The 58,970-nt window shown below is 42.8% G+C and overlaps 4 protein-coding genes across 4 annotated transcripts in view; 2 read left to right on the top strand and 2 right to left on the bottom strand.

Moving 5' to 3' along the window:
* agbl4 (AGBL carboxypeptidase 4) overlaps positions 1 to 7,808 on the top strand; it is a gene marked incomplete at its 5' end in the record, with an annotated part of 446,034 nt that extends 438,226 nt beyond the window's left edge. The window contains 2 exons of the mRNA XM_080727779.1: positions 6,135 to 6,228; positions 7,566 to 7,808. Coding sequence (XP_080583905.1) covers positions 6,135 to 6,228; positions 7,566 to 7,761 — 290 coding nt within the window. The 3' untranslated portion in view covers positions 7,762 to 7,808. The remainder of the gene's footprint in view (positions 1 to 6,134; positions 6,229 to 7,565) is intronic.
* Positions 7,809 to 9,086: 1,278 nt separating this feature from the next.
* spata6 (spermatogenesis associated 6) lies at positions 9,087 to 33,225 on the top strand. Its single transcript, XM_080727769.1, has 14 exons — positions 9,087 to 9,188; positions 9,644 to 9,781; positions 11,224 to 11,272; positions 11,398 to 11,439; positions 11,545 to 11,669; positions 12,361 to 12,441; positions 21,790 to 21,983; positions 22,253 to 22,442; positions 23,911 to 24,031; positions 24,318 to 24,358; positions 25,038 to 25,201; positions 27,639 to 27,729; positions 31,942 to 32,006; positions 33,010 to 33,225. The coding sequence occupies exons 1-14, from the start codon at positions 9,108 to 9,110 to the stop codon at positions 33,164 to 33,166; spliced, it is 1,539 nt and encodes a 512-aa protein (XP_080583895.1). The 5' UTR covers positions 9,087 to 9,107; the 3' UTR covers positions 33,167 to 33,225.
* Positions 33,226 to 34,971: 1,746 nt separating this feature from the next.
* On the bottom strand, positions 34,972 to 42,989 carry dnttip2 (deoxynucleotidyltransferase, terminal, interacting protein 2). Its single transcript, XM_080736473.1, has 7 exons — positions 42,912 to 42,989; positions 39,056 to 41,592; positions 38,472 to 38,610; positions 38,140 to 38,235; positions 37,323 to 37,487; positions 36,544 to 36,653; positions 34,972 to 35,452 (listed from the first exon to the last, which is right to left on the bottom strand). The coding sequence occupies exons 1-7, from the start codon at positions 42,975 to 42,977 to the stop codon at positions 35,356 to 35,358; spliced, it is 3,210 nt and encodes a 1,069-aa protein (XP_080592599.1). The 5' UTR covers positions 42,978 to 42,989; the 3' UTR covers positions 34,972 to 35,355.
* Positions 42,990 to 44,096: 1,107 nt separating this feature from the next.
* On the bottom strand, positions 44,097 to 51,439 carry gclm (glutamate-cysteine ligase, modifier subunit). The gene is made up of 7 exons (XM_080725450.1): positions 51,127 to 51,439; positions 50,142 to 50,204; positions 48,830 to 48,914; positions 48,351 to 48,407; positions 47,830 to 48,032; positions 46,776 to 46,890; positions 44,097 to 45,289 (listed from the first exon to the last, which is right to left on the bottom strand). The coding sequence occupies exons 1-7, from the start codon at positions 51,262 to 51,264 to the stop codon at positions 45,120 to 45,122; spliced, it is 831 nt and encodes a 276-aa protein (XP_080581576.1). The 5' UTR covers positions 51,265 to 51,439; the 3' UTR covers positions 44,097 to 45,119.
* Between the last annotated feature and the right edge of the window lie 7,531 nt (positions 51,440 to 58,970).

Here is a 58,970-nt window from a genome sequence, read left to right as displayed (position 1 = left end):
GCCTCTATAGTCTATACACTTCCGTTTACTGTTGAGAGAGAAAACAATGTTGTGCATTAAGTTTATCATCTGGGGACCTCCCAAAATAATTTGGGGATCCCCCTGGGGGTCCCAACCCACATGTTGAGAACCACTGCTATGATGCATATAAAACTGTCTTATTCAAAACGTTGAGCATCACTGGTGTAAGCCAAGACACGTCTGTCTGGTGGTCTGCTTGTCAAGTGGTGCATCCGTGTAGCATGAACATGAGCGTTTCATGTTACCGTATGTATGCGCGATACACGCGCCACGTGCGCGCACACACACACACACACACACACACACACACACACACACACACACACACACACACACACACACACACACACACACACACACACACACACACACACACACACACACACATATCCGACGCTCCTCATCTGTGGTGAGAAGCGTCTGACAAGGCACTGACACCCAGCCACACGCCACGCCGCTCCGTGACAGCGGGACTCCGTCAGGGACGTGCGTGAATACCACAGCTGCCAATGGATGGAGCATCACACGCATCAGTGGTGCGTGTGATATGCTCCGATGGACGGCATGTGACAAGAATGCAAATCACTTATAGCCCGGAGGTAAATATGCTCCGTTACCACCGGCATCGCACGTCACACATGTACTGTAACACACGGGTTCCCCGAACACTGGGTCGGGACCCGTTTTTGGGTCGCGGACACATTTCTATGGTCTACATTTTGTTTTTAATTATTGTTATTTCTAAACACTTTAAAAAAAATCACAAATACAAATAAAATGCAATGAAAATTCCCAAAATGATAAAACAAGTAGTGAAAATAGCTGATATACAAGCTCACAATGCGGCACGAAGCGATGCGCGCGTGTGTGTGTGTTCATGTTTTGGGCCTGACGAAGACCTACTAAGGTCGAAACGTTGCTCCATTAAATTGCCTGGGAGCTTTAAACCGCTGTGTGGATGTTTTAGCCATTTTTTGGTGTATTGTATAGACGTCAGTAAGTTTTCATTATCGGAGTACTTAGTGTGGATGATGGCACCAACTTGGAGAGGTCATTTTTACCGCTGAACTAAGAGAGCCTGATGCCTGCTTGCTTGTTTCGGAGGAGAATTTGAATTTTGACCTTCAGATCAAACTTTGTGTCAAACCAGGAACAGGAAGGTTGTAGACACAGGATCTATATGTCTCAGTAGAAGAGCTTTGAGTTTGAGTTTGTATTAACACACTCTGTCATACAGATAAAATACATTTGTATTCACACATTTTTACCCAATAGAGCTTGAGAGAGGGCGAGATCATTTAGCGACCTACAACGCTGGTTGCTGAAAACTACCGACCACGTTGCGACCCGGTTGTGGTCCCTAAATGATCTCGCTCCTACTGTAGAGCTTTAAGCAGAATTTACATAATGTAAAAGAAGACAAAATGCTCCACCCACTGGACTTCATATTATTAACAATAGGATTTATTACAAACTTCTAAAACTTTGCTAATTCTCCATCTCGTCAATTTGAATGGGGCCTTGGTCTGCTTAGGGAGGAAGGATGTGGTTTTCTTTTGGGGCTAATGCATGTCCCTCTCTGTATTGCTGTTGTTGACCAGTCACTTAATTAGCATTGCTAATTAGTTCTCCACATGTCCCCTTGGTGACAGGTCCTGTCAGTGCGCTGTATTGATGAATCCAGTGTCCCCTCGTTTGTCTCCTCGTTAACTCCTGTCTGATCTGGACAAGATTCCACCGTCGCCTTGTCCTCTTTGTCATTGTCTTGTTGTCTGTCTGTCCGTCTGCCTCGTCTCTCAGGGCCACGGCACCAGGGAGCATGATGCCGAGAGCCGCTAAATGCCGCCATCGACGGTAAACAGCTGTGGTAAACAAATCATGATGTCCATTTCTCTGTTGTCTCGTTTGTCCCTTCCCTCATCAGCACCTAGGGTGTCGTGCCCTTGAGCTGTGACAAAGGCCCGCTATCGATTGGACACGAGCCGACTGTGTACTGAGATATTAAAGAGTCTTACACACCTCAGTGACTGGCAGACAGGGCGCTGACGGGATGCAGTTCCCTCATCTCACATAAACAACTCCTGTGACCTCTCTAGATCAGATTATGATCAGTGATTGTTATGCTGCTTTGACATTATGTAAGGGCAGAGGTTCAGCATAACACCTGTAAGGTCTTACACTCAGTGGTGGAAAACAACGTGAGCACATTACAAGTCCTGTACTTAAGTACAATTTTAAATTGAACATTTTCAGTCCTATATTAAAATTGGCTTAAAGGGATAGTTTTGACTTTTTTTTTATATCGATTACTCACCCCATGGAGACTTTAATGGATATCTTTTAGTTTTTGTCTCATTCCTAAACCAATAATTTGAGGAGACACGTCTCCATAGGGAACAAAGGAGGCTCTTTGTGTCTCCAATAGGGAACCACTTCTGTTCAGCAAATTATTGGCTTAGGAATAGCCAATAATCAATAGAAAAAATATATTTTTGGGATGAACTATCCCTTTAAGGGAGGACCACCATTCCATTATGAGACACCTCAGTTGTGTGGAGCAGAAACTTGGCCTCTCAACAAATACCCCACGTGACAAAGTTGAAAGTTTTGACACCAGAGCGCTAAAGGGGATAAGATGGCAAGATCGAGTCTCCAACATCACGCTCCGGGAACACACCCAACAGCCCCCCGTGTCCAGTCTGGCAGCACAGCCATGTCAAAAGACTCTCCCCTGAACACCTTACACACGCTACCCTCCACTTCCATCCAAAAGCTGGAAACACCCCCGTGGTGGTGCCCCTGCCAGAGCTATAATTTCTGAAAGAAATAGGGGGAGGCCAAAAAAATAATTACATTTAGTCAAATAACGAAAATAGTTGAGTACAAATGTTGGGAGCGACACATTGAGGGCTTGTAGATCAACTATTTTCACTATTTGTTTGGGGGCGAAAAGAGAAAATGTTTGAAAATGTTTGCCTACATGACATTCCCAAAATAGGGATGAAAGTGTTTAATAAATGAATGGTTGCAAATGCTTATCTAAATTATAACACATGTCACATGTAGCAGGCATCGATGTTGATGAAATCAGATGAGTTGGGGGACAATATGCATAAAATAACTGAATTGAAGGTTAAATGTGAACACGGTGTGGCGATTGCCATCCCCTGATGCCCCAGATGACGCCCCAGACCCCCACACTCGTTGGTCTGATGCCATCACCAGGGAATTACACCAAAAGGGCTTGTCGCTGACTGAAGCAGAGCCCCTAACTAGCACTGGACCGACCCAAATGGAGAAGACTGGTGAAGCCGATTGGCGCTATACGCGAGCAAGAGACCAGATGAAGATGAGGACTGGCCGTCAGGCCAGTCATCTACAAGTCACAACGTGTTTGTAGATCTGCTTTGACATTTTTTTTAAACTAATGACCACTTTTACTTTTGATGCCATTACTTTTGTGCTTTCACTCATATAACATGTGACCACTGTGGAAAATGACCGAACGGAGGTCAAGCTTAGGTTGTTTTATTACTGAGAAATGAATGCAGAGGCAGATTCTGTTTACCTGGATGTCTCCACCTCCTTCCCACTATACTGTCCACCAAGCCACAGCCCTCTGGCTGTTACCTGGCTCGCCTGCACCTCACTTCCTGCTGCAGTGGCAGCAGAGCCACGTTCCAGCCCCACTTATTGCCCCTGGAAGTGGGCCAGAACCAGCCGAACAGGGCATCCTCTGTTTCCCCCACTGTTCGTCCCACTGATGAAGTTCTCCTTCAGAAGCTGCCCGTCTATCATGAAACTCCTGTAATAGACACTGAGTCGTGACAAGCCAAGCTGAGAGGCCATCTGCGCGCGCTGGGTTCCGGGAGCTATTTCTGTCGCTGAGCGCGGCTGGTCAGAGAGATCAGGGCTGGCACCAGCCTCTGTTGATCACACAGAAGGGAGGGAAACACAGAAAACTTTCTGGAGGTCACAGTGAAGATGTCAAGGGTACACGCGAAAGGGAGTTTGTGTGTGTGTGTGTGTGTGTAAAAGTCATTTTTCAAAGCAGATTATTACCAGTTGCAGTATGCTCGAGTTCACGTCAAAGTACTGTACAGAAAATAAAGCTAACATACAGAACCATTTGACTTGCAAAGGAAAGCGCCAGATTGTGAGGTTCATACACAAATAAATGCATGTGAACGCAATATGTATCCATGCTCCCTTTCTCTCTCTCTCTCTCTCTCTCTCTCTCTCTCTCTCTCAGACAGACAGACAGGCAGATAGACAGACAGGCATCGATAGATTGACAAACACACAGACAGCACACACACACACGCGTGCACACGCACGCACGCACGCACGCACGCACACACACACACACACACACACACGCACGGCTGCTCCGGTCTGATCCAGGAGTTGCAGACAGACAGCCAGATGGGGTGTAAACACAGATTCTGGAGTCACGCAGAGAGAGTTGCCATCAGCCTGCTGAGTGAAGAATGAAGACCCACAGAGACACTCTCTCCCAGGCCAAGGTGACAGACTGGCCACGGTGAGGCTCACTCACAGGACTGACTTTTACAGGCAACACCCATGTGCATGCGTGCTAGGGTTCATCAGTGCATTTGTGTGTTTTGCGCAAGCCATAATAAGAAAACAGAGGGCAGGTCGACACCCAGACAGCCCATTCAGGCCAAGGATGGATGGTGTATAAGTTAACAGCTTCGGACAATAGCTTTTTCACCTGTACAGCAACCAAGATATATGTGGCACCGGTCAATTTCTTTGACCATCAGAACAAATTGGAAAAATAAAAATAAAAACCTGACTGAATCACTGCCTCATTTTTCCCCTCCCGTTTCTCTGTAGGCCAGTTGTTTCAATCACAGGGGTCTGACAGACAGACAGACAGGCCGGCAGGGCTACAGGCTATATCTGAGCATCAACAAGGTAATGACAGGGAGAGGTGACAGATTATGTCTCTGTGTTGTTCCATCATTGGATACAGCCTAGTGAAGAATGGAGGAAGCTGTTCTGAACATCAATGCACAGTGACAGGAAAATGGCTATGTCTTTTAATGATTGAATACAGATGGATGGATGGATGGATGAATGGATGGGTGGCTTGACAGATGGACAGGTGGATGGGGGTAATACGGATGGATGGAAGCATGAATAGGTGAGTGGATGGATAGATACGAGATGATTGAATTCATAGATAGATGTATCATGAATACAATAAGGGTTTTCTGGTTGGATGGATAGGCGGGTGGATGAATAATGTGCAAATGGAGGAAACGATGGATTGGAGATGGATAGGTGTTTTGTCACTTGGCTTGAGTAAAAATGAATTCCGGTACTACCCAGTTACATAGTCCGTCTGCACTTGTATTTGTTAAATCCTGGATAGTGATGGGAGACATTGTTGGTATTCCGCAGCTCTCCCTTTCATTATAACCTGAACCAGATTGTCATCATTACTTGCCCCGGTGGCCTAATGATCACAAGCATAGCAACAGCACTCGCGGAGGCCCAACTGTTTTATACAAGTGAAGTTATTGATATTGTCTCTAATGTGGTGAGTGGGGATTGGGAGGGTGATGTGTGCGACCATGCATTCACCTGTGAATTTTAATAAGGTCTCAGCAGTAAGTAATTGCTACTGTGTGATTCATGCCAGCTTCATGCATTTGGCTGACTGGACTGAAATGCAGTTGATTTAGCTTCACTTAGTGCACAACACAGAGTGTTGTCCCCCCAGGATTTACACTGCACATTTCTCCACCCGCTACTACACCATGCTTATTTACTGCAACCGACTAGGTGTGCTGGAAAGATACTATGTGGTCGTGTTGAATCATGTTGATTCATACTTGTCCAGCGTCAAAGATTTAGTGTTGTGAACAAATTCATCATGCAAATCTAAATCCCACAAATTCTAGATATTTTTTATCTTCTATGTAGCACTCCTTCTACTACAGTATAGCTTCAGACTTTAATTTCTTTCTTTTTTCTTGTCATGTTTTTAATTTTTTTTATTACGGTCACAAGTCACGACAGGAGACATTGTTGTGTGTAGGTAAGCAAACTTAACGATCAGCCTTAACTCCCTGCCCTCTCAGACATGAAACTGGGCAGGAATGTGGCCAGAACCTTCCTAGATTACTACAAACTCAACAACCTCATCAAGGACAACAGACCAGTTCATATTCAAAGGTAATAATCAACAAAAAGAAATATCCACATAACGTGGAATCCACTTAAACACATAATATACAGTAGACAGATATAGATAATATACAGTACGGGTATTTTCTGTAATGGACTCTACAGTATATCGTCGTTGTCGGGTGGAAACCTTGTATGTCCAAGACCGTTCGTTTTGTATTTATCATTTTAAAAATGAACTAAACTAGTGAAAACAGCAGATCTACAAGCACACATGTCTGCTTGCAGATCGGCTGTTTTCACTACTTTTGTGCGACAGCCTTGTATGATGAAGCAGGGCTTGATGAAGCAGGGCTTTACTTGGTGAAAAAATGTACAAATGTGAAACTTGGAGATACGAGGTTTCTGCCCGACAGTGACGATATGTGACTGTATAAGGGGGTCCATGGTAATTGACATACACGATTCAATTTGTATGCAATGTCTTGTTTTGCTATTTGCTGAATGACACTCTACGGAAGCGTATTGTGCCATGATGATGTCAGGAAAGAAAATCTGTTTTAACGTTATAACAATGATATGGTATCACGTACGTATCTTGTTTGTTTTTTTAAAAGTCCATAATGCTCAATGAACAATCATTTTGTGTGTGTGTGTGTCAATGAACAATCATTGTGTGTGTGTGTGTGTGTGTGTGTGTGTGTGTGTGTGTGTGTGTGTGTGTGTGTGTGTGTGTGTGTGTGTGTGTGTGTGTGTGTGTGTGTGTGTGCGTGCGTGCGTGCCTGCTTGCCTGTCACCAGTCCTGAAGTGTTCTCCCATGCAGGTAGTGGTAACGGGAAGGGCAACAGGGGTGACAGAGAGAAAGCCAACACTGAGAAGGAGAGGAAGAGTGCAGGTGTCAGACAGTAGACGCCAACAAACAGACAAAGCCTGGACATTTATTAAATGCAGAGCACCAGAACGGACGCATCCTTCACAAGTCATCACCTTCAGAAGCAAGCGCTACCACTTCTTGGCTATAAAGACAGTTTTCACACATTTCTTCCATTTCGAATGAGGAATGTGTTGTACGGCTCAAAGCGCTCTGTCACAAGAGCAAGTTGGTCCAGTGTTATGTGTATATTGTGGTTATACAATTGTACAAAGTGGAACATTACGGGCAAGCTCAAAATGTGGCAGAGGATAAATGAGCCTCTCTTGATCCCCAAATCATCTGAGCTTAAGAGGCCATAGATAGATAGATAGATAGATAGATAGATAGATCTGGCGCTAGAGGCAACATAGCAGTTTAAGTTAGGTATACTGGACATTAGAATTACTTTAAGTCATTTATAGAAAGAGTAACATCTTCAATATACTGTAGACAGCATCAATTATTAATAAAGAGTATACAGTACAATCGGAGTGGCTGGATCCGGTGCTGGAATTGGAACAGTGTTCGGCAGCCTTATCATTGGCTATGCTAGGAACCCATCTCTGAAGCAGCAGCTTTTCTCTTATGCCATCCTGGGATTCGCCCTGTCTGAAGCTATGGGTCTATTCTGTTTGATGGTGGCTTTCCTTATCCTGTTCGCTAAGTAAAGCTCTCATCATAATAGAACACTTTAATTACAGATGTGACTACATATTTTATTTTACAAACGCACACCCCCGATATAATCTTCCTGCCTGATGCAGATCCAGAAAGGACTGTTCCAGTGTTAAAGGCCTTCATTCTGCAGCTCCTCTTGCTTTCACTAAAAAGTGCTTTTACATTAGGCCACAGCCTTCTATTCTATTACTATAGCTATTTAGCCTTTATCATAAATGAGGATGCAGTTGTTTTTCTGTATGCATGAGTATCTATTTCTGACTGGTTTTATGGTTCTTTTACATGTTGTTACTCTGACGTTGAACATTGAAATGTTGTGGCCTGTAGGACCCACCTCGCCCTCTCTTAAAGCAATACAGAATCTAATGTATGCCAGTGGTTCTCAAAGTGGGGTCCGGGGACCCGCAGGGGTCCTTGAGGCGGTTCCGAAGGGTTGATAGTGAGGAACCAAATGGACCTGTACGGGTCTGTACAGTAATTCTGAGAGTGTTAGAATAAACTCCGATTTAGGGGGTCCATGGCCTAATGGATTAAAACATTTGAGAGCCACTGATGTAAACTATAGCACATTCACTTGTGTCAATAAGTTTACATGGCAAGGCCTTTTATTTATTCAAAATAATGTGGCGGAGTGAATGTGTGAATGCTGTGATTAAGAATGGTTCTGTGGATTTCCCACAACACTTTTGTATTATCTGGAATGAAATAAACAGATGAATGTGAAAGCTTATTTGTGGAAGCTGTGAAAGCTTATTTGAATTTTCAGTGCTCATATTATGTGTGCAAGAAAAGGGTGATTTAAAAAAAAAACAGATGTGTGCATGCAGCAGTGTAAAGTAACTCAATACTTTTATTCAACTATACTGTAGCCTACTCCGTTATATTTCAGAGGCATGATTTGACAGCTTTAGGCCTAGGCCTACAAGTTACTTAGATTATCATTTCAAAATATACATTAATCAATAAAGCCCTATTTCATACTTTGTGCATTTGGTACTTTAAATTAATATTGATGCCAATACTTTTTTACTTTTTACGTAGGCCTAGGTAACATTTGAATACAAGACTATTTAGTACAGACTAGTATTTACTAGTAAAACATGTGATGTGATCATGTGAGTAGGCTACTTATTCGAGTCAATCACTGGTCGTGCGCTGGTGTCGCGCACGCATTCAGCATCCGATCCGAGTGCGCGCTCATGAGCGTACTCAGCGTAGCGTCAGTGCGACAAGAAGACATTTGATTGGTTAGTTCAGATGTCACATGTCACAACATCCTCTCTCTGGGACTTCCTGTGTTTGGCAGCCATGACAACGAGCCAAGTTTAGACCAGACATGGGAGGAACGACTCCTTTACAGGAGTCCAAATCACCACAGAAATGTCTGAAATGTACAGTGTACTTGGATATACAGGCTGTAAGTACATGATACTTGTGCTTCGTTTTGTTTTGATTGTTGATAAATGATCCCGTGATCCTGTAGTGTGCTGTAAATATTGCAACCAAACTACCTTCCTACTTCTCCCAAACCTTATGTTGTTATCATCCGTCATCCTTTTATAATCCCAATCTGTTATCGAGCAGATAATAAGACCCCATTGAGCAAGATAATGCAGTTATCTTGGCTGAAGTTTTGTTGTTTAGATGTGTTTAAACGTCTGTGTATGTATTTGGCAAACCTGTATTAAACGTAGCATAGTTAGCTGCTGCATTGTGTGCTCTTTCTTCCCTATAGTAAAGAAACTAAAATATAATAATAATAGATAATTGTCTTAGTGCGATACAAATGCAATTCCAAGGAGCATAATCACAATCAATAAACATGAAAGACACACAGAATGAGCACCTACTGTATATGGTCACTGTTTGTAGATCACCTGCCCAGGAGTTGTGCTGCATGAGCAGGAAGACATCTACATCAGTGTGTGCATCATGGGCCAGTACAGAAAGACTGCGTGTGTGCCTCCAGTATTCCCTCTGCGCTTTCATCACAAAATGGTCTTCATCAAGGTGAGGAAGACTGTCATTATGATATCTGTCTGTGCACTGCAGCCTCTTGGGTTGACTTCGTTATATAACACTGCTGTCAGGCAGAAACCTCTCCATCTCCATGTTTTAGCTTTTTGTGTTTTTTTTTTTTAATAAACGCCCTACTTGATCATACTACTGCGTCACACAAAAGCATCAAAAGTAGCAGATCCACAAGCTTGAAATGTGGCGGATAGGATAAATGAGCCTTTCTTGATCCCCAACGGGGGAATTCAGGTGTCATAGCAGCAACAGCAGTAAGAGTGCAACACAGGAGATACTGAGTAAGATTCACGAATAAACGATGGCTAAGAATAGATAACATAAAACAGATTCATAAAACAGACAGTGCAGACAGTCAACAGTGAATACGAGAATGAAAGGACGTACCTGTGTCAACTGGCCTTCAACAGTATGTGAATTTATGAACATAAATGTATGTACATAATAATTTCTCACATTGCAATACCTACCATTTACCATGTGTCCTTTAGGGAAATAGTGCTTCACGTTTTCTTTTTCTTTTTCGTTCACTGAACGGCTTCATCCAAGGACACTTTAACCATTAAGACCAGAGGCTGATTCTACAAATGCCTTCTAAATCAGTAGTTCTCACACTTTGAAGATTTTTCCAAAAATGTTCAAAAATAGCAGATGCACAAGCTTGAGCTATTTTTGAATAGTCTACACTAAAATCTAAAATGACGCATGCTTTCCCAGTTTTAACTGCACTTTTAAACAGTTTTTAAAATTGTTCCCCTTTATTTAACCAGGTGAATCCCATTGAGATGGTTATCTCTTTTACAAGGGAGGCCTGGCCAAGAAAGTGAACATGCACCTATTACAACATAATAAAATACAATAAGATGCACAGCAAAAAACATATGTTATACATTGATACATACTGAAGCAAAATGGCTGCAGGCATCAGTTTTTTACTTCTGAAGTAAACTTTTAATATCAATCAAAGGGATTAAGTGCTCCAGTTTAATGTCTTTCTGGAGCTGATTCCAGGACGATGCAGCATAGAAACTGTCTGAAAGCATAAGAACTGTGGACAGACAGGGGATGGTGAAAAGTGACAGATTTCTGGGAGTGGAAAAGTAGCAGGCGTCCCTGTTCCACTGCCCCCGTCCCCATACAGTTTCCAGCAATACAGTGATTCTCAAACATCAGTCAAGGACCCCCAAATTAATATGTATTTGGCCACGGACCCCCATCTGAAAACATTTTGTGCCAGGGACCTTAATACAAGGTTTGTACAGTTAAACCGTTTTCAAAAGAAGATTTTCAGGAAGATTTTTGGAAAATAGAAGATCTACAAGCTTGTAGAAGTAATACTGTACACAAAAGGAAAGGAAATCGCTGACAAAAGACACCAGGAGTGCTCTGTGATGTTCTGCTTTTCTGTTATTCTTCACCAGACCTTTCCAGGCGTAGTTGACCCCGGTGATGTGGCTGAACTCCTGGAAGGTAAGCGGTCTCCTGAGGTTTGATTCCTCATCGCTCATTCCTGAATCATTGTGCTGTTTTAGACTTATAGGCTATTAGTTGTGATACTGATCATTAGCTTACAGGGTGTTTGTGCTTTCTTTTAGCTGACACCACATCTTTTGAGCTGATTCAGCTGGTACCTCCAGGTATGCTTTCGGATGATGCCATATGGGCATGTTCTGTTCTGAGTTTGTCAAAACAGTGCAAAAATAGGATGTCAACTTTATTTGCATGCGTGCTTGCGGTTTCAGTGGGCGAGATCCTGGCCACAGTGGAGGAGTGCACTAGAGACTTCCTGTACCCTGGACCCAGGCTCAACGCCAAAGATGGGGCTCCAGAGAGAGAAATGCTGATGAAGGGGTCGGCTTCCTTCCCTGTAGGTTTCCAATGTTCCCTTCGTTTCCTCCAGTCTTTTCTGTCCATATTATTTGTCCTCCACCCCCCCTCCCCCCATTCCCGGCCTGGTGTTGAAGATGTCACTCATCCTCGCAATGAGAGTCTTGTCTCGAGCCCACCAGACCCTGCGTCATGACAGATTACTGTGATTGAGCCAATGTAAAGGCACACTCGTCACTTAGATAAAGACTAGTATTTCTATCAGAGGAGTGAATTCCACTGACTCCTTCAGTCTTCCTCTCCCCCTCTCGCCGTCATTCACCTCTCTCTATATCTCCTGCCCCTGCCTCCATTTCTCTCTCTCTTTCCCTCCTTCCTGCCTCATCTGTCCATCTGTCCCTGCAGATTTCTTTTCCATCTCATTCTTGTTTTCTGAAGCCGCAACAATAATCTGGTTTAGACATCTATGAACACTTGCTGCGTTTTCCTTTTTACGTGTGGTGTTTGTGTTCAAGGCATGCTTAGCAATTTAGATGCCTCTATTCACACTGGCATATCATTTAAACATCACTCAAGCCTTTCTTGTTTGTGCCAATTTGTTTTTCTTGCGCTGACGTAGATTGCCGATTTACGGTTGTAAAATCTCATCTCCCTGGCCACGTTGTTTATGGATGCTTTGGTCTCCATCCTTGTGTAAATGCGTGTTTGTTCCTAATTCTGTCTTCCACCAGGGAATCTCCCCCAAAGTGGACTTTTTTACCTCTTCTGTCATTGAAGAGAGTGGCGGAAAGGACAGCGGGGCCGTCTCACCTGTAAGTGTGTCTCATGTCACAAACACACACACACACACACACCCACTCACACATAAACACACTCATGTCAAGCATATAACCAAACGCAGGCACTCGCGTTAAACATACAGTACGTTAATTCACTTAATTTTTTAGACATTTTTGCAGTTGTTTTTTATCAATATTAGATATTAGAGATAATATTAGAGATAAGCGACCGTCAGGTCGCATACACAAACTTTAGAAGGCAATCGTAGCCAATCAGGAGGGAATATGGGAAATGGGACAGATCCATGTTGATGACATGACTTTAGAGATACTGTGTAGCGCTTTGTGTGATTTTAGGGCAAAATCTGTAGGAGCAGTGTCCAAAAATGTGTTTTGCGAAAATCGGCCTCATGGTGGCGCTAGAAGAGGGCCATGTGAGAAATCAGGGCTGGAGGGCAGGCACTCGCGTTAAACATACAGTACGTTAATTCACTTAATTATTTTGTCATTTTTGCAGTTGTTTTTTATCCATATTATGAACTGGAGCTAGAGTAGTGGCCTTTAGTGCCAAGTTATAAAATACAGGTTGTTGAGAGTGCCCATCCCTACAACAGCAAGATTAGTTACTAGATCAGCAGTTCTCAAAGTGGGGCCGGGGATCCCCAGGGGTCCCTGAGGATCCCCAGGGGTCCCTGGGGGGGTTCTAGGGTGTCCCCAGCGAAGTTATTGATTTGGGACCAAATGGACCCTTAAAGTTCTATAACACAATTAGTGTACGAACCAGGGAACCAAATGGACCCTTAGAGATCTGTAAACCAGAGAGTGTGCAAATGGAACCAAATGGACATTTGGTTCCATTTGCACACTCTCTTAGTCATTGTGTGTGGGGGTCCTTGAAATAAAAAAGTTTGAGAACCACACAGTTCTAGATCATTCTGATGAGCAGCATCACTCTCAATCATTTGAGTCTGTTTCCACCATATAGACCTACCTTCTATTGTTGCCATGGCTACTGCCATCTATCTATCCCTGTAGTGTTTCAAGGGTATCTCTTCTCTCCTTGTGAATGTAATTACAGAGAGACAGATCTGTGGTTCCGATAGCAGGGCCCTTGCACTGCTCCTGCTACCACACAGCATAAAACCTCTGAGTGTTCCTTCGTTCACCTCTGAGACTGTACTCTCCGAGTTAAAAGCAAGTAGGGCTGCAACTACCAGTTATTTTCTTAGCGATTATTCTATCGATTACTGTTTCGATTAATTGGATAATCGAGAAGCGCTTATTTACTAATGCTTGTAATTCGTTTTATATTATCAACAAATCGATTAACCACTCTAGTGTTATTTTATACTTGTCGCACAACAGTGTCATGCAGGAGGCTAATAGTGAAAATAGCAGATCTGTAAGTAATGCTTAGCAATGCAGCTATTTAAAACGTTTAAAAAATAATCTGATGACGCGCCCCAAAATTGGGATCGATCATTAACACTTTGTCAGCCGTATGGAGATCCATCCATCCATCCATCAATCTTCAACCGCTTATCCGGAATCGGGTCGCGGGGGTAACAGTTCCAACTGAGACCTCCAGATTTCCTTATCCTGAGCAACTTCCTCCACTCCCTCAGGGAGTATACCGAGGCGTTCCCAAGCCAGTTTGGAGATATAATCCCTCCATCTGGTCTTTGGTCTGCCACGGGGTCTCCTCCCAGTGGGACGTGCATCGAGGACCTTCCTAGGAAGGAGCTCGAGGGGCATCCGTACTAGGTGCCCGAACCACCTAAGCTGACTCCTTTCTCTCTGCAAAACCGCTCCTGCTGCTCCGATTCTCTGGCTGATCTCCTTCTCCGTCTTCCCCTTTCTCTCATTCGTGAACAAGACCCCGAGATACTTAAACTCCTTCACCTGGAGTAAAGCCTCATTCCCTACTTGGACTGCACGGAGATGCCCATATTAAAACCGTTTTATACCGGACAGGCATTGACACTAAGGCTTGCCCACCTGCCCCCGGCAGGTAAATAAAACATCAGGGCAGGTGAAGTTGGCTTTCAGGTTGCCCAACAGGGCAAGTGCTCATTTGAGAGGGGACACAAATGTCTATAAACTATCTATCTATCTATCTAGGTCGTCCTCAGACGAGCCCTCCATCGTTGTTTCCAGTCATCTCGGTTCTCCATACATCTGGCCAGCTCATTGGTGTTCTGTGTCCCTACGTCTTCCTTGAGTATGTCCACGTATGTTTTTGTGGGACGTCCTCGCGGCCGGTGCCCGTGTGTTGGCTCCCACAGTACCAATTTGCTGGCTGGAAGCTCCTGGTGTCTTTGGCAGTGTCCTGCTAGTCTCATTCTTCTGGTGGCAATTTTCTCGCTTACCTTTGGTATTCCCTCATACAGGCTCTCGTTTGTAACATGTGCACTCCTGTTGATGTTGAGTACTGCACGCAACATTCTAGTGTAGCACCCGTCTAGAGACTTCTGCAGGGTTGGCTTCAGGGTCCAGCATTCACTGCCATAGAGGAGAACAGACTCCACCGTTGCAAAGAAGAAGCTAAGTTTGATTTGGCGGGGGAGGTTAGAGTTCCATACACTGTTCATGCCGTTCAGGGCCCTCCAAGCGAGTGCCTTCCTTACTTTAAGGTCTTTCTCAGTTGAGTCGACCCATGCGCCCAGGTACTTGAAGTCCTTGACTTCCTTCAACACAGCTCCTTCTGTTGTTGTCAGAGGTGAGTGATCAGGTAGGTTATAGGTGATAACCTCAGTTTTCTTAGCGTTTAGCCTGAGACCAACTTTGGCACACTCTATCTCCACCCTGTTCAGGAGTTCTTGTGCTTGTTCCATGCTGTCGGAGAGCAGGCTGATGTCGTCCGCATAGTCCAGGTCTGTCAGAACTACTGCGGGATGCCGTCTTGACCTCCTTGGTGTTAGCGTGAAGCCAAGCTCTTGTTCCCGTCCCCCTATGGCTTTCCTGAGCGCATAATCTAGAACTATGATGAAGAGGTAGGGGGCTAGGGTGTCTCCTTGCATTACCCCAGCTCGGATGTCAAACACCTCACTGCTGCCATCTGGGGTCACCACTTTGGCCCTTGTTTTTGCGTACATGGTCTCGATAGCCCGGAGAATGTTGGGAGGGACATTGTAGGCCTCAAGGATCTTCACCATCTTGCTTCTGTGGATAGAATCAAAAGCCTTTTTGAAGTCAATGAAGCACAGTACAGCTGCTAGGTTGTTCTTTTTCACCTCCTCTATTAATCTCCTTAATGCCAGGATCTGTGCTACGGTTGTTCTCTCCTCTCGAAAACCATTTTGGTTCTCTCTCAGGTGAGGGTCGATGGCATGCCGTATCCTGTTCAGTATCATTCGGTTGAAGACCTTAGCAGTGATACATGTCAGGCTGATGCCTCTGTAGTTGTCTGGCTTTGAGAGGTCTCCAGCTTTAGGCACCGGGATGATATTAGACAGAGACCATATTTCAGGTTGCTTGTTGTGCTGTAGAGCATTGTTGCAAAAGTCTAGGATGAGGTTGTCTAGGTCGCAGTTCTTCAAGACCTCTGGGGGTATGCCATCCGGCCCAGCACTCTTTCCCTCTCTTAGGGTGGATTTTGCCCTGGCGAGCTCGCTGATTGTGAAGGGTCCATCGTCGATGTTCAGGCCCTGGAGGACTGTCGGTATATTTTCCTCCTCTCCCTCTTCCACTGATGTTCCCAGGAGCCTCTGGAAGTGGTCGAACCATGTTGCCACCCTCTCCTCTGGACTGTGTCCCTCCACCTGGCCCTCCTTGGCCCTCTTCCGCCCTGTCATCTCATTTATTACCTTCCAGGCCTCCCCGTATTGCCTTTCACCTTGCGCTGCCTGCACTCTTCGCACACTTTCCATCACTTCTTCCCCTTTGATGGCGTCGTAGGTGCTGAAGAGAGACTGTTTGGCCTCGTTCAGTGTCTCGCGACCCTCCTCTGTTGGTTCACGCTCTATAAACACAACACAAGATATCTGTCTAAACACTGAACGTGGCCAGTGTGCTGAGTCTTCTGGTCTGTGGAATGTAAAATAAGAGCTCTATTTACCTATAATGTGCTGTTTTTACTGTTGCTACATTTAAAAATAACAAGTGTGAAACCATAGACATATTCAATCATAGCTAAAGTATTTGGTATTTGGATTTGGAGGTATTGAGGTATGACATTTTATCGCACAGCCCCAGAAAGTAAAGAAATAGACCTAAGTGTCAAATTGAGCGGTAATTAAAATCGTACCTATCATTTTATAATGGACGATTTACTTTTCGGGCAAGTGGGCATTACCTTCGGGCAAGTAGAACATGACCTGTACTTGCCCGATGGGCAAGTGCCTCTGAGACCTTAGTGTCAACCCCTGCCGGACATCTGAGCAAGGAGTCTCAGCCAGGCCGTAATTTACCGTACTGGGTCATTAAAAACGAAATAAATGTTTTTTATCCGAAAATCGTCGATCGTCTAACCTTCCCTAGTCACCGCTCGTCCATCGATAGCGCATGGCTCCTCTGACATGAAGCGGAAGTGACGTCAGGTCCTTTCCCTGCTAGAGCTTCCCAGCTCCCATTCATTTATGGTTTAGACGTTAGCGTTAGCATAGCTGGAGTGCTAGGGGCTAAGCTAGCGAAAATGTTCACATTGACTGTAGAGTCATACTTGGATTATTTGCGCCCACATTTACGTGAACGGATCGCGCACGCGAAACGCACGGGGAGAAGATGCCTCGGCCAAAACCTCCACTCTATGCCAATGCAGATTGAGGAATTTCACTGCTGATCGTGGTGAGATTTCAACGGGGAATCGTGAAGGGGGTGGGGGGATGGAGAATACATGATATTGCGCTGATGGATCTTGTAAAATGAATGCTGTTCAGATCATATTATAATAATAGAAATTTCACGGCTAATCTACCAACAAGCCATTCTATTTCGGCTGGCGAAGTGTTAACTCATTGAGTGCCAATCCCGAACTAGTTCGGCTTTATTAGCGTATCGCAGAGTGCCGATCCCGAACTAGTTCGGCTTTAAAAAAAAAAAAAAAGATTTTTTTTTTTTTTTTTTTGAAAAATTTTTTTTTGATTTTTTTTTTTTTTTTTTTTTGGACCCCATCAAATCTAGTGAACATGATTTCAATCGCGATTTTGCATGTTCCACCCCCATACAACCCCATCTAACATACAGGGCAGCCATGTTTGTTTACATAACATGTAAAACATAATGGCGATTATCTCAAGAATGCCTGAACGGATTTCCAATCGGATTTTTTTGTTTGAAAGCTGTGAACAAACTGCACAAATCCACTCCAATGCAATCCAGGATTGCATTGGATTTTTTAGAGCTCATTCTTCTCTGTTTTTTTTCCCATGCATGAGGTGTGCAAGGTTTAATCATGGCTAAGTTGACGAAAATAAGGCTTCTAAAATGCTTGGTAGCCAATAGCTAACTTCAAGCTAACTTCATCCTCTTCCTGTACATGCACAAAGGAAAGTGTTCAGGCAAGTCATGGCTGCAGGGCTTCTGCATATACCAGCATATCTCTATGGGATTTTCTATGGCCACTGGGCGCCCTCTAGTGGTGACTAGGGTGGCACTAAATGAGTTAATAGATTATTTTATGAAATGATCAATTTTTATGTTTTATTTGCACTCATAGTAGCAAAGACTTCATATAGTCAAGGAGAACCAGCCAGACACTTGGTTAGTGAAATTCACATCCTCCTCTCACCTGCATCTCCTCTTGTGTCCTTTTTGTATTGAAAGGGCAACCTGTGCTCAGCTGCATAAAATCACCATTTTACCTTGCAGAGGGGGTGGATTCATTCTCTCTCTTTTTTCCCCCTCTCTCTCTCTCTATCTGGCCCTCTGTCTTTATTTCTCTCCCCCAGTCTCTCCAGAATGTATGGCACTTCCATCTATTCTCTTCAATTCTTCAATATAATCTTCTCAGTGATGCCCTCTGTGTGTGTGTGTGTGTGTGTGTGTGTGTGTGTGTGTGTGTGTGTGTGTGTGTGTGTGTGTGTGTGTGTGTGTGTGTGTGTGTGTGTGTGTGTGTGTGTGTGTGTGTGGGGGGGGGGGGTCAGTAAGAGTACCGGTATACTTGGCAGAGAGTATACCGGTACCGATTGTCTCTGAGAGAATGTAAGGCACCTTCGCTGCAGCCCACCGATTGTTTTTTTTTTTTTTTTTTTGTAGGGTGGGGGCTATTGATAAAAGGAAAGACAATCCTTGTAGCTGCTTGGCAGTCCTGTTAGTAGCTTATGATCTATTGCATATGGGTTGGTGTGTTGTGCCAAAACGCAGAGCCATATATTTTCCAGGTGCACTAACATAAGCAGAGGCTGTTTGGTTAAATGGGATGTCGTCAAAGCAAGGCAAATTGTCAATGTGTTCTGCTGGCCCCTTAGGGAGACATGAGGACCAGGGCCCAGCCATGGCTGCCTGTCACACTGTAGGATTTCTCCATTGTCACGGACCTAATGGCTCTTCAACATGGGCGTGCCAATTCCTCCCAAGTGTCCTGTTTTATTATGGATTACAGAATGAAAGCACCTGCTTACAGAAATCTCTATATCTGTAATGGTGGCTGGGAAATATACATTCAATCTCTCACAAAGTGTCTCTCCTTTCCTTGCACACATGTTCTTACTCTCCCTCCCTATACCGCTTTTCTCTCACTTAAAACTCTAAACTGTCTTTCTGTATCTTACTCTTATCTGTATCCTGTTCTGTAGACACCTGTCGGTTATGCTTTCGCTCATGTCAATCTTGCTGTTTTTCTCCGTACATGTGCCTTTTTTAAAGAACACCCGTTACTGTTGACTCAACATGGTTCTCTCTCTTATATGGTGTTTCTTTACTCCTATCAACATCATTTGCGTGATATCTAAGATGAGACATTTTTATAAGATAATATAAAATTGTATTGATCCTGGAGCTTCATACTGTAGCAGCAACAGCAGTGACAATGAAACACAGGAGAGCTACAGGTAAGAGAGTCAAGAACCAAACCAAGATAAATAAGAATTAAATGATAAAATGACAAAGTAAACTACTGAGCTGCAGGCCCAAGATATCGGCACTGGATCGCTGAATGATGGAACATAATGTACATCTATCAATAAATATAAATGTACTGTGAATATATGAATGAATATAAATTGCTATACATCTATCAACAGTGAATATATGAATGAGTACAGTCTCTCAAAGGTTATTCTTAACAGGCATCTTTCAAAGTTTGGCAATGTACATCCTAGTATGTGGAAGTGTGCCAGAGTCCATGCAGGAGTCAGTAATTCAAAAGAACAGACCGTGTCAGAGTCAAAGCAAGAGTCAGTAATGCCAAAGAACAGAACACACAGTGCAAGCTGGGTAGCCTGATGCCTACTGGCACAAAGGACTGGCCAAGGCACTTTGTGGTGTGCTGAGGAGGGATGAGGCTGTAGCTGAACGTGCTCCTGGTCCTTGCCAGCTCATCATAGAGGGGATGAGAGGGGTTCTCCAGGATAGCGTCCAGATTCTTTCTCATCCTCCTCTCCGCCAGGAAGACTAGTTGTGCTTCGGGGCACAGCTAATGGGGATCCTAAAAAATAAACATTCTCCTCTCCACCACCACCATCATAATTGTCCAGTTCCAACTCAAACTACAGAGCTAGCCTTTACTCTCAAAGTTTAGTTTGTTGGCATCCATTATGCTGATATCACCCCCCCCCCCCCCCCCCATACACACACACACACACACACACACACACACACACACACACACACACACACACACACACACACACACACACACACACACACACACACACCCACCAACATACCATAGCAAAGAAGAAGATGCTGGCTACTGCAATCTGGTAGAACATCTGCAACAGCCTGTTGCACATATTGAAGAAACCCAAGCCTCCTCCGGAAAAACGGCTTGCTCAGTCCCTTCCTGTAGAGGGCCTCAGTCCAGCACAGTTTATTGTTCATATGTACTGCCAGGACCTTAATGGTGTCTGTCCACCATCTCCACATCCTCCCCTTGGATTGTGATAAGAGTTGGGAGCCTCATCCCTCTTCTTGCTCCGCCCTTAGACCACCACCCGCTCCTTGGTCTGCCCAGCCTCTACAGGTGTATGTAATGTATGCTAGGTTTGTCTCGGATTTTGGACATTCTACCATCGTTCAAATCAGTACTGACCATAACGATTGCGCTGGCATACTTTGTCTGTAACAGAGAATTCTCATGGTATTGTATGGTCTCTGAGGCTAGCTTGGTTTTCTTGTTTGATAAGCAACTTGTAGCTCACACTTTATTGTCTCAAGGACAGACCCTCATATTTCACAACACCATCAGCCTAGCATAGCAACTAATCACTCAGCTTTGGACAGGAAAGAGGGACAGACCTTCTCTGGCTCTCCACCAGCAAACGAACAGCAGATAGATACTGTAACAGAGCGGGCAGAGAAGCCTAATCTATGCTTTGTCGTTAGCTTGTAAATCTGTTATTTTCAGTGAGCAGCACCATCATGCAATGAAGCATAAATTAGGCTTGAGGCTGGTCGAGTGTGAGCAGAGAAGAAGGGAGGAGGAAAAAAGGGGGGGAAACCTGACTTTGTTTAATTCCATTAAATCAATACACTCTGAAATGGCAACCTCAATCAGGATTTATTTATCATTCCCTTCCTTTTAAAAAATGAGTTTTAATGTTCCATGATGTCCCTGATTAGCATTTAGATAATCTTTGTTTTACAGCCCAGGTAATGCCTCTTATCTCATTAGACTGGTGGAGATGGCCATCAAACACAATTAACATTTTTTCTTAACTTATTTATCGTGGCCCAGCACCGCCCGGAGGAAGCGGGATATTGCATCCGACAATGATGTTAGTGGCCATTAGAGTTATTGAAGTTATTCTGCAGAGGTGGTCTTATCCATTCCGTGTGGACCCAGAGAGACCTATTGTTGTTGTTAACACTTATGCTGCATGAATTAGCTAATGGTTTAATGGTGTCGTCGAAAGAAAACAAGTCTGTTGCAGAGGCTGAGAGCAATAATTAGCTTAATGGCTAAGATGGCTGACACATCTGCAGTCTACAGGAGACTGTAGAAGACATTGTTGAGACTGAAAGCTGCACATTGTTAGCCTGGAAACCAGATGAATCTGCCAGCTCAAATTGTATTTACTCACATTTGCGTATTGGTCTGGCAATGCCAGACCAGGTTAGTATAATTGTCTCTGTGTAAGCCTCCAAATAACATGAATCAAAGCATCTGTTGTCAGATCATGCTGACAAACTGGAAGAAAAGAAAATGACATTATTTTGTTGTCTCGTGCCAGCATGGTTGACTCTCTCTTTTCCATTTGTTCTTTTTACTTTTCTCTTCAGCCTGAGCGTCTCTCTCCAGTGAGGACATCTCCATCCCTGCCCAGGCGGAGCTCAGAAGAATGTCTGCCATCACCCAATCTACCCTATCCACCTCCATTCAGCCAACAGTGTGGCAGAGAGCATGATGGGAACTGTAGTCCCCAGGAAAGCAGGAAAGAAACTCATAATACGGAGGCTAAAAAGACGTGGTCGGGGTAGGGCTGGGCACTTTATCAATAGTATATAGATATTGTGATACGAGACGAGATATCGTCTGGGATTTTGTATATCATAATATTGTGATATGTGATATTACAGTTGTATATTATGCTTATATTATAAATCATAAAAAAAAGCTAAAGTAGCCAACCTACAAGCTACACAAACCCTAGCCGATCTACAAGCTTGTATGTATGTATTATTGTCACAGTATCGCTAACAAGGTATTTGGTTGTGCTATTTGATTTGTTTCCATATTGGCCAGCCCTAGGTCGGGGTCTTCAACGGACTCTGGCTACCAGCAGCCAACAGTAGCCTCCAGGACACGAGCCCTGTCACCCTACACCCACCGCAGAATGTGTGAACTGTCAGAAGATGCCAGGCAGAGACTCAGACACCTCCAGCTGGGGCCTCATCGCTTCAAGAAGGAGACGGAGAGCCAGACACCATTCCTGGTTGGTAAACATTTAGCTCTGATGAAAGATTTTCCGAGCTGTGCAGTGATAACACTCTAAAACCCATGAGTTCTTTAAATTCCAAAGAGAGCCTCTATATGCCAAAGGGTTTGTCAATGGAAAATAACCTGAGGGCATTCCCCTGTATTTTCAAATGGTATAGTCTGTAGCCTCCAGGTTCTTCGAAGCTGTTGCACTTCTGGGAATGATAGAGAATTTAAAATGTTGATCTTTTTACCAATGTACACACACACACACACACACACACACACACACACACACACACACACACACACACACACACACACACACACACACATTAGAACTTTGTCTTGGCCCTGTTCTTGGGCAAACTCAACATATAGATTGTTGCAGATGATATTTAGTGTAGATGAAAAAAGAGGGGGCCTATTATAGAACCCTGGGGGTCTTCTGTCAACTATAGGGTTTAGTGCATGTTATCTGTGACTGCACAGATGAAATAGGGAATAGGTGTTCTTGTTTTGTTTGTGGCAAGCAGAAAATGTGTTGCATTTGAATGTGAATCCAACAGCAGGAGGAGCAGAGAAATTGTACTGTCTCTGGGTTACAGACCTGTGAGGGTCCAATTGAAACACCCCCAAGGGAACCCTCAGGGTCCCTGGACCCCACTTTGAGAACCACTGATCTATAGTATGACTATGTCATAGCCATGACATAATTGCTCCATTGCTATATTTTATCTTCTAATTAATTATTCATAAAAATCTAGGCTAATCAAATCTGGAAGTATGACTATCAAGTAAATTCACCATGATGCTATTATTAAATTAATGGTTTGAGTAATGTTGTGAGTAGTTTGCTTTGTGATATACATGAATTCTACTTTCTAGAATACAGCTGATGCTTTGCTAAAGCATCTCTCTCTCTCTCTCTCTCTCTCTCTCTCTCTCTCTCTCTCTCTCTCTCTCTCTGGTTGTCCTCAGGGGATCCCCCCCTAGCCACAATTAACCTTGGTAATTAAGAGTCAAGCTTCAATTAACAAATAGTTACTTAATGGAGTAATTAAGTTTCTTGGCCCGGCGTTGAATGCATTATCAAGGTGTGTTCAAGAGCCCTGCCCCTTGTTTTTGTGTGCCCACGGGGGAGGCAATGGTACATTGACTACATTTGGAACCCAGTCTCAACATAATATTGGAAGAGTAGTTACCTTTTTTGTAAACATTGTTTTTCTTTTTATCGTTGCGCTCAGCTGTTTGAACTTGTGAGATGTGTCTTTGATTGATTCCCAAAAACGAATAAATATTTCCAGGGACGGTTGGCTACCGCACCACGAATCCTGGGACTGTCCAACTACTTCTGTCAAGGGACTGTATGAGCTAAATAAGCGAAATAAGATGAATCTCTTGTATTAATATTTTTGATTACTCAAATTATTGGGTGTTTTGGTGGTGACTTTGAGTGATTGATTGATTACCTGCCTCGCCAGGTCTCTCTTTGCAGCAGTGTCTCTGTGACAGGGACTCCTTCCTCACAGCGTCTATCCACTCCTCCTAAAACCAGTAGCCTGCGTCACAGTCATTCCACTGGCTTCACAGCTGAATGCACAGGTAAGGCTTATCTGACACACACTGCACGCACGCACGCACGCACGCACGCACGCACGCACGCACACACACACACACACACACACACACACACACACACACACACACACACACACACACACAGCTCTCACAAGCATACACACACGGTCAGCCCATACACACTCTAACAAAATGCAGTTTCTTCCACAGCCCAGTTTGTACAAGAAAATGAATATTTTATAAGCAAAAAGAATTTCGCAGTTCTCCAGCGCCTCTATCTCTCTCTTGTTTGTCCTCTTGTCTCCCGCAGATCCCTCTCTCCTGGGGACTTACAGACCAAGAAGAGCCAAAGTGAGTTACAGTATATCAAGAGCAATTCTTGTCATTTTGTTGTCTAAAAAAATTATTCAAACACTGTCTATAGCCTACTGTACATTTCATGTACGTTTACAACTAGTCTTTATGTTTTAATGCATGGTGTTTACACACAATATTGTCAAGGAGAAAAGGGTCACATGATGCTAAAAATAACTCTTAAATGTTTGTTTTCAATATAGGTGGACAGGCTGTTGCTAGATAGTTATTTGCAGGAACATCGGCTAATTATTGGAAAGACAGTTTATTATACTATTGTTAAAGACAAACTACCTGACACTGTGTAATGTGTATTGATACTTGAAAACAACCATCTGGTACTATGTGGTAAAAAGAAGGGGACAAAAAGGAAAAAGATAATGGTTCCCCAGTTAAATGACTGATATTTAGGAATCAAATGGACCCTTGCGGATCTGTAACTCTGAATGTGTGTAAATGGACCCTCTGAGACCCCTCTCAGACACCTCTGAGAGTACAAATGGATCAAATGCACCTGTAAGTTTCTATTTGTACACTCTCAGAATTATGGAGGTCTGTGGCCAAATGCATACAAAACGGGGGGTCCTTGAAAAAAAGAAAAAAAAAACATTTAAGAACCACTGTATTATATAGTACAGCTTTCACTTCTAATTGTTGTTTAAACCTGTTTTCCCAGTCAGAGCGAGGCTCCACGAGGACCCAGTCGTCTCTGGGGATGTCGTCCAAGCACAAAGCTCTTGTTAGAACCCCAGTGAGAGACACTCCTTTGGCCCGGTCCACGCCTGGGACGTGCAGCTCCAGAGGCCCTCTGGTCCTCAGCAGCCCCTCTCTAAGGGAACGGTAAGGATCCAGGGATGCTGTCCGAGGGTCCAGAACAGCGGTTCCCATTCCCAACATTTACTTGATCAGGGCCTGCTTTAAAACCTGGAAAGGGTTTGCGGGCCACCCAGCTGACCATTTAACACAGCTGCCATTGCATTTTCAGAGCCTGTTTATTTTTAATGTTATTTTACCAGTAAGACTCCCTAAATCGGGAGATAATCGACCACCAGGTCGCATACACAAACTTTAGAAGGCAATAGTAGCCAATCAGGAGGGAATATGGGAAACTGGGACAGATCCATGTTGATGACATGACTTTAGAGAAACTGTGTACCGCTTTGCGTGATTTTAGGGCAAAATCTGTAGGAGCAGTGTCCAAAAATGTCTTTTGCAAGAATCGGCCTGATGGTGGCGCTAGGAGAGAGGGCCATGAGAAATGAGGGGTTGTGGTTTGGCAGCCAAGGAGTGTGTGTGCAAAGTTTGGCATAGATAGAGGCAACAGTGGCGGAGATATGAGTAGGGCAAATCTATTTTGTTCAAATCTATTATTTTTATAATCGATTAGTTTAACTGTTGCACCCCATCTTGAGGACATAGAAAGGTGTATACTTTAAGTAGTGTAAAGTTGGACTACTTCTTGTTTTCTCTTTAGATTATTTATTTATTTTTCTTACCAGGAACAAAAGTTCCTGTCTTTTCTGATATGTGCTAGGTCTTCACTCCATGCAGGTTAGATAAAAGGGAGCAACAGTAATGGCAATGCCTGTCAATGAATGTGTTTAATCTCCCTGTGATCTCCTGAAAGCATCAATGGATGTGAAGATCTGAAGAAGAGCATCACAGTTTGTTCTAGCTGTGAAATCCTCAGGTTTCATCTAAACTCAGGCCTAAGCCAAAAAACAAACCTTTTTTTCGTCTTCTTCGTGGAATTCACCTGGAATATGTCCTCATCTGCCTGGGTAAACCGTTTGTTTGCTCAAAAGATCTCCAAAGGATTGGTGTGGTTGAAAAAACATTGCCTCCCAATGATTTTCCAATTATATATTGACAAATATGGCCCTGGCATCATGAGGTGCTAGCCATGGACTGTCGAGTGAGCGAGTGGGTGTGCATGTGCGTACACATACGCATACGGCATACGCCTCTAATCTTTAATGTTGATCACACTCGACAGGCAGGATGAATTCCCAGCCACCTCTCAAATTATGGGAGCTGATGTCTTGTCATGTTTGTTCATTACTTAGAAAGGAGGGAAAGAGAAGGGAAAACAAAGAGGAAAATGGTATTGATTTGTGCTGCAGTCTGAGCCCTGATGCATTTGACCCGACGCACGCTTTAATACATTCTGAGAGACCTTGTCATCGATCGCGGCAGCTGCAAGTTGAACACACCGATGGGACCGATGTTCTGTTTTGTTTGTTTGTTTGCTCTACCCAGCCTCCGCCGTTCCCCCTTTTCTCAGTCCATAAGTAAACATTAAAATCAATAGACAATTTTAAAGTGGAAAGTAAATTGTAGGAAATTAATGATACTTCTTTCTCAATTGGAAACGCGACAGGAGTTGCGAGGTGGGAGATTAAAGCGACCCTCGTAGATTCCCTCAGACAGGGAGAGGGACACGTCTCACCGTGACTCTAGGATAGAAAAAGAAAATGACAGCTGCCAACCGCAACTTTTGCCCCATATGCCCCGGAAGTCTCAGTCTATTCATGTAGCCAGATGATTTGTCTTTGATGACTATGTGAATTTATCTGATTATGGATGAAAAGCTTCCCTATCCCCAGACTGCATCCAAGCTGTCGCATCAGTCAATCAGTCAGCATCCATCCACTCTGCTCAAAATGGACGTGGACGAGAGGCAATACCGGAATTTATTACTGTTTACTTCTGTCTGTCTTTCATTGCCATCTTATATTTCACGAGTGGCCGAGGTCATCTTGCGGACAGAATACATTTATATTGTGCTGATGAAGGACATTTCTGCCTCTAGTTCAAACACACTGTGGGTTTTATCAATTGTGAAATAATGCTTTTGTTTCCACAATCCATTTCGCATACAAGAAGGGCAAAATTTAAAACAAGTTTTAGTTGAAGTAAGCGTTTGTTTCCAAACTGCCTTCCTGTTTTGTTTGGGTTTTTTAATGCAGTGCATAGAAATGTGTCAAGTTGTACTTTAAGTTTGGTCATGGCACTCCCAGCTTCCCTTAGGTCACAGCACAGACTAGTGGACATGCTGTGTAAATAAAAGCTCTTACATCTTCACCATGGGAAGGATATCAATGCATGAGTAGTTGCAAACGGGAGAATTCATGTAAGATTGTTCACTGGTAATTACTTTCTCCACCTTATCTTAAGCCTGCATCATTTAAGTGGCTTATAAAACAGGAGCATAGAATGGGTCATTTGAGTTTCTTACAAGTTTTATAATGTGTTCTCTCTGTTGTGTTGCCCTCAGGTTCCAGACCAGTCGGTCCAGTCCCTCCCAACAGATCCACAGCCGGGTCCAGAGGATCCTGCAAACCCACAGATCACCCCACAAACACCAAGTAAGAAACACCTGTCCTACATATTAGGGATGGAGCTTGTTAATCTTTATTGATAATGAGCACCTTATCGATCCAGCTTATTGAGCCAGGCTTTTATCGAGCCCACTATTGAGCGTTTTCTATTTTGTGGAAAGATTTCTTTTTAACAGAACTGGTATCTTTTTTTATTGGCAAGTTGTTGTGACTGTGAGTTTGTGGCTGACCACCATCTAGGAAGATGACAATTGACAAAAGTAAAAAATATTATCATTAAATATCATTAAAACAACCTTTCATTAATGTGCAATATGTGTTAAATGGCTTTATATTATGAATAGTACTGTAATACTTTCTTGATCACCTCTTGTCTTGATCGTTTAAACATGACTTCATGGGCCGCTATGCTCAATAACAGGCTCGATAAGCCCAATGGATACCAGGTACTCAATACATTTGTTGTCGAGTTTGTCACAGCCTCGGGTTTAGATCCCTAGTCCTACAGTTCCACACAGATACTGACCAATGACATGCGCATCACAAAGGCATTTTGCAGCCAAAACCAGTCACAGTGCTACTTAATGTGCATAGTTCATTTTATAGGGATGGACAGGAACAGATTAAACACTTAAGTGGCATGTTCTGCATTGCAAATCTTAGTACGAATGAGACGCACGCACGCACGCACGCACACACACACACACACACACACACCATCTTAACCTCAAGGTTTTCTCATTCAGTGACTCAAACCATCTCTTCACCATGTTTATTCCTGTCATGCACTTTACATTCAAAACCTTCCTAAGTACCTGCTGGGACTCTGTTTGTCTTCAGTACAGGGAATTGGCAGAGGTTTGTGTTCAAAAGCACAGTAGCGCCAAACCACCACCCACCCGTCGGCCAGGCCACTTGAAACATCCTGAATGGCGAAACGTTGTCCAATTACTCTAAAGCTGTGTGAAATCGGCTGTGGAATAAAGAGGCAGTATAGAGTGTGTGTGTGTTGTGTGTGTGTGTGTGTGTGCGCGTGTGCGTGCGCGTGCGCGCGTGTATGCAAACGCATGCATGCGTGTGGGAAGGAGATGTAAGCTGCAGCTGTCGAGGACTCATCTCTCCAACACAAAGACAGACAACAAGGTAGCCAAGTGCCACCGTTGGGAGCCACCGGCTACAAGAGGCTGAGGCAAAGATTCAAGAGAAAGAAAGAGAGATTAAGAAAATCTTTAATCCTGAATGAAAGAGCAGGAGAGACTGAGGGGAGTTAAGTCTGAAAGGAAATTAAGTCAATTATTGACTCCCATAGGGTTGGACTGAAATAGCTTTAATACAGACAATCCAAACTATTTTGTGTGTATGTGTCAGTGCACATGAAGGACAAACGTCTTTAGGACAGAAGTGATTTATTTCATTCTACTGCAGAGCATGCACTCTGCAATAGAATGAAAACAGCTCGTGGCCAGCAAGTTAAATGTGTTAAGTCTTTTTTATTATGGCTTCTTTGTACAGACAATGATGCGTAGACAGCTCAAGGTTGAGCTGTCTTAGCATCACAGAAAATATAATAGTATGAGTCTCGGTGTGAATCTTTCCATATGGGGAGAAAAATGATCTGAAAAGCTCTGGATTACCTTCAACCACTTAAACTCCATTATACTTAATTGGCCAGGGTCTGTACTTGGCCTTTTCCCCCCAAGTAACTTTCCAAAACTTCATAGCTGATTTACAAGCTCACAACGGGTTGCAACACGACATGTTGTGAGCTTGTAGATCTGCTAGTTGAATGTTCACCTATTAAGACATGTCCAGGATAGGATTTAAGTGGTTAACTTGAATCCTCAAATTGATACTGGTTTATAAGCAAATGTACTATCAAATGATAATGTTATTATCTTCTGTGTGGCTCCGCATATGAGTCGTGAGACTGCTTGCTGTGGTCATTGTATCATAGTCTGAGCAAGAGGCTGTCTCACATCTTCCAAGAGGGAAGACAACAGGTCAGCATGTCACATGAATGTCCAACATACTGTAGTGTGCTAAATAAATGGTTAAACAGACCAACACTGCCATCTGGAGTGAACTTTTGTCATGGAATGTTGATAAACAAATGCTATGTTGTTACAGGGTGAATCTGGAACAGTGACATTATGATATCCAATGAGGCGCTGTACAGACATTTGCGTGAAACATCTTCTCCGTATCGTCTGAGAATGGCCACTGGGGGCGCCGTACTAATGCATTGTCAATGGAAGGTTGTTTGGTGTTTTGTCGTTGCCAAAAGACAGGCTGCGGTTGAGCTTGAGACACGGCAACGACAAAAAACCAAACAACCTTCCATTGACAATGCATTAGTACGGCGCCCCCAGTGGCCATTCTCAGACGATACGGAGAAGATGTTTCACGCATATGTGTGAGTCCAGCCTGATACTCCTGGCATGCAGTGTTCAATCATTCAGGTCCAACAACATTCTCCTCCTCCAGTCTTCCTCTCTCATAGAACAGAATGACGTGTTCCTCATCATTGTTTGGAACACCTCCTTTCCTTTGCAGTGCTGAAACATTTTCCATGGGTTGCTTCTCTCTCCCACTGTGAGGAAGCATCGATCTCTTATTGTTATTATTCTCCCATTATCTTCTATAATAATAGCATGACAATAAGCTAGAGTAAATTCAATCTTGTTTCAATTATAAGCTTAACTATTATATTTGATGCAACTTCTAAGTTTTGGTTTTGCTTTCAACAAATTCTCAGAGTACAGATATTTCAGAATGTGGTTTGGATAAGGACTTTTAAAATATATTCTTTCTCAACATTTATTTTTTAACATGAGCAAAACTTTTACAGTTTTATTTAACACCAGTTAACTGATTTCTGAATGCTATGTGTGAACCAAGCATGGAAGTACATGCTTGGTTGGCGACTTGGAAGCAACTTGTACTTATTCCAAGGATGACGTAGAAGAAATGCCCTCACCTTGAAGGAGAGACTCCATTATTTCTTCTCTCCTCGCTTCCACTTGATCAACCTTGATAAGTTATCTCTATCATCTCTGTAATGGTAGTTGTTTGTGGACGACATCTCTTTTATCTTGAGGAGTAACGTGATGACTTGCCCCTCTGTCTGTGTGATAGTGATCGCTATGGTTGGGGGTTGGGGGGGGGGGGACACCATTGCCTGTACTGTCTGCGGTAACCAGTCACGTCGCCAAAAATCCAACTCGCCAAATTGTCCAGGCTCATTGGGCAGGCTTGTCAATGCTCCTGGATTTGCCAGGATGATTGGCAATTACATCTACTATGTTAAATATTTTATGGGGGAGGACCCCCAGATGATAACTCATTATTAAGGATGTCTCACTTTGCTTCAGTCTTCAATTTTGTACACCTACATTTGGCATTTTAAGGCTGAAATTGTACCCATGCTAGTAAAGCAAGCCTGATAAAAGTATCAAACATGCACAAAATTCAACAGAACACAGGGAAATATATATCTGTTAAGAAGTTTTTTTGGGCGGGCCACCAGACCCCTGTTGGGGAGTTCCACGCACCCCCTAAAAATAAATCTCCTGGATTCTCCTGGACTGACAATCCAATGTTGACAGGCCTGCTCATTGGCGAGGTGTCCTAGCAAGTTGATTTGGCGAGTTGGATTTTTGGCGAAGTGACCTGTATTCCTGTCTGCAGCGGCTGTCTGACCCGAGCACCTTCTCTTTATGTCCAGCACAGTAAAGCCACCTTCACATTTCTACAGAAACCTTTGTTTTCTCCAGTTTTGGAAAGAATAAAGTGTCATGTCCCAACAGCAGCAGCATGGTGTCTGTGTAATCCAGCCAAAGAAAATCTTGTGACTCATACTCCTCAATATCGTCCAGACAATATGTCTGGATCACTAGCAAAAATGTCTGAGGCCCTGCGGGCACACATTTTTTAAGATATTTCTTGTGCTTTTCTACCTTTATTTATAGTGGAAAGTAGAGATGACAGGAAACAGGTGCCCGGACCACTATGCCACGATCCATGTCCATTCTTGGGTATTGTCTCCACAACTTCAGTATTTAGTCAAAATCATCAACCACACCAGACACCAGGTCAAATTCTTGAAGAATTCTTGAAGAATAACGTGTTGCAGTGTACCTATCGGTGGTCTGTCATTTGTTGCCTGTGATTCTCTGACTGCTATGTTAATATCTGTTAGTACTCTGACTGTATGATGTGTTTGTGTGTTTTTCACATAAGGGTCAGGAGAAAAGTACAGCGGATCGCTGTGACATATCTAGTGACAGCCTGGAGCTCTGCACCAGGTAAAATACTGTCCTATTCAACATATTGACCACCCGTAGAGGATTTCTCTACTGACTTCTCAATTATTACCTTTCATTTCTCCTCACATTCAATCGTGTCTGCACTAATATACAGTATTCAGGATGGTTAGGCCTGAAAGTGAAACGTTCCGCAGCCGGTGTGTGTTCCCCATTACCTACGTAACATACAAAAATTTAATTAATTTAATTCTGGAGTAAGACATATTTTCATTCTAGATGGTAGCATTAGTAGTAGGCTATTGTCAGTATCAGCCAGAGCGTGGGAGTCTATCCCTGTTTCGCAATGCACTAGACTAGACCTCTAGGAGATGGAATGCTGAGGTTGAGCACAATACCTAACATCAGTTCCCAGTTCTTACCGCATAACTTGCCACACCCAAGCTGTGAGCCAGGATCGAACCCATGACATTGTGGTCCAAAGGCTCTACCGACTGAGCTACCCGGACACTACCATCTTGACAAGATGGTAGAAATTTCCAATAGTTCTTGATATTTCTTTCCCACACTGATGTTACTATGTTTTATAATTAAAAAGAAGCACATGTGTGTTGTCCAAAACCAGGCAGGAATAATTGAAAATAAACAAAGAATATCTGCATACTGCAGCTGACATTTATTTTGGCATCCACCAAAGGAGTGACATTTCAAGAAAACTCTGGCTCGAAATCAATGTTTCGGTGGATGCTGAAATAGAAATCGCTTGAGGGAGCAGACCTGTTTGCTCTTTGATCTTTCTTTGTGTTTGGTTCAGCATCTATCTTCCAAAGGTTTGTGGATGTGCGTAACTGTTAAATATATATGAAAATAAGCAAGCCTTGACATTGACTGTGGTATACTATGTTGTCTGTTTAACCACACGAACTCTACTTTCCCTATTCTGGTCTGGGCATGTTTTAATTCTATAGGCTAGCACCTGACCTAACCCTCAAACATTCTTCACCATTATGGTTAAAGTTTTGTTTTGTTTTTGTCTTGGCACTAGAGGTGGTGTGAGGGAGACATCTCTCCAAGTGGACAACGGGTCCTACTGGAGCACCCGGGCATCCCATCACAGTGGCAAGCCCCATAGAGCGGTGTTTGAGGACAGTCTGGGAGAAATCTACAAGGACATGTACAGGAAGGCCTCTAGCTCCAACTAAAATCTATTACAAAGGGTCAAAGACAGTAGTCAAATAACAATTGTTCAGGCATTGTTTCACGTGGCTGTTCACTTTGCAGAAGGAAACTGGGTGGACCAGTGACTGTTCATTATCTATTGTAGCTTTGTAAAGCATATATGTAGGTGTATATTGCGCCATTTAACAGCCCTGTCAGCAGATATGATTCATGCCTGGTTGTGCCACCATGTAAAAATAACATTATTTTTATTAGCATTCCGTCCAGTTAAATATTTTAACATATCGTCTCGGTCGGGCAGAAACCTTGTACACTAACAGTATATACAAAACTGTTACCTGTGTTCCAATGGATGCAATGAATTTAGTCACAATCTCTTGTTAATACTTTTAATGGTGCCATCTGGTGAATGTTAACCTTGTAAAAATACTATGCCTAAATCTAACCTCAGTAAAACTATGCCTAAACCTAACCCAACCTCAGTAAAACTATGCCCAAATCTAACCCTAAAACCTAACCCCAACCAAAGTAGGACTAATGAGATGTAGGACTTATGGGCAGTCCCCCTTTTTTCAATTGGTTAAGTATTTATAAAACAGACAAACTTTGTGTCCCAATTTTGGGCATGACATTGTAGTTGCAAGAATAGTTGATCATATTGCACATCACATTTTGCGTTGTGAAGTTGTAGATCGGCTTTTGCTTGACACTGTCAAATATGGACATGGGTTTCTTTCCGACAGCTACGTGTCTATTTGCCAATTAACAGCCCTTGGGGCAGGTTTGATGAATGTCATGCATCTACATATAAAAAGAAATGTATTCTTATTAGCATTCCGTCCAGTTAAATATTCATATATTATATAAATATATATTAAATGTGCACTAAATATTTTACTATAGTTGTTACAGATGTGTTATTTTGTATTAACGTAATGACTGTTCTGAATAGTAATTTATAAACTAATGGAACAAACAGTCCAGTTTATCAGTGCATGTAATGACTTGATTTACTGACTACACAGACAGGACAAATATTTGCTCTTTGCAGAATGAGAGCCATGATCCTACATGTACTGAATGGCTTTACCTGCATCATAACCCGTTTGTGTACTGATAACAATGCAGAAGTTACTGTATGTACGACAACATTTTTCCTTTTTTTTTGTTTCCCCCCCAAAATATATAATAAATGATTAAAGTAATTGAAAAAAACATTGCCCATCAGGACAATATCACCATAACCCAAGGACGGGATCTATCATTTAAAAAATGTTCACACCTTCATTCTATTCAAATCAACTACGATCCTCAACTCTCTCCCCCACACTGTGCTTAATCAATACCATTAACACAGAACACCGCAACAAACTTCGTATGGACTTTTGCTCTAACATACTACTACCCTTTACTAGGCATTTTGGAGATGAGCAGTCCTGAAAATGTATTACGTTTTGTCCCACATGAAGTCAACAGATCATGGTTAAAGAGAGAGAGAACGTCCAGTTTTGTTCTCTTGTATTTTCACTTCCTTGTCTGTGATAAATAGATCCGTTTTGTTTTTGTACTTTTTTCCAGTTCTTTTTATCTGCAAAAAGGTATTGTTAACTGATATATCTGCCTCTGGTGGTACTTTGGGGAAGGCCAGTGGTGTCATTCACCCTAAATCCTTTGCAGCAAAATGGGATTTAGCTGAAATTTTGAGGCAAAAGAATTGAATATCACTTTTTTTTTTTTTATAATTTTCTGGGGAAACAAATGACCACTTAGTGACTTTAACAGTGATGCATTATAACAGTAATACGGTATTACAACTATGAGACTTAACAGGATGCATAGGAAGTGTTATCAATGATTTCAAAATGATTTGTGCTGCAAAATCGTTTTATTAAATCAACAGTTTGTACAAAATAATGAATGATATATTTAATATATTTAACTAAAATGTTTTATGCTCATGTGATCCATTTTATTGTCACGTAATCCACTTGTGACAATGTACTAGTTCTTTGTCTCACAATAAACGTCCGGAAAATGAAGGATTTCAGCAGAACTGTTTTATATTATTATTGCACAGCCAATATACTTTGGATGGATGTCAATTATGATTGATGACTGTACTGTCAAGTCAACCGGATGTACAATACCTAAGTTTCTGTCCAAAGACTATCCAACCCTGTGTTCACAGAGTTGGAACAAACGACTCCACAGATCACTTCTTCTGGAATTTACTCTTTTTCTTCTTCCTCTGGCCGGCTGATAGCGCCGCTTTTTCTGCTATGACCTGCTGGTACCTTTTCTTGTTGGCTCTGGAAAGAGTGAAAGAAAACATCAGTAAGTGTGTGGTTATGAAATAAAATGTACAATTGATCTGTAGCTTCCATTTCTGTGAAAAGTTCTTAGATCTTGGCGGAGTCTGACCAGCCTCATTGTTCCCTTTCTTGCAGGTAATACTTTTGTCATCTGTATTTTTACTTTGTATGTTGCCCTGTGATGTTTGTTTGTAACCAACTCGAGAATAGGGATGGGACGATACGCAATATTATCATTTATCGTGATAAACACTCACGATAATCGTATCGTGGAGATTTAATTTATCGTGATATCGTCCTCCGTCATGCGCTGGGATCAATTCACCTTTTATTTGCCGAGCTGCATATCTCGTACCACTTAACTAATTTCTAGCCGATCCCGAGTATACTCGTGAAAAATACTCAAGTATTTAGAGTGCCGATCCCGAGTATACTCGCGAAAAGTACTGTATATGGAGTAACTCCGGTTCTCCTACCCTGTAGCCGGGCGGAAGGTCCTGGCACGATCGGCCTCGCCGATTCATCATCATCACGGATCCACGTGCACAAAATAGTAATCCCATAACATTGAGGCCGACGGGGAATCGCATCTTTAATGTCCATTATCTCCAAACAACACTTTTAAAGCCAAGGATGGCATTAGATTCTCGCTAATAAAACACATGTTGAAAAGCAGCGATCCACCATTACACAACCGCATGTTGATGACGATCGCTTCCGGTGAATGACGTCAAACCGGAAGTGTTTACGCAATGGACTTCTGGCCTTCAAAATAAGACAATGGAAGCGTATGGGAGCCTGCGGGCGGCACGCTGAACATTTAACCCGTTCATGTCTGGAGCACTAAATGGGTTAAACCTTCTATAATTGGTAAAAGGTACTTAATATACGTACTTGATAGTCTTTTTTTTTCACTCTAAAATGTCTTCGACAAAAAATTGCCGATCTACAAGCTCACAGCGTGTCGCGACACGTTATGAGCTTGTAGATCTTATTGCGATAATATCGTAAATCCCGATTTCTTTTCACAATAATCGCGAATTTTTCTTATCGTCCCATCCCTACTGGAGAACAGGCTGAACACGTACTGTCTGAACTCTGCATCCGCCAGCAGCTCCTCCACCATGGTCCTTTTCCTCTCCTTCTTGGGAACACGGGAATGATAGAAGTCCACTGGGCTGTCCACCACGGTCGCCATCTACACCCAACACAGAGTACATGACAAGGCATACAGGTATATGGTGAGTGACCACAGTCAGCTTGGTGGATTGACGGTTCACCCAGCAGCTACTTTCCCCTTGCATGAAGGAAGAGCTAAATGGCAGCCAAGTGACAATGGTAAATTAGGAGTGATCAATCCTCACATAGTCACTGATAGTCACAGTTAATGAACCTAATCGCAACTTTCTCTTTCTTTTTTTAAGCGCTTTTAATAAAGTAATTGATTTTAGACCAAAGGTCACAAATAATACATCGTAGATCGGCCATTTCTACACGTCACATCATGTATGTATTTAATCAGACTAGTCGATTACTATTAAAAAAAATAAAACCAAGTTTGAAGTGAGCGGTGGTGCGTGTGTAGCAGTTCATTTCAGGGTTGTGTGTGTGACGCAACAGCACCACTTAGTCACCAGCGGTATTGCAGCTCATGCTCAGGCTACATACTGTACATGCACACATAGATAGTAACGTACACACGCTCACGCTAAGGAGACGGTGTACCACCGCTCAAAAATAAAATAATTCTATAATTCAAAAAAGTGTGTGTGAAAGTGAAAGTAAAATATTCACCAAGAAGATAAGAAAAGTAAAAGTAAAATGTTTGCCAAGAAGATGATCGATAGTTACAGCGCAAGTCACTGACCTGGAAGTACTTGGGGAAGCCATCTCTGTCATTCTTCTTGTAGAACCTCTTGGGGTCCATGGTGCCTCTCATCTTCAAGACGTTGAGGTCTCCTTTCAGTTCTTGAGTCAGCTCAGGGGCCTTCATGTTGAACCAACCATCCCCTGTGGTTTTCTCCTTCTCAGCCTAGGGAAGACAAAGGGACATTGAAATCGTTTTTTTCTTTTCTTTTGCATTGTACCGTAAAGCCAGCTTTTGCCAAACATAACCCGTCCAAAGTGATGTGATAAAAACCATCAACATGACTTCCCAGTCTGGTTTGTGTCAAGATTTGATCCTTTCCTCACATTTCTCATTTTCTGATATATAATTACAAATGTTAAAGGTAAGCGACTTTCTTTTGTTAAATTTATATTCGGACAGTAATCATTGCTATAGGGTGTTTGTTCTGTAACAGGGGTCTCCCGGGCCCTGCAGCTCTTTAGTAAACAGAAAATCTATTTTTAGGTCAGTATACCTGGTTTATCCAATCAGGAGAGAGAACTCATACATGATAAAGAGTACGCCATTTAAATTAGAAATTTACTGTGTGTCATCATAGGACTTTCACATAACGAATAACTGAGTAAGCATGTTTGGGCTCTTACAGCATATCTCCATATACATTTACATGGATCTCCATATATGGGTAACTTGTCCGATATACATCACTGGCCAGATGGCAAGAATTGGCGCGACCTAGGTCGCATGTCGCCCTGAGGTGTCTTATTAGTTATTATTATTATTTTTTTCCAAAAGATTTTCAAAACATTCCCCAAAAATTCAGTTTACAACTTACTCTGCGTTTCAATTTTGAGGCCAGTTTGGATTCACTGTATGGAGGCACTGAATCCTTCTTTTCGAATTCTGGACCAATCACACTCTTCTTCATCACCTGCGGATAGGAAGAGAGGCGGCATCACAAGACTGCAGGGTTAAGACTGAAGCATTGCAGCACACCAACTCACACATACTGAACCAAAGTCAAAAAGGATTGGAAGCAAACTGCATGGAAAAACACCATCTCGGGGGGTTATTGAATTTACCCAACCTTGCATAACTATAAAATTCATTACTCATTCTGCACCATAGATCACCTTCAAAAGGGGAAAATCAATAAAAGTTATTTACCTCGTCTTGGATCTTCTGTTCCTTCAGTTTTTTCAGCGAGCTGGAGACAGGTTTTGATTTGCTGCCATCAAAATTGATGTATAATCCCCCAAGCTCCTTCACTCTGATGCCCGGGTCAATACGGCTGGACAACTCTTTCCTGAAACAAATTGGCACACAGAGAGAGAAAGAATACCTCAGGAGATGTAGTCATGTCTCATTTCTCACACATGCATTATAGATACTAAATATAATATAAATGAAGATGTGTATGAAGATTCAGGGTATATTATCTCAATGTGCCTGATGATACCAGTCTAAATAAAGACTGAATATCAATCTAATAAAGATTCATAACACTGAAAGGGAAAAAGGGGGATTTACATTCCTCTGAATTAGGGTTACTGACACAATGGGAGCTTGCAGAGAAAATGTGTCCTGCTTTCAGAGACATCTTCACTGAAGGAATTTATACAAAGATCTGAGCCATAGTATTGCATGTGTTCCAGGCCTAGTGGAACTGATTATGTGTGCCATATTTGAAATGTGTAGGAGTGCATGTTATCAAGTGTGTGAACTGAAGCATGCACCCAATGCATACTTACACCCGAGCATTTCTATGGAAGAAGAGGGCTTTTGAATCTTCATCGTCGTCATCATCATCTCCCTCTTCATCCACAAACTCTTCATCAATGTTCTCCTCCTTTTCAGCCCCCTTGCCCTCATCTTTGTAGTACTGTTCATCGACCTCTTGGCCAGGCCTTGTGTCAATCATAAACAATCCATCAACTGCCTCCGAAACACCCCCAGCCTTCTTGGATGGTCCTGCTCGCTCTTCACCCTCCTCGTCCTCATCTCCAGGACATACAGCATCGTCCTCTTCCTCCGCTCCGGAGCCTTTCCTCTCTTCTAAATAATCGTCATCTTCCTCATCCTCGCTACTCTCCAGCAGGCTTATTGTTCCTTTCTTCTGTACAACTACTAAGGGTGTGGGTCCCTGTTCAGAGGCTGGCTCCACTGTTACACTCTCCACTTGACTAGAGGTCACCTGAATGGACTCAGTGGACTCAATTAATGCCTGATTGGGCTCTGAGGGGAGATGCGCTTCACTTAGGTTAACAGCCTGTTGAGTTGTTGAACTATTCTCCACATTCTCCTTATCAGACAGTTTGTCCCCAACCATATCCACATTTGAAGGCTCATCTTCCAGGCTCTCTGGCTGTGTTGGCTGGGCGCTCACTTCATCCACTTCCATGGCTTCGTCATTCTCTTTAGCCTCTTCAGAAGTATCAGCCATTTCACATGTTACAGTATATGATTGGGAAGAGGGGAAATCCAATGCTTTTGTTGATGGCACCATTTCCTGCATCTCTGCCATCTCAGAGTTGTCTCCATCCTTATTCTCAGCAGACAGCTCCATCTGCTGTTCCCTGACAGACACTGCAAGCTCAGTGGCCACTGGCACTTCTTCAGTGTGAGCATCTGGCACTGTTAATGAACCGACAGCAACTTCAGAATCTGCTGGGGTACTCGTCTTCTCATCTTCCACAGGCATAATAGAAACTCCCTTTTCAGCCTCTGCTGTGTCTGTATATTCTTCTGGAAGAACAGCAGAGGGCAACTCACTATGAGATTCACTCAATTCCACATCCGCAGTCAGGGTCACACTCCCAGGATGTCCAACCTCAATCACCTCTGGTGCAACATCATTGCACGTGGGGTCAGAACTAGTCACCTCTTCAGTTTTCTCCTCCGGAGATTCTTCTAGGATCGTGGTGTTGTCTTCCACCACTGTGCAATCTGGGTCATCAATGACTGTATTTTCTAACTTGGACTCATTCAATGCACTCTCCTCCTCTTCAGCAGGATTGGTCGCAGTAACCTCACCAGCCGGGGAGCCGAGATCCAGGGGGGTCATTGTCTCTGGCTTCTCCTCTTGTTCAGATAGTTTTTCTTCTTGTAATCCAGCTCTTTTAAGAACCACACTGAGAGATTTGGCTGATAGCCTAGTGCTGTTTCCAGAACTTGTCCGGCTACTGGAGGGTGTCTCTTTGCCTTGTGAAGAGCAGGGGCTGGCTAGCTGCAGGTCAGTGAGGTCTGAGTCTGACTCCACAGCTGTGGGACCGGAGGCTTTGGCTCTGACTTTGCGCTGGCTGCGAGTTCTTTTCTGAGGTGTCATACTGGGGCCAGACTCGAACCCTTCAGAATCACAGGACTGAGCCTCAGTAACACGTGTCATACTGGGTCCAGACTCGAACCCGTCAGAATCACAGGACTGAGCCTCGTTAACAACAACAGAAGCCGCCGTCTCCCCTTTTACAGCTCTGGTTCTTCTTCTCTGAGGTGTCACACTGGGTCCAGATTCTATCCCTTCAGAATCACAGGACTGAGCATCAGTAACGACAACAGAAGTTGCCGTCTTCCCTCTTACAGCTCTGGTCCTTTGGCTACTTCGCCCAGGGGGCAGAGAACCCTCGGATACATCATCCAGGTGCATTGGAATGGGCGTGGCGGCCACACGCTGTCTAGATCTAGTAGCTCTGCCTGTGGTGGAAGTAGAACCTTCAGCTCCCAAGAGACTACAGCTGTCAGCATCTGACAGTTCTGAATCTGTCCGCTGTATAGCTGATGACCTGGTGCGAGTATTCTTCCTCTGGCTTCTAAGGACGCTCTGAGATGCTGCTTCCAACTCAATGCTAACTTCATCTTCAATATGTTCCGGAATGTTCTTCTTTCTTGTGCTCCTACGGGCGCTCACATGGCCTTTCGATCCGGACACTGCTGAGGTATGCGATTCTGCCTCAGATACCCCATCCTCTTCCTGACGTACTGAGCGGGTCTGTCTCTTCTTCCGCTGTGTGCGTGTGATTGGCAGCTCCATGTCAGACACAGCTGAGCAGCAGGACTCTAGATCAGACACATCTGCCTCATCATGGCCCATAGCGGACTGTGGGGTGGATGGCTGCTCTGGACTGTGGAGTCTGGCCTTACTGCATCTCTTTACCACAGAGCAGCTTGGGGTCTTGGGGGATACTGGGCCTTCTTCATCACCCTTAGGGATTATATCTTCTTGGACTGCCTGGGCAGAAGGCTCCTCTTTTTTTGTAGTCCCCCTGGTTCTTCGACCAGTAGATGGAGTTGCCTGGGTGATAGATTAAGCAAAGTAAATAATTATAATAATACAAGTTAATTCATATAGCACTACTTTAAAACAGAGTTACAATTATTCACACAGCATCAAAGACAAAAACAAAGGAAAATGTGTGTGAGATACTAAAGCATAAAAGGATATAAAGTGTGTGAGAAAAAAAACTAGACCAGGTCAACCTGGTTGTGCCAGACCCTGTCTGTCATCATCATTTATGACATCATACCTTTTGTAGGCATGTCATCATCATGTCATCATCATATATACCCTTTATATAGAAAACCCGGACCGACAGACATTTGCTTATGTAGGCCTACCCATTTCATGGGTCTGGCAATAAGACCACGAAAAGACTAATCGGATAGGAAAAGTCTATAAAAATGTGTTTTAAGACACAATTTAAAAACGGAAAACTTCCCATCCTGATATCTTCAAACAGGAATGCTTTCAGTGTGATACACACACTTTCAGGTTCTGGAATAAGGTTATGTATGGAGTAGTCTAGTCTAGTTTTACAGAGGTTTTGTATTAGGAAAACCTGGTGGAGTGGAGACCGACCGGATTTGACCTGGGGCGAGTCAAGTGTTCTTGTATTGGAAAATGATATTGGCATTGGTTTTGCATGGCCCAGTGAAACCATACAAAATGAAACTGCTCTCTGATAAACAATGCTACCTGCTCTTTCTTAAAACAAATAAGGTTCGGATAGGCATTCTGGTGTTTTCCCCTATGTATAATTATTAGAACTGTGAGAGTGACAGTCAGTACGTGACATGACACAGAGTAGTCATTGGTAATGTTAATAAATAAGTGAATACAAAGAGGCGTTCGTGGACTCCCAGGGGTCCTTGAGGGGGTTCCAGGGGGTCCCCTAAATGAGGAACAGTTTAACTATAATAATTAATAAGCTATTTTATACTTGATAAAATAGCAGATCTACAAGCTCAGTAGCTCACAAACGGTTCCATAGTCTAAGTAACAGTATCGATGTGGGGGTCCAAGGACCCCTTATTTATGTTGTGAGGAAGTTGGCATGCCTGCAAATAGCAGCTATCTATAAACGTGTGATATATTGCAGCACGTACGTTTACATTTTGAGACTGGGCGTTTATTTTAAAATACACCATCCACTATGTTTATAAACTATTGGGATAGGTTATTAGCCATGAGCACTAGCAGCACTCTGGATAGCCACGTGAGTAGATTAGATATAGATTAACAGTCCGAAAACGTACACGAACTATTGTAGCATTAACTTGCCTTAGATTAACGGATTAACTTTGAAGCTTGTAAACATTTTACTTCATACTCACAGGGGGTTCATCTGAGGGTGTTTTAGTGTCTGTACACACGCGGGTTCCTCTCCTGGTGGCTACCATCTTGCTACAGTAACAGCGGCCGCATCACTAGTCTCTTCCGGGAAACGCAAACGCTTGCAAGCCAAGCCTCCGTTAGACAGTGTTGCCAGATTTTGTGATTTTGTGAGAGAAACAAGCAGGAAAACGAAAACAAGTCTAAAAAAATAAGCGATTGGAGATTTGGAAAATATTATTAAAAACTGGAAAAAAAGGGAAATGTTTTGAATGCTTGAAACTTTAATGGGAGGTCCGATGGCAAATAAATGAAATAGAAAAAAGTTGGTTAGGAAATGGAAAATGTTATTGTCGGCTTGAGGCGGACTTGGCAACACTGCCGCTAGACTCAATCAAGCGATCCAAGGGCAATGGATAGAAGCCTAAATTCTTCGTCGTACGACTGTGTCGCACGACACCACCGCGAGCCCTGTCTCCTCTTCAGGGAATATTAATAAAAACCTGGGAATAAATTCCTTACCAAACTTTCTTCACCAATGTGTTCGTAAAGGTGTCTAGTAACATATCTAACAAAGATTGAAATTCAACATCCCTGGGAAAATCTCATTCACTTAATATACACTGACTGTACTATAAGGGAAAGAATTAGTCCCAAAGAATATGCTCCAAGTGGAATGTGAGGCGTCTAACTAGGTGTTTTTAATTATTCTGAACCCATAGGCATTTGTTTTGCACGAAAAACATGCATTGGGCTAAAAACAGCCCATAAAAATGATGGATTAGTGATCACTTTTCACAGTGGTATATGGGGATCCTTTTTTAGCCCAAGGAATGTTTTTCGTGCAAAACAAATGCTTGCAATGGATTCAGAATAATTAAAAACATGGGTTTTTGAGTAACTATTGACATTACTTTTATGTCAGTCTTACTTGTGAGTGACAGTCTCAACTCAACAATTATTGGCCTACAGCTTGCTTGCCATTTGCATCGCTTCCTAGTACAGCTGCCAACTGTGCCAAGTGTAGTGTACAATGTTTTAAAAATAATAATAGGCTAATAAATAAATAGTATCCCACACACAGTTTAAAGCCGTTGTAGTGTACACACAGGACAATAACAGCCGAACAGCAGCATTCATTTAATTTAAATAAAGCCAATTCATTATATACAGATGTCAATGTAGGCCTACACACACAACACACGTATACTTTATGTATAAGAAGAGAGAAGTTATCTTCAATATATTTATTGGACCCTGTCTGGAAATATAGGCATGACATAAAAAAAAACATATTCAAGCACCTCCTAAAAGTATAGTTTTCCAGTGCCATCACATGCAATTCAAGGACTTGCTGTGCATCCATAATGGGCAGTCAGGGAAGCTTTGGGCAACAGGCTTTGGACCGTATTTCAGTGAGAACAATTAAAGAATGACATAATATCACATACACTTAATTTTTTTTTTTTTTACTCTGTAACCAATTTAAAGTGTTTATACAGGGATCATAAAATATAAATATCTTGTCTGTACATTGATTTAAATCATGCCATTTCTTTCTCCAATAAGGAATGCAAATGGTATCGATAAAAGTCACACAAACCACTCAAATGTTTCAAACCAACAAAATAAAAACATTACAACCAAATCGTAACATTAAATATTGCTAGGTCTAATTATTAGGTTGACATTTTTGTCTGGCCTTATTTCAGAAAATATAAAATGAAAAATCTAGATCAGGATTTCCTTGTGTGGTTCCAATTTATACAAACTTCCCAATCATATCCCCAGATGTAAACCTTGATGCACACGGATACAGCAGAAACAAAGCAGATATGAAGGGAGGAGCAGCAGAGAAAAGAGGCACTTAACTTCACATAAAAGTCTAGCTACCGAGATCTCTGTCATTAAAACAACCACGAACTGTGGTGGTGAGTGGTCAGACTGTGATAGCACTGGTCATGAGAGCTGCATCGGAGAAATTCAGTACATAAGGTGACATATCTTCCCTTGAACACACACACACACACAATTCAATTTACTTGAAAAACTGCCACTGAGGTGAATCAAGTTTAAATGTCTACTTGAGAATGGTAATAGCTTCCTACAACAGGAAAAATCATAGTTGGTCAAGATTGGAAAAGTGGCATTATTACTTTGCATGTCATTGCTGTGTGATCAAAAACAGAAGTCTTCTTCATAAGGCTTTGCTAGGGTCTGTCTTTCCTTGCATGGACGAGGTAGCCCTTGGCCTTGATGATGCCCCTGCTCTTGACTATGATGGAGTAGCGAAGGACCCATTCCAGCCTCCAGTTAGCCACATTCAGGTCCTGGGTGCTCTCCTGCAAAGCCTCCTGGAATGTGGCTGCAGACATTAGCTCTGAGAGCAGAAAATATGAGAGGTCAAGGATGTTGGGTTTACAGCTCACAAGAAGCATTCCACACAACTGAACAGGTATGCAAACATACAGTTGGCATTGCACACAACTCTTACAGGTATTGTAGTCACATTAACATAGTAATGTGTGTGCAATCTCCCTACCTCACAATAGGCAAGTCCAGTGGTGTAAAGTTACTAAGTACATTTACTTAAGTAGTACAGTACTTAAGTACAATTTTGAGATACTTTTACTTTACTGGAGTATTTCCAATTTTCTGTACTTTTACTTCTACTCAACTACATCTAAGAGGCAAATATTGTAATTGTACTCCTAGTTACTTTGCAGATATAAATGATTATGAAACATACATTAATCCACTTTTATTTAGCCCTATTTTATACCTAGGCTATTTGAAAATAGCCGATCTACAAGCTCACAACACGTTGCAATGCTTGTAGATTGGCTATTTTCAAACATTCTGTACTTTTACTTTTGGTACTTTAACTATATTTTGATACCAATACTTTCGTACTTTTACTCAAGTACATTTTGTATTTCGGACTTTTACTTGTAACAGTATTTCTATATTGCAGTATTGATACTTTTACTTAAGTAAAACATTTGAGTACTTTTTCCACCAGTGGGCATGTCAGTGTTAGAATTTCACCACCATTAAATTAATGCACCTTTTAATAACCATTTAACTCAGTTTTGGTCTCATTTGGTTTCTGTGTTTTATATCTGTAATATATCTGTATGTCTTAATTGTTGATGTTTGTGTGTGTAATCCCGAGTCGACAGCATGCTCTTTTTGGAGATTAAATAAGCGTATCAATTTGCCTCATAATCATGTTTTATTATGAGCATTTTGTCTTGCTTAAGGTGAACCTGAGTTCTTTCAGTGAAACTCCTTGGAACATAAGACTGAAGCACTACATGTCTGGTCTTGTAAAACAGCTCAGGCAAACTGTTTTCTTTTTAGTGGTACTAACTGCTCCGGCTTTGTGTGTCCCTTGCAGTACCAACGCTACTGTCCCTATGTATGCAGTACCAACGCTACTGTCCCTATGCATGCAGTACCAACGCTACTGTCCCTATGCATGCAGTACCAACGCTACTGTCCCTATGCATGCAGTACCAACGCTACTGTCCCTATGCATGCAGTACCAACGCTACTGTCCCCATGCATGCAGTACCAACGCTACTGTCCCCATGCATGCAGTACCAACGCTACTGTCCCCATGCATGCAGTACCAACGCTACTGTCCCCATGCATGCAGTACCAACGCTACTGTCCCTATGCATGCAGTACCAACGCTACTGTCCCTATGCATGCAGTACCAACACACAAGACAAAGTCATAGAAAGTACGCAGAGACCGACATCACCACAGCTGATGTCACAGACAGAATGCCCCATACAAGGAGATATGCACGTGTGTCGCGTTTGATATCATGGTCCTGAATAGAACATTTTAGTTTTTACCTTTTGGGTCATTGTGTGTCAGTAACTGGATGTCAAACTCCTTTGCAAACGCAGTGAGGTCAGGAGGCATCACACAGCATGATGCAAGGTTCACCTGGTTACTGCTGGGTTTCACCTGGACCACAGAGAAAACAGCTCAATACAGGACAACAAATTCAGACTGTGGTATAAAGTTGACCAATGTTGAACATACTCTGATCTTCCTATCAGCAGCTTGTGAATTTGCAGATGCCGACGCCATTATGTGTGTGTGTGTGTGTGTGTGTGTGTGTGTGTGTGTGTGTGTGTGTGTGTGTGTGTGTATGTGTGTGTGTGTGTGAATGAATGAATAATTAAATATTTATTTACGTGTCATACTGTACATTACATGCAATCAATTTGGCCCATCCCATATGGGATTATATCAACAATCCCTCCCGTTCATATCACATCTTATAACATATTCAATAACTAAATGTGCAGACAGTATACACATGAACAAAATACAAACAAACAAGACAATACTATTTTACATGTAAATGGCCCTCCTTCTCTTTGACCAAGCCTTGTCAAGAAATTAAGCAAAATAATAAATATCATGTTCAAAGAGTCGTTTTAGCTTCTCTGAGTCATCCAACCACACAATTTGCGTGTGTTGGGGGGGTCACCAGCATAGTATAAATTAGGCTTTAGCAGTAATGTTGAGAACACTGCAGTGCATTGTGTGTACAGTTTAGATTATTTGTCACAAAATAATGCTCCCATGTTAGATATTTGCTGTATTTGTTTTGGGTTGGCACTTCTGGCATGGAGATCTGTCCACTACAATGGACAGATCAGCAAGACAGATCTACATGTTCACAACGTTTTTGCAATGCGACACACTAGGAGGATGTAGATCTGTTAGATGCAAGATGATGCACACTGAGCTGCCAAGTGACCTTTCATCCCCCAGCAGTAACACCTAAGTATGCACTCTGGGAGTCAAACATTCAATACACCTGACCTAATTTGGTCCGCAGAAGTACACATGGTCAAACATGCAGTTCCCTCATCCACCACCACACACACTCACTTCAGCCCAATTGTAGAGCTGTTCCAGCAATTCTTTGTCCAGGTCTGAGGTGCCAATGGCAGCAATTTTCTGGCACCTGACCAGAGCCTCCAGCTTCTCCCAGGCTGGCTGCAGGTGTGCCAAGGTTTGGCTGTCTCCCTCCGGGAGCCCAGGCGGTGCTATGATCACAGAATCCAGCTGAGACACCGCCAAAGTTTGGCAGGCTGACAAAGAGAGAAACAGAGGATGAAGCGCTGAAGTTCATTTTCTTAGGGTCAGATAGAAAGGTTTCACTGTGCATGGGGGTGCCTGGTGGCACATGGCCCGGGTAAAGCATAAAATCTAAAAATCTAAAAAAGGTTTCTCTGTGCATAGCACACCAGACAGCAAATGTGTCACTGCCAAAGCTGTGCCCCTTCCCAGGGGCATGCTGTCCATTGTAACCCTAATGGCATACGGTTATAATGGAGAGCATGCCCCCAAGAAGGGGTGCAGCCATTGAAATACCATTTATTTAAGCAGCTGTGATTACAGACACTTACCCATCTCCACTGCATCTCTGATAGAAGATTGATCAGCTTCGCACAGGAACAGCTTCACTGCAAAACAACAATAGCAAGTATTATTTTCTGCTGAATGTCCTCTTGGCATTTTCCTTGAGCAGCTGATCACATATGCATATGCACACATTCAATATTTGGCTTGCAGATGTAGCAGATGACTGTAGTCTGATGACTTAGAAAGTCTAATATCTCATCCAGTCCATAGGGATATTGCTTTGGTCTAGTGGTTATTGGCTTTCCGCACGGGAGACCGAGTACGAATCACGGGCGTTACAATGGTGCAGTGAGCCGAATTGGGTTTCCCTGTGAGAGAAGATCAAAAGGGGGGCAAGTGTAGCAGATTGACTCACTGCCTGATGACTTAAAATGTCTAATATCTCCCCCCAGCCATAGGGATTTGGCCTAGTGGTTAAGGTATTGGCTTTGTCAATCCACAGAACAAGAATATCAACACTAACCAGAAACCTTTAGCTCCTCCCTCTCCTCAGGAGTGATGGCATCTGTTGCCTGAGGGATGGAGCAGTCCAGGGTATCTGGGAGCTCCTACATGACAAAACAAAGCACACTATTCAAAGATGAGTATTACAACAGAACAGAACATCACTGCATTATGACAAGATGATCACAGGTGTAAAAACAAAGGAAAAAAAGGAAGGTAACATTTTTATCCTACAAGCAGCTAGCTACATCATTGTAGTTTCAAGAAAGCTGGAAAGAGAGAGAGAGAGAGAAAGAAACTGATCAGTTAACAAACGATGGGAGCTTATACAGTCTATTTTTTCCCAATCACATTTTTTACTACACTGTATATATGAGTTTTATTATGAATGTTTGACTGAACTAGATGTTCTTTCTTAACCTTGCCATGATTACAGCAACCCTAAGGAGGAGAATCATCTCCATCTTGATCTAATTCGACTGAATGTAATACTCTGCTGTGTGATGAAGCTAAAACACATTAGATCCGATGACACTAGCAGAACAGCCACAACCAGCGTAAAGTAGGGGTGTGCTTAGTTGGTTCTGTCTGGCCATAAAATGCAGACGCCACTGAATCTGATTTCTGATAGTTTTAAGCAATTCTCAAGGGGTGCTGCTGACTTTAACAACACAAAACAGCTGACTACAGCAAACTACTGATCTACAACCTCACGAGTCGTGATGCAATGCGCTGTGAGCTTGTACATCTGCATCTTTTCACAGTGTTTGATATTTATTTTTCACACAAGATGACAAAGACATGCTTGAAATGGGGATGCCAGGTTGAAAGTGGTTACGTGCCTACTGAATGAACAACAAAACCCAGACCAAAGTTTCTGTCCCCCCGCCCTCCCTGCCGGCAGATACACATTTGGAATGGCGCTTTTGGCAGCCAACTCTGCATGAACATTCGCCATGACAGCTCCCTTTCAGCAGATCTAGGGCCACCCTTTGATGTCAACCAACAGAGAGTTATTTTGTTTTCCCAGGCCCTGGAGTCCTGTTGTCTGCTGACGTAGTATTGAGTCTCATTGTATAGCTCATTCGCATACTACTATACTGGCTTTCAACCTAGTGTCCTTATTTGTGTTATTATACTGTAGGTAACATTTTTTTTCATCTCTTTTAAATAAAGACTGCATAAGTAGTTGATCTACAAGCTCTCAACGCATCTTATATCGTCTATTTTCACTGTAGGGTAGGTAAGCTTCTTTGGAAAAAGACAGGGCTATGTTTACTCCAGAGCGCAAAATGAAAATCGAAATCAAATTTTTTTTTACGTCCCCTCACCTCTACAGGTAGTTGTGTTGTGGAAGACCATTCACTCAGTGTGGCCCGAATGCAGTCCTGAAGCTGAAAAGTTAATAAATATGAGACATGAATGGTAAATCAACATCTCAGGACCTTTGTAATAAATCAAACAGATATCTACTGGGCTCATAAAGCCAGGCATATTATATTTCTTATCATTACTAGTCGGTTAAGGTACCACCAAGTGAAGATACTGTTGCGATAAACAAGTGACCAACAACTCATGCCAAACCAGAGTTTGTGTACCAAGAGACTCAAGAGCTTTGAGAATGGAGAATAATGTTATTGCCAGACTCTAGTTATGACTGGCATTAGAGACGTCAGCTAATCCACTCTGAATGTTTTTGTTGTTGTTGTTCTTTATTTACACAGGAAGGTAGCTGAGCACACGTGCTCATTTACAACAACGCCCTGCACATGCATGACACACACACACACACACACACACACACACACACACACACACACACACACACACACACACACACACACACACACACACCTGGGTGCTGACCAGTGCACAGTCTTATACTAATTTATACTAACTTTATACTTATTTAGATGGCCACTGAACAGCTCCACTGGAGCAGTTGGGGGTTCAGTGCCTTGCTCCAGGGCACTTCAGCACCTGTCAAAGCATAATATGGTACTATATGGTAGACTGTAAGCCATACTTGGCAATGAAGTAATTTAAGTGTCTGTAAACCATTCAGTAATCTGAGAACTAATAGCCTACTATTTCAAATTACTCACTCGGATCTGATCTTCTCACGGCCCTGGCCTGTCGTATAACGACGTTATTACTTATGTAAGAGTAACGTAACGTTCAGTAGTTAGAAACGTTGAGCTCGCCAAGCAAATGAGTATGGGGAAGCTAGCGCAACCTGCTAACATCACGCTATGCTAGTAATGCCCACAGCAATGCATTTCATAATGTTGGCAGTTGTCATTGACCATACCTTACCTCTTCACTTGGCGAAGAAGGGCATTTCTTTTTTAGGCGACTTCTATTGACCAGGTTCCCCGTGTGGAGCCTCAGGGTCTTGGCGTGGTTCAGCAGCGTCTTTGCGTTCACATTCACGGCAGTGTTTTGAGACTCCATGTGGGTTTTGGTAGGACTCACTCAACTCGCTGACTGGTTCTTCGATCAATGTCACGAGACGAGACGCCACTCCGTTATCCGCTTCCCTGGCTCAAGTCGTCGTAAACTGGAGCCCCGAGTCACACACACACTACACACCTGCAGAAAACCAAGTAGTCACGATGACTTGCATTCAATGTTTGTATTCAGCAGCGAAGTGTGATGTCACTTCCGTGAAATGGCGTGAAATGTCGCCCTCTACGGGGTTCATGCTGGTATTGTTTTGTATTCAAATCGCCATTGAGGAATTTGCGATCACCGCATATAAGAACTGTGTTAAAAATATAAACACACCATGTGCGCGGACATGCTCTCAGCGACAGTCTGTCCCAGACACGAGTGTCTCTCTGTAGTTTCCAACATTTAGGACAGCGTTGATTACATTTTCTCTGACAACAGGCTATATCAGATATGAATGAATATCATAAACTATGCAGAACCCCCCCGCTGACAGAAACGCGCACATGGTGTGTTTATTTTTTTAACACAGTCCTTATATGCGGCAATCGCAAATTTCCCAATGGCGATTTGAATACAAAACAATACCAGCATGAACCCCCTAGAGGGCGTCATTACGCACAAATGACGACATGGCTTCGTTTCTCTATTGACTTCACTTGTAGGACCGGGTTTCCCTGGAGCGTTATTATTATGGAAGCCGCTCAACTACGCCCACATGGACGTTGGAATGAGTGAGTCATGGCCAAAACCTGCGCTGGAGTTGTGAGTGAGTGGCTTTGGCTGGAAGGGCTTTGGGCAGGAGTGGAGTGGATCATGGAATGGATTCAAATTATTTATGGGAAATTCCTGATTTCCACCACTAGATGGGAGTGTAGGATATTACTTTTTTTTAAGGAATGGAGAGAGACCCTTTTCTCCAGCAGTCAGCAGCACCCCTAAAACAATTACTGAAAACATATCATCATCATCATCATTTAATTAAATAATAATAATAAATAAATAATTAAGACCCTAATAGAGGTATAATATAAGGGGTTTAGACAGGCTTAATATCATTCATGACGCCATAGCAAGGGCTTGGAGCGCAAAGGGCATAGTGACATATTCAGACTTTTACAGGAGAGTATTTAATTGATTGTAAACAATCAATGAAATACAAATATATCTAATACATTCCTAAAATATTATCTAAAAACATATCATCATCATCATCATCATCATCATCATCAACATTTTCTGAAATAATTTAGACCATAATAGAGGTATAATATAAGCAGGGTTGTCAACATTGGACTGTCAGAATCCAGGAGATTAATTTTTTTGGGGGTGCGCGGAACTCCCCAACCAGGGTCTGGGGGGTGCTCTCCCCAAAATGTATTAATAGATATATTTTCCTGTGTTCTGTTGAATTTTGTGCATGTTTGATACATTTATCAGGATTACTTTACTAGCATGTGTACAATTTCAGCCTAAAATGCCAAATGTAGGTGTACAGATTTGATGACTGCAGCAAAGTAAGACATCTTTAATAATGATGTCTCATCTGTAAGTCATTACTTAAGTGAATATCTGTATGATCTTGCATGCATTGCCCCCACCCCTAAAGCGGGGGGTCTGGGGGTCCTCCCCCCGAAATTTTTTAACATAGTAGATTTAATCTCCTGTGTTGTGGTGAATTTTGTGCATGTTTGATACTTTTATCAGGCTTGCTTTACTAGCATGGGTACAATTTCAGCCTAAAATGCCAAATGTAGGTGTACAGATTTGATGACTGAAGCAAAGGACATCTTTAATAATGACTTCTCATCTTTAAGTCATTACTTAAGTGAATATCTGTATGATCTTTCTTGCATGCATTGCCCCCACCCCTAAATCGGGGGGTCTGGGGGTCCTCCCCCAGAAAAAAATAACATAGTAGATGTAATTTCCTGTGTTCTGGTGAATTTTGGGAGTTTGATACAAAATCCAGGAGAAATCCAGGAGATTTGCCAATCCAGGAGCATGCCAGGAGATGGGGTCAAAATCCAGGAGACTCCTGGGAGATCCAGGAGAGTTGACAAGCCTGAATATAAGGGGTTTAGACAGGCTTAATATCATTCATGACGGCATTGCAATACAAGGGCTTGGAGCGAAAAGGGCATGCATTTTCAGACTTTTACAGGAGAGCATTTCATTGATTGTAAACAATTGCGTAATCTTTATAAAAGTAAAGTATAGATTGCTTAAAGGAGTAGTTCGCCCCCAATGAGCTTTTTTCTATTGATTACTCAAGCCATGGAGACTTGAGTTCAATAATATTTATTTTGTTTTTTGTCGCATTCCTAAGACAATAATTTCTTTTTTTTAAAGTACCCTGACGGTTTCCCCATCCACTGCTATTCATGTGGGTCCCCAACCACTGCCATGCATCCGGGTCCCCATCCGGAATCAATGGGGGTACATTTATTTGTAATCAAATTATTGTCTTAGGAATGCGACAAATACAAAAAATATTATTGAACTCAAGTCTCTATGGCATGAGTAATCAATAGCAAAAAAAAGTCATTTTGGGGGTGAACTAGGCCACTCCTTTAAATATGTTGTTTCTAATTAAATAATTATAATCAATTAAAAGCTCTCCTGTAAATTCTGAACATATCACTCAGCCATGCATGGTTAAATGTTGATATGGCATCTTATCTTAAAGTTAACTTAAGGGAAGACTATCTGGCACATAGTCATGTTATGGGGGGGGGGGCCTAAAAAAATGTCGGCCTAAAAAAATGTCGACCCGGGGCCCTCGCGGGGATTAATCCGTCCCTGGGTTTTATATAACGTTTTTAACTGATTAGGTGCTTGGTCTCATAGACACTCCATAAAGAAACACAGATGGCGCTGGATAGGCCACACGTTGCGCAAGCCCCAAGTACCATCATAGGCAAGCCCTAACATGGAACCCGCAGGGAAAGCGGAAAAGGGGTCACCCAAGAAACACCTGCGCAGAGACCTGGAGGCAGTCACCAAGACCATGAAGATGACCTGGAACCAACTGGAGAGAACAGCTCAAGACAGAGATGCATGGAGATCGCTTGTTGACGGCCTATGCCCCAGAAGGGGTAGTAGGCGTAAGACGGATAGGTACAATGGGTACTGGCCGGCCGACACTATGGCCTGATTAAGGCCATTTACACTGCCATTGAAATCTAGCCTGAATCAGATCTGAGTCACATCAAAAGTGTTTTTTTTTTAAATAGTCTAAATCCAGACAGGTCACATGCAGGTCACATGAAATTCGGATCTGAGGACATCTGTCTCAGTCTGAAAGCATTAACCACATCCACCCCATTGAGTTATACGCAAGTCACATGCAAGTCACATCAAACTGTCCAAACGTCACTTGCTGCACGACCCGAGCGCGGCTGTAATGACGTCATTACAGAGCGCAAGTATTTACTATTTGATTACAAATACAATATTTTAACGCGTGTTTGTTTTTGTTGTTGTCCTGAATGTAATCAACTAGCGCCAACGTTGAGACGTAACGTCATGACACTTACGTCGTTACCACGGTAACCAAAGCAGATATGTCGCTGCAGGGCAGCTTTGGGCTGACACTGTTAAAATCAGTCTGAACACACTGATCAGATCTGTGTCACTTGCAAATGCAGTGTGAAAAGTCGGGCCAAAACATCATATTTGGGCTGGATTTGACTGCAGTCTAAATCCGGCCTACACTGCAGCCAAATCCAGCCTGAATCAGATCTGTGTCACTTACGGATTGGAATCTGAATGGTTTCATATGACCATGTGACCATTTAAACCAATCAGATTCCAATCTGGATGTGACACAGATCAGATTAAGCTGGATTTTGTAAATCAGGCCTATGACTCAGACATAGGCCTATTGGTCGAATCGGGGGTGGGATGTAAAGTGATGCATAGTGGCATGAACAAGTAAACAAGCACGCACATCCACTCTATAAAGAGCAGGGCAGAAGTCAAAATCTAACTGATAGATCAAAAGCTACGTTGATACATTAGCTAATAAAATGTGTGAAATAAAATACTCCAATGCAAAACAAAATAAGGTGAGTGACATGCTGCTTAGTGTGCAGTGCACACATGCACAAGTAAGTGCCTAAAAGAAAAATTAAACAGCTACCACATGGTTGTAAATCAGGAGGTCTACAATCACATTCCCCCCTGGATTCCTGGATCATGACACAACTCCACATATGTAGGCCACACTCTTTTCTGTCTGCCAAGACTTTCCAGCATTTTGTTCTTTGTTCTCTCGATTCATGTGATTATATCAGTCAGATTTGTCATAATGCATTCCTTTTGGCTACGATAGGCTTTCAAAGTTTGTGAGAGAGGCCTGTTTTGTATATCACGCACAAACCATGAAAGCTATGCCCAATCTGATCACGTACTTTCAGAGCCAAAAGCAATAAGTAGAAATGTGACTACCCACCAAATTATGAAGAAAATGGTCTCCTGCGTCATGTGACGCAGTTTGTGGGCAGGGCATATTTCTAACAAACAACATCATATGTCATCATGACTTATCAACACAACATCTTATCCCCAAATTGGAATCACATGTTGACAGGCCTCTACACGGAACACCTCCAAAATGACTTTAACCTCTGCCCATATGGGGCACCACAACCACACACAGTTGCACCATCAGTCACAAAAACGAAATCTCCCACGCAACAACTGACTTAGCCCTGGTCTGGTGGAGGTACACTTTGAGAAGCGCACCTTTCTAGTTCATAATTCAGTCCCTATTCTACACACAATTGTTTGCTGTCTCCAGAATTATATTTAGATACATTTGATTAAAGTGATCAGAAATGCACTTTGTGTCAAGCAGTAGCAACGTCAGGATTGTCATTTTGGCTGAGGACGTAAATGTGGGCGAACATCGCTTCCAGGTTATAAAGCTCTGTATACACTTTTAGCACCACAAGGCAAGAACAACAGCATCAGCAAGTTCCATTCTAAGGATTGTACTACGTCCTGACATGAGGCTGATGAACTGCAGCGAGCATCCCTCTCTGCACTGATCCCCCTCTGTCCCCCATACCACATACAAAACTAGAAGCAGTGCTCTTGCAAGCACAGGTCTCCGCCAGGTCAGGTAGGTTATTGCCCTCTTGGCGGCGCTATAAGAGGCTAAAGTGAAGGGCTAGTCCCGCTTGGCCGGTGTAGCGATAGGGCGGTCCTTTCCAACAGACTGTAAAGCAAGCGATCCTCATCCCATTCATGCGTTTATCGTGCGCTTGCCCAGGCCGTAAGGCCTGGGCAAGCGCACAAATATAACGATTGCATTCACCACGGCTTCGTAACTCGCGCGGCCGGCGGCCCTGGCCCGCTCTTCGCGGGCACTCGCGCCTGCAGCGCTCGGGCGTGAAGAGCAGGACCAAGGTCCGCTGGCCTTCGCGCCCCTTGCAATGTCGTGGACAATAACTGTGACATATAACCATTGTATTGCTCATCAGTACGGTAGGAGAGCCCGTTTGTACATTTGCCCCTGTTAGTCCACTTCGCCGTCGCTACACCGCCCTATCGCTACACCGGCCAAGCGGGATTTTCCCAAAGTGAAAAGGTTGCCATTTCTTATTTGGCCTTTCGCGGCAATCGGACGCCGCATTCATGACAGACTGACAGGGTGCAAAACATAGTCAAGTCTCGGGTATGCCTTTTGGCCTGGCGGAGACAAAAATAATTAATAGAAAATAACTAATAAAAAGGAAAATGATTAGACACTGACAGCAACATTGAAACAATCAGAAGATATAGTTAGGGGATTACAAACAATGAAATGAAATGACTTCATACCACTGCTCATCACCTCAAGTTCTCAGGTGCAGCAACATTTTACCCATCCCCCATTTTCCAGAGAATTTTACCACGCTACCATACAGTTTGAAATCTTTCCACATGTAAAATGCTGACCATGCAGCTTTCTCATGCGTGAGTCAAACTGAGGGAATCTGAAACTAATGTCATTACATGCATCGAGGAACAGTTATCCAGTGAAAGGTGAACAAGTCATGGTGTCTGGTTTTGTCTGTTTTTGTTCTGCTGGGAAAATAAGAGTTGCATGTTTCTCAATCCGTGTGCAGCATGCAGACATCCTGTCCTTGTACGGCCATTTTGTTTCCTCAATAACCTTGATACTCTCAAAACTGTGTTCATCAGCATCAGCACTGGCAGTGTGTGGTTGTTACAAGATGACAATGACATGGCATTTTTTAGGATTACTTGTGAAATCGTGAACAAACTAATATACAAAAATGAAAATGTTCCATGACAATGCAATATCATTCAATGCTTATAGCTTAAGGGCTATTAAGCCATATTATAGAGCAGACTAAGAATATTTTAATTCTGAAAATCCAAAGCAAGACTATGAGAGGCAGTGTAGGACTTAAATAATGAAACTCTCTCATAAACACCAATGAGACACCCTGTTGACATACTACTGAACACTCTCACATACAGGCTACTCATATTTTAAAATGGGCACTTTTGCCAGGTGGAAATCTGTATGTATCTTTGTCTTGGGTATTAGGTTGAATTGACAATGAATCATACAGATTACTTTTTAGTGTGTACTGTAGGTATACATTCCAGCTTAAAGCTTAGTAAATGAGAGAGCAGGGAGAGACTCCCCCCAGGAGCAATCTGGCTAGCCATCGTCAGGGAAAAGTTCTCTCGCTCTTTTCCCTTTTGCAGCAATGCAGAAGTCTGTAATCGAGAGACTACCCCAGGAGAAATGTAAAGCCACAGTGTAAAGGGGATACTGCAGTGGGGGTTGGGGTAATAAATGTTGGAATGGTGAGCACAGTGGTGTGTTTTTCGGAGGGATACAATAATCATTCCCTGCATGAAATGTGTGCATGTGGTCGTGCTACGCTAGTGCGTTTTCAATGGATGAAATGGTTATTAGAGGGCTATGCTTTTTTTCAGAAACATAGTTGCTCTGGACTGGGACAGAAACACAACCTTAGCATTTGATGCCTTGACTGGGCCACTTCCAATGTGGAAAGAAGTGGCTCACCTTATGTTATTGTCTGCTCATCAATGACTGACTGTGGTACCAATATGCCTATATTTCAGCATCAATTAATTCATTAACAGGGCTAACAGAACCCTACATTTGCTAAATTTAGCTCTAACAACCAAATGGTCCAAAAAACTAAAAGTGACCAGACTTCTCAGATGCCTATCCTCCGTTTATCCTCTCACACAGCTGATATCGTCCAAGGTTGTAGCTACAATTGAACTTGCCTAGGAAATCAAATATATACAAAACATCCTGACCTAAACCCATATCTAGGTGCTTCAATTAATATAAGAGTCAGGGCTGCACACAGAAATGGCTGGGCCCCTGGAAAGGTAATCATAATTCATAATCTGTGACCTGCCCTCAGGCTCAATGGCCTCTTGTGGTGCATTTTTGAGAAATGACTCATTTCCAGAGAGGATGCAAAAGTGAATGTGTATTCTTGTTGTGGAGTATGAGAGACAAATCAGTGAGCCGAGCTTTCTCCACCTTGTGGGCTGGTCAAACGAGGACTCAAAAACTAACAAATCAACAAAGCCTAGCTTCTCCCGGCCACAGAATTGAACTCCGGTATAAGCACGGTACAAGTATATACTGTTGGCAGTGCATACTTTAATAAACATCTTAATCCTTATTCCTTGGGCAAATA

This window comes from Nannobrachium achirus (genome assembly GCF_963921795.1).
Source record: "Nannobrachium achirus genome assembly, chromosome: 1".
Classification (NCBI taxonomy): domain Eukaryota; kingdom Metazoa; phylum Chordata; class Actinopteri; order Myctophiformes; family Myctophidae; genus Nannobrachium; species Nannobrachium achirus.
The sequence above is the reverse complement of the archived record's forward strand: the minus strand, read 5'-3'. Positions and strand labels throughout refer to the sequence as shown.

Bases quoted from the DNA above. Each gene is read 5' to 3' on its own strand.
- spata6 (XM_080727769.1), top strand. From the start codon at position 9,108: ATGGGAGGAACGACTCCTTTACAGGAGTCCAAATCACCACAGAAATGT. The intron at 11,440-11,544 runs GTATGCTTTCGG...TTGCGGTTTCAG, and splicing joins GATTCAGCTGGTACCTCCAG to TGGGCGAGATCCTGGCCACA. The intron at 12,442-21,789 runs GTAAGTGTGTCT...TTTTCTCTTCAG, and splicing joins ACAGCGGGGCCGTCTCACCT to CCTGAGCGTCTCTCTCCAGT.
- dnttip2 (XM_080736473.1), bottom strand. From the start codon at position 42,977: ATGGTAGCCACCAGGAGAGGAACCCGCGTGTGTACAGACACTAAAACA. The intron at 41,593-42,911 runs GTGAGTATGAAG...TCTATCACCCAG, and splicing joins CACCCTCAGATGAACCCCCT to GCAACTCCATCTACTGGTCG. The intron at 37,488-38,139 runs GTAAGTTGTAAA...TGTCTTCCCTAG, and splicing joins CCTCAAAATTGAAACGCAGA to GCTGAGAAGGAGAAAACCAC.
- gclm (XM_080725450.1), bottom strand. From the start codon at position 51,264: ATGGAGTCTCAAAACACTGCCGTGAATGTGAACGCAAAGACGCTGCTG. The intron at 50,205-51,126 runs GTAAGGTATGGT...TTAACTTTTCAG, and splicing joins CTTCTTCGCCAAGTGAAGAG to CTTCAGGACTGCATTCGGGC. The intron at 46,891-47,829 runs GTGAGTGTGTGT...TCTGTGGTCCAG, and splicing joins AGCTCTACAATTGGGCTGAA to GTGAAACCCAGCAGTAACCA.